This window comes from Adiantum capillus-veneris, chromosome 5 (assembly GCF_014529385.1).
Source record: "Adiantum capillus-veneris isolate H3 chromosome 5, ASM1452938v2, whole genome shotgun sequence".
In the NCBI taxonomy this organism is placed as follows: domain Eukaryota; kingdom Viridiplantae; phylum Streptophyta; class Polypodiopsida; order Polypodiales; family Pteridaceae; genus Adiantum; species Adiantum capillus-veneris.
This window is the reverse complement of record NC_140935.1, coordinates 131,895,244-131,967,332: the sequence shown is the minus strand read 5'-3', so window position 1 is coordinate 131,967,332 and position 72,089 is coordinate 131,895,244.

Below are 72,089 nucleotides of genomic sequence, written 5' to 3'. Positions count from 1 at the left end.
CGCTGTCGGGGACGAGGGCCCTAAGTAGGTGTTCGAGGCAAGCCCTTGAGGATAGAGGTCCCTCTGGCTTGCCAGAGTACTATTTTACATTTAGATAGGATCAGAGGGTGGTGGACTCTCTAGGTCTTAGGAGGAGTCTAGGGAGCGTGTGTCTGGCCTAGATCTTTCATCTTAGGTAGTATTGGGTAGTAGTAGGTAGATGTGGTAGATGTGGTGGTAGGTTGACTTGAGACTGCGTGTGAGGCCAGGAAGCAACCAAGACATCAAAATCACCATCTCACATTGATGAGTAGGAGTAGGGTAAGTAGGATATCTTGATTGCTGATCTAGAGTACTTTATGCATGTCTTATTTGTTGTTAGGCTCATCAGAGAAGTGGGTTCAGAGGGTAGGTTTTACCCTAGAGACATATTGACTTGAGTGTTTTTCCCTATTTTTGTTGACCAAAATCCAAAAGGCGGAGTCAGAAAACATAAAATTTCAAAAAAGGCTTAAATTGAGTGATTTTTGCATGTTTTTTCAATTGTGAAGTATACTTGCACTTGTTGAGAGCATAAGGAAACATAAAGGACACTTCAGTCTGGAAAAAAAAGTAGTAGACATCCTACGCGTAGGATGTCTACAGGGTGATCTAGGCACCTTTCTGAAAATCTGAGGTTACCAGTGTGTTTAGAAGGTAGTGAGGCTGTCCGGGGCGAACAACAAGAAGAGCAACCTCTAGACACCCTTCAAGGCTCCCGTGCTGCTCAATGGGGCTGGGGCACAACACAACACAAACCAAAACAACAAACCCATAGCCAAATCCCAACTACACCAGGGGCACCACCTAGTTTAAGAGAGAACTAGGATGCAAAAGAGGAGAATCGTTAGAGCAACCCACAAACAAGCAAGGAATTTACACTAACCCTAACACCAATGGAACACTCCCACACACTAAAACACGAGAGAGAGAGAGAGAGAGAGAGAGAGAGAGAGAGAGAGAGAGAGAGAGAGAGAGAGAGAGAGAGAGAGAGAGAGAGAGAGAGAGATAGTGCTCGGGCTGCTTTGAAACGTATCGGCAATGATCAAGCAAACACAACTATATATTTAAGAAAGAGAGAGAAAGGGGGAGGGGGTGCTTGTTGCATTAATACCTTCTTACAAATCTGTCATGACAAATCAAAGTGAGATTAGTATTTGTTCAACATAGCTTGCGTAAATTTCACCACAACACATCACAAAAAAAAGCCACCCCAATCACTGTCTTAAAGCCAGGGGAGTCCTCTCCACCCTGTCGCCCTCTTACAGTATGTGGGATTTATGGCTAGATTGATGACAACACCAGAGACAAGCTATCAAGAACTTAACAAAAAACACCAAGACACTTACGCATCATTGTTGTCCATTACTCCACGTTGGAAGGGAGACAAAGTATCCAAGCTTAGTACAAATCCACCCTCCTTGATTCAGCGAATGTTGGGCTTACACTAGTAGGAGAAATGATAGATTTCCTACTCTCAATTGAATGATCACTCTCTCTCTTACAATGGCATAGAGTTCCCTTGCTAATCCCCTATTACAAAACATGCACATGCATAAGACAATGAGCTTCCACTCAAGAGCTCCTTCTAGAGAGGTTGAGCTTGGCTTCTCAAGCTATAGCATAGTGCTCTTGCTTATGGCTCCCCCCTTTTGTGCTAGCCACACCCTCCTTTTATAGAAATTTTGAAGGCTGGGGTTACTCCTCTAACCATGGTTGGGTTAGATTTTCAGCCATTTATCTAATTTCTTTTTCTTGGAATTATCAAGAAGTTGGTGGGGAAAGAGAGAGGAGAGAAATGGAGGTGATAGGACTTTTCATAGTGGGTTAGTGTTAGTAGAGTTAGTATTAATTTACAAATGGAATTGGATATTTACAATGGGAGTATCCATGTAGGATACAAATAAGGAAGAAAAACTCTTAAGAGGTAAGAAAAGGTGGATTTCTTACAAGGTTGATGCTCCAAGTGTCTTGAGTAGGGCCAATTTTGACGCTTGTTGACGGTCCACTAGCTTTGACGGTACATTTTTTCTCCACTCTTGACCTTCCTTGAGAGACAAGGTAATTGAAGCTGAGTAATCAACCACCTTGATGCTGTCTTTTAAGAGAAGAGACTGAATTTTGTGGTTTTTTTATAGATAAGGGTAATTTGGAGGAGGAAAAATGAGACTAGGTGGTCAATTTTGGAATGGAATTGTGTGTGGGAGGTATGAGTTCACCATGGTTTCTCTTATTCTTCAAGGTTGAGGAGAAGGTGAGTAGGGTGCAGAGAGGAGTGGTGAGAGAGGTGGGGATGATGAGTGGAGAAGTATGTGTGAAAGAGGAAAATGATAAAGTGGAAGAGAGAGTGTGGCTGCATAGCATGGGAAAACTGGGGTCCACTAATAAAATCATAGCTCACAGCTCGTAGCTCAAAAAAATATGAAAAAATTTGAGGCAAAAGTTCAGCTCAGGAGCTACAACTTTTGTTTGTATCACCTTTTCAAATTCGGAGAGCAAGTGAACTTTAAAAATTCAGCAAAACCGACCGTTTTTTTCCACTGCACAAGGTCCTTGTGGGGTCCTTCTTTGGATGATTCTTTTGAATACCTCCAAGAGTGAGCCCTCCATAGTGCATGTATGCATGCCACCTACCCTTGACCTTATTTGGTAGGTCTATAATTGAAGATATTGTTGAGATCATGATATAAGTGAATAGTACAACTAAGAAAATCAAATATTGAGGGGTCTAAAAAATATGTACATGTCAAATATAAATAATATATGTGAAAAAAATATAAAGGGGTCAAAAGAAATCTCTCTCACTATGAGGCTACCATAAAAAGATAAATATTTTTGGTGTTCTAATTTTTTAGAAAAAAAAAATAGATGTAGGAAGGGAAAAATCACAATAGTGAAAAAATATACACATAAATAAAACTATTTTATTTGGATTTTTGTTGGGGTGGAGTTACACCAAATATAAGAGAAGCTTACATGAAAATATTTCTATATGGAATAAAGAGTATGAAAAAAGTAAGAAAAAATTGTGGTAATGTTGAGGCAATGTACAGAGCATAAATAACACACACCTAGGTAGAAATATTTAAATAAATACCAAAATAATTATGAAAAAATCTTTTATTTAGGCCCTATATACAAAGGAATATTTACATACGCATGGGCCATAATATACTTATATTTTTTAATTTTTTTAATTTTTTAACGTTGGAATGTTGCAGGAGCATTTGTCAGAACAAATGGCATGACTCTAAAAGCATAACAACCCCAAGGAGTGATAAAGGTTGTTTTCAATTGATCTTCCAATGCGATACCTATTTGAAAGTAGCCTGAGTAGCCATCACACACAGTGTACTTCTCATGACCAGCTACCTCATTTAGTATCTCATCCTGAAATGGGAGGGGAAAGTGATCTCTTTTTGTTGCCTCATTGAGTGGACGGTAATCCACACACACCCTCCACTTTCCGTTTTTCTTAGGAGTGACAACAACGGGAGAGACCCACTCTGAATTCTCCACTGGATAAATGAAACCTGCTGCTAGAAGCTTTCTTACCTCCTTGAGTAAAGCCTGCTCCTTGATGACTCCTAGCCTTCGTAGCTTCTGAGCTTTAGGTGTGGCCTTAGGCTTTAACTCAATCTTGTGTTGAACAACATCTACCCCACGCACGTCGGTGTAGTCTTTAGCAAAAAGCCTAGGAAACTTCCTTAGCACACATTTGAACTCCTCTCTTTCATCCTTTGTAAGTGTTGTAGACAACATACCTTCTAACATTCCTTCATCTTCCACCTTTTGGTTCTCTTGGGAACCTACCTCTTCCAAACCTCGACAAGAGGTCTCTTGGTTGCTTGGCTTAAACCTTACCCCCATGACTTCGATGGAAGACTCCTCTTCAGTAATGTTGCTGCTACTTTCTTCTTCTGAAGTGCTATCGGTCCAACCTTCTTCCGTCTCACTTTGAGATGATTCTTCATGGAGCTCCTCTTGGCGTTGCTCCTTCATGTCAAAGACAACCTTCTTATGATTGTCATTCCTGCAAATTAATTTCCCACTCTCCCAATCCTGCAAAGCTCGCATTTTCATTAGCCATGGTCTTCCTAGGATAAATGGATAACCACTTCCCTTGGTCGACATAACATAAAAATCCACTGCCTTCTTAATGCCAAAGGCCTCCACAAAAACATTTTTACAAATGCCTACGCACCTAGCCTTGCTATTGTTTGCCATTTTCACTTTGATTTCAGGTGTCTCATGGATGTGCATGCCTAGTCTTTGCATGAGCCCTTCTGTCATGATGCAAATTTGTGCACCCCCATCCACTAGACCTTTCCTAACCAATCTTCCTTTTATGTAACAATCTAGCACAGGTGTAATATCCTCGTTCATTTCAGCATGTGCAATTTTTACAACAGGAAAACTCTCTTTTACCTTTCTCCTAGAGCTAACTGCCTTTGTTAAATCCCTCCTAACTTGTGGGCATAATGCAAGAAACTAAGGCCATGAAATATCAGGACCCTTACCTCTCATGTCTTCCAACAAGTTGTACGGAGCCATACCATGTCCAAGAGGGAAGTCTTGGAGGTTGATACGACGTCGAGTCCTCTTGGTTTCCTTGGTCTCCTTTGCCTTTTTGCCTTGTCCATGGTCACTCTGTGATGTGACTCCTTCTTTCTCTTTACCTTTTCCTCGGCCACGCTTAATGCCATTGGCTTACATGTCAACCTCATTTGTCACCTCTACCACATGCACATTTGGATCTGGCAAAGGTGGAACTCCTTCTACCCCTTGTGGAGGTGGTCTTGGTCCATTTGGCCTTTGTAGAAGCCTTGGTTGTTGACCAGCTCCTTCTCCTGCATTCATCACTGGGTAATTCAAGTTATGTCTCCCTGGCTCTCCACGGGGCCAAGGACAATTATACATCCCATGTCCAGACTCTCCGCAATTCCAACATTGCAAGACTCTCCTAGGTCGTGGATCTCGCTCTTCAGACTTCTTTGCTTGTCCCTTTGGACCTACAGCTTGTGCAAGGTGAATTGACAGGCTGCTTAAAGATTCGTTTAACTTCTCAATTACTTCCGCCGTTACCTCAGGAATCTCCCTCGATGTTGATGCTTGTGACTTACCTTTGGGTCTAAGACCTTCTATTGGAACCTCTCCCCTTAAGCACTTGAGTTTCCTATATTTCTCAGCAGCCCTAGTTTCAGCTGCATCAAAAGTAGCAGGTGCACCCGCCTCAACTTTTACCTTAAGGTCAGGAAAGAGTCCGGCTATGAACCTCTCCTTCTTTAAAAATTCTACACCATCACCAGGGTTAGCAACATTTCGTATCCATAGAGCCCAAAGACGTAGAAACTCTTGCTTGTACAAGTAGTAGTCATCTAAGTCTTTTTGCTTATGAGAAACAATGTCTTGCCATAGTTTTTGAGTGTTTTGGGGATCAAAGAAGTATCTCTTAAAACGATTCAAAACTTCTGTGTAATTCCCCTTAACTTCCTCAGGCAAAGAGTCAAACCAAGTACTAGCATCTTTCCTAAGGACCACCTCAAACATTTCTACACGTTCTTGATCGGTTACTATCCTCTTGATACGGCAAGACATCTTGAAATTTGCTAAAAATAATTCTGCATCCTCTCCAGGCTCTCCAAAGAAAAGAGGATATCCAGACATTTGGCGTTGGCTCTCCATTATTATGAAAGATTACAACACGAGTTACAATAAGGGATACAATAGAGATTTAGAACCACTCGCCTGCAAATGAAGAAGTAAGAAAATACCACTCTAGGTTTTCTTCTTCAGCTATCCAAGCTTCAATGAGGTCTCGATTTGTTTGATCAAAACAAAAAGGTAGACTATTGATGAGCTCTAAGAAGGGTTGAAATTCTTCAAAGCTAAGGCGATAAACAGAAATCTCTAGAACTTCATTTTCTGGATCCAAAAGAGCAACCACGTCCCAAGTGATAAATTGCACTTGTTCTACAATTCCCAACACACAAGCGGTTTGTATAAAAACTAGATCTTCATGCTCGTCCAAGGCCATGAGAAAGTAGCAATTGACTAGGAGGTCCTTTCCTTCGAGTTCCACACAATCGGAGTGAGGCAACCTTCTCACAATTTCATAAAGAACATCCTCATCAAGTCCAATCAAGTTTGCAAGATTTAAAGACTCCACTTGTGCTACAAAATTCCTGGACAAAAACTCCTTAGGATTATGGTTAAATCATTCAAAAGCATAAAGAGATTTACAATGTCTGTGTGAACAAAGCGTCATAGAAAGTAGAGAAGGATGAGAATTTATACAAATTTGCAATCTTCTCTATGCTCTCTTTATTAAGACAAGCTCTAAATAGCTCCCTATCTCCTTTGTTGAAAGCGAAAGGAAGACTATTAATAAGACGCAAATGAGGGAAAAATTCACCAAATGTGAGTCTATGAAGCATGAACTCTGGCCGCAAGTTTCTTGAAGAGTCTTCCTCAATGGTGAAATGCACTCGCCAAACGCCAAATTTCACTCTATTTACCAATCTTAGGGCACACACTAGTTGGATGAATGCGCGGTCTTCCTTAGTGCCCAACAACAAGAGGAAAATGGAATCCACGCGTAGGACCTTCCGTTTTAACTTCACCACCCTCTTGTTATGAGGGAGACACCTTACTACTTGCTCCTGCAACTCAATTGGTAATAGAGCTAGATCTCTAAGGATTGAACTTTCACTGCACACACATTCCCAGTTAGAACAAATGATCGTTTTTTTGTTTCTTGTAACAACTTGGACAAAGAAAAAACAAACATACACACTATTTTGCCGGGCTGCACTTCATTTAAAATAAAATGAACACATGTACATCAAAAGAAGTGTGGTAGTTGATGAGAGGTAGAATGACAGGGTTTGGTGATGCAAGAATTTCTCCTGCTCTTTGGGCACCAAACATGAACACCATTCGTTGTTGAAAATGGATCTTTCTACTAATTGCAACGTTTATTCTAATGTGTGGAGAGAAATGAAAGGGAAAAATCTCTATTCCTGGGCCATTATCCATGGTCTATGCATGACCTAATGCTTAAAACAAAACAAAAATATAGACGTCCAAACTAAGGTCGTACCTAACGAGAGGCAAAATAAAAGGATTTACTGAAGCGTTTATCTCGGCCAACCTAAGAGGACCTAAAATTCTACGAATGACACGTTGAAATTGCAACTTAGTACTAACAATTATGTGTACCTTTTGCCTTGCAATGGGAATGAAGGGATCATACAAATTTTCGTGATTCATGCAAACTACTTGACTATGCTAAAGGTTGATTCTACACAAAAATACACAAGCCGTCCTCGATGGGGGCACCAATTTGAGGCGGTCCGGGGCGGGCAACAAGAAGAGCAACCTCTCGACACCCTTCAAGGCTCCCGTGCTGCTCAATGGGGCTGGGGCACAACACAACACAAACCAAAACAACAAACCCATAGCCAAATCCCAACTACACCAGGGGCACCACCTAGTTTAAGAGAGAACTAGGACGCAAAAGAGGAGAATCGTTAGAGCAACCCACAAACAAGCAAGGAATTTACACTAACCCTAACACCAATGGAACACTCCCACACACTAAAACACGAGAGAGAGAGAGAGAGAGAGAGAGAGAGAGAGAGAGAGAGAGAGAGAGAGAGAGAGAGATAGTGCTCGGGCTGCTTTGAAACGTATCGGCAATGATCAAGCAAACACAACTATATATTTAAGAAAGAGAGAGAAAGGGGGAGGGGGTGCTTGTTGCATTAATACCTTCTTACAAATCTGTCATGACAAATCAAAGTGAGATTAGTATTTGTTCAACATAGCTTGCGTAAATTTCACCACAACACATCACAAAAAAAAGCCACCCCAATCACTGTCTTAAATCCAGGGGAGTCCTCTCCACCCTGTCGCCCTCTTACAGTATGTGGGATTTATGGCTAGATTGATGACAACACCAGAGACAAGCTATCAAGAACTTAACAAAAAACACCAAGACACTTACGCATCATTGTTGTCCATTACTCCACGTTGGAAGGGAGACAAAGTATCCAAGCTTAGTCCAAATCCACCCTCCTTGATTCAGCGAATGTTGGGCTTACACTAGTAGGAGAAATGATAGATTTTCTACTCTCAATTGAATGATCACTCTCTCTCTTACAATGGCATAGAGTTCCCTTGCTAATCCCCTATTACAAAACATGCACATGCATAAGACAATGAGCTTCCACTCAAGAGCTCCTTCTAGAGAGGTTGAGCTTGGCTTCTCAAGCTATAGCATAGTGCTCTTGCTTATGGCTCCCCCCTTTTGTGCTAGCCACACCCTCCTTTTATAGCAATTTTGAAGGCTGGGGTTACTCCTCTAACCATGGTTGGGTTAGATTTTCAGCCATTTATCTAATTTCTTTTTCTTGGAATTATCAAGAAGTTGGTGGGGAAAGAGAGAGGAGAGAAATGGAGGTGATAGGACTTTTCATAGTGGGTTAGTGTTAGTAGAGTTAGTATTAATTTACAAATGGAATTGGATATTTACAATGGGAGTATCCATGTAGGATACAAATAAGGAAGAAAAACTCTTAAGAGGTAAGAAAAGGTGGATTTCTTACAAGGTTGATGCTCCAAGTGTCTTGAGTAGGGCCAATTTTGACGCTTGTTGACGGTCCACTAGCTTTGACGGTACATTTTTTCTCCACTCTTGACCTTCCTTGAGAGACAAGGTAATTGAAGCTGAGTAATCAACCACCATGATGCTGTCTTTTAAGAGAAGAGACTGAATTTTGTGGTTTTTTTATAGATAAGGGTAATTTGGAGGAGGAAAAATGAGACTAGGTGGTCAATTTTGGAATGGAATTGTGTGTGGGAGGTATGAGTTCACCATGGTTTCTCTTATTCTTCAAGGTTGAGGAGAAGGTGAGTAGGGTGCAGAGAGGAGTGGTGAGAGAGGTGGGGATGATGAGTGGAGAAGTATGTGTGAAAGAGGAAAATGATAAAGTGGAAGAGATAGTGTGGCTGCATAGCATGGGAAAACTGGGGTCCACTAATAAAATCATAGCTCACAGCTCGTAGCTCAAAAAAATATGAAAAAATTTGAGGCAAAAGTTCAGCTCACGAGCTACAACTTTTGTTTGTATCACCTTTTCGAATTTGGAGAGCAAGTGAACTTTAAAAATTCAGCAAAACCGACCGTTTTTTTCCACTGCACAAGGTCCTTGTGGGGTCCTTCTTTGGATGATTCTTTTGAATACCTCCAAGAGTGAGCCCTCCATAGTGCATGTATGCATGCCACCTACCCTTGACCTTATTTGGTAGGTCTATAATTGAAGATATTGTTGAGATCATGATATAAGTGAATAGTACAACTAAGAAAATCAAATATTGAGGGGTCTAAAAAATATGTACATGTCAAATATAAATAATATAAGTGAAAAAAATATAAAGGGGTCAAAAGAAATCTCTCTCATTATGAGGCTACCATAAAAAGATAAATAGATGTAGGAAGGAAAAAATCACAATAGTGAAAAAATATACACATAAATAAAACTAGTTTTTTTGGATTTTTGTTGGGGTGGAGTTACACCAAATATAAGAGAAGCTTACATGAAAATATTTCTATATGGAATAAAGAGTATGAAAAATGGTAAGAAAAAATTGTGGTAATGTTGAGGCAATGTACAGAGCATAAATAACACACACATAGGTAGAAATATTTAAATAAATACCAAAATAATTATGAAAAAATCTTTTATTTAGGCCCTATATACAAAGGAATATTTACATACGCATGGGCCATAATATACTTATATTTTTTAATTTTTTTAATTTTTTTGGCTCAACTAGCCCAATGACTAGCTAATTGAGGGTTTTTTAAGAAGATATGGGAAAAGTCCCCTGACTCACGCACGCCTATGTACAGTGAAATGTTAGGGATAACCACAGTGTTTGGGTGATTTTGGTAGGGTGAGGTAACTCACTGTGGCAATTACAAAGAGCCGAAAAACGGCTATCAGTAGGTTCTACCCTATTTTCACCTGGAAAGTGGAAATTTGACCAAATTTTGACACATTAAAGCCAAAAGACGAGAATTGCCAAACATCCTACCCAAATTGTGTCCAAGGACAAATTTTGAGACCAAACCATAGAATGACTCCATAGGCATGTTCTAAATGTTGTATTGAGTGCATGTGATAAATTTCATCTCATTTGGGTCAGTGAAAGTGAAGATTGAACAGACTTTAGCATTTTTGACTGAAAAAGGCAAGAATAGCTAGTTTTGGGGCCTTTTGACATCCAAACTGAAATCTAAGCATACCAGTGGGTTGCTAAAGACTAGGGGAATCTTTGGTCCAAGTTTGGGTTTATTCTGAGCAAAAAGACATCCTACGCGTAGGATGTCTACTATATGATTCTGAAACCAAAATTCTACTGTGACCATACCATGCTGTCATATAGCCTAAGATAAACCTCCTAGGCAAATTTGGTCCAATTTGGAGTTGATTTGACTTGGGAATTCATCAGAACAGACATCAGGCTTTTGGAACAGATTCTTGATCATTTGACCAACCTATAGGTGTCAGAATCAAAAAGTAAAAATAGCTGTGAGTTTAGCACATCAAGGGGAAGCTACAGTGCAAGTTTGAGTTGAAACAGAGCAAAAAGACATCATACGCATAGGATGTCTCCAGCATCATAAAGTGGTCAAAATTCTACTATAGCCATATAGGGAGGTTCTAAGTGTCTCAAGGATTTTTTTAAAAAGTGAATGTGGACCTTGTTTGGCCTATTTACCAAGCAAAGACAAGAATTGTCAGACATCCTACTCTTGGAGTGCACTAGAAGCTTATGTAGCCCAAATCTTGACCTATTGGCATCCAAATTCAATTCTAAGCATACCATTGGGTTGCTGAGCACTAGGAGAATCTTGTGATCAAGTTTGGACAAAATCTGAGTAGTTAGACATCCTACGCGTAGGATGTCTCCAGCTTGATTTAGGACTCCAAACCAACCTATGAGCACACCACTGTGATTAGCACATCAGAAGCTGGGGTGAAAATTTCAAGTCATTCTGAGCAAAAAGACATCCTACGCGTAGGATGTCTCAAGGCCATTTTTAGGTCCAAATAAAATTCTGAGCGTACCATTGTGTTGTTGGACTTAAGGGGAGTCTCTGGACCAAATTTTGTTAAATTCTGAGCATATAGACATCCTTCACGTAGGATGCTCTAGGCCAGATTTAGGGTACAACTGTAATTTTGATCATACAGGGGTGTTCCCAGTGTCTCAAGGATTCCATAACGTTTTTCAAAATTGAATTTGGACTCATTTTGACCATTCTAAATTGCATTTCACTGTTTTGGCCATAACTTTCACAAACTGTATCGGATCGGAAAAGTTTTTATATCAAAACGTAGCCTGAGAGCGACTCTACAGATCTTAGAGCAAAACTTGACCTAAATGTATGCCAACAGCAACCATTTCATCAACTTTGAAAAAAACATCGGTTAAGGCCTCAAAATGCATCCGGAAGTCAGGAGTGTCTAAAACCGATAGCCGAAATAATTTTGAGAAAACGGTCACGGTTTTTGAAGACGGCTAAGTTAGCAGATTGAAATTATCTTTTGGGAAAACCACTGGTCACCCACGCAAAGGTGTAAAAGTTAACTACGGCCTAGTGTAAAATTTGAGCGTCCATACACAAATTTGGTAGCAGTAAGACCATACACAAGGACTCTTGATTTTGCAACAACAGTCGCAAGTTTTGGAGAACTTTAACACAAGATTTTTGCTAGCAAATCACTGCGACTTGTGCATAATTCTCTTGTGCTAGCTTAAGTTTAGTTCAGCTAAAAGCGAACTTGAAAGTCACTTCCGAGCTCAAGGAACAAGTGTGGCCGTCAAAGGTACATCAAGAATTTTTGCATTCATTGTGAAAAAGTTTGCCAGCTAAATAGAATTTTGTAGATTGTGTGCTAAAGTGAACACAGGTTAGCTCGACTCAAGAATCGCTACAAAGAGAGCAGTCGTTGTAGTATAGTGGTAAGTTGCATAACTTATCACAGTGCTTCCACTAGATTGAGGCCTGCTAAAAAGCTTTAGGAAAAGCAAGCAGCCAGACAAGACAGTATCAACCCTGGCAAGCAAGGGAGCTAAGAAGTTCAAGAAGTTCAAGCAAAGCCTAGTTCAAAAAACTCAGAGATTAGCAAATCCACAAAAGCTGAAGAACCTCAAGCGAAAAAGACCGACACAAGGGTGCTAATAATTTTTATTAGCATTGAGGCAACCAATTAGAGCTATCACTGAACAGGTACAACAAGGGAGTCAAGATGAAATCAATGGCGTCTCAAAGGAATCAGACCAGCCGAGACGAAGATTCAAGTACATCCACAGAAATTACAAGAGAGCAAATTTGGATCTATCTGATTGGCCACTACAAAGGAATACCATGCTATGAGGATGTCAATCGGAATTTTTACATCAAGACAAAGAAAGATACAGAGGAAACTCGGACATCTCAATATGTGGAAGTTGAAACAGCGAAGAATGTACTACACCCACATCCAGATTTCATGGAAGACTGTCTGGGATCAATTTACATGAGGCACGGTAAATACATCGACAATGAGATAGAAATGTCGTACAAAGATCAACTTACAAATATCTACACATATCCTCCAAGTAGTTTTCTATACAAAGCACAAGATGGAAAACGGAAAATCGGTACCCTCTATGGAGACGAAGACGGTCGATACTACAGGGCTGTCACAAGTCATGAATTTCTTGTAGAAAACAATCATTATTTTGCAACAGAAGCGTTTGGCTCAAGAGGAGAAGACTACATGTCTAAAGGAGGTAAAGTATACCATCTCGTCATGGGTTTACCTCTAACTACGCACTTGGAAGAATCGACACCTACAGTTGTCACTACACAAATGAGTAACACACCACATGACACACAACAAGGCACAACACAAGGCACAACATGGAAAGACACGGTACAAGGCTCGTGCACCACACTAGCACAAGACAAAGCACAAGCACACCAAATTGCACAAATAGGGAATACGTCGGAAGTACCCGCTATGAAGATAGCACAACTTCAAAAAGAACTAGCTCGGTCTCAAGAGCTACTTAACAAAGCACAAGAAGTCATATCATCAGGCATTGAACAGATGCCAACATCAGATATGGAACCCTCTCGGATGGGGGGAGTTCAAAATCAACAAAAAGACCCTATATCTTCAAGAGTGGGATTAAGAAGTCCAATTTTACAAGAAGTAGTGTCCTTTTCAGGAGTCCAAGTGGAATTTCAAGAAGCATTGGAAGATTCCGAGCCGGAGGAGAGACCACTGGAAATTCACAATGCCCAATGTAGAAGGTCACGTCAAGATGTCATTGTGGTCGACAAATACGATAGGCAAGATGAAATAGCCGATGTGAAAAATATGGACGAGTTTAGCAATTGTGGGCAACCTGTAAGTCACATACTTGGACCCCGTCCAAAAGCACCATCAAGGGAAACGAAAAACAAAGATTTGGTTCGATCTTCACCCTCGGTGCAAACCTCGCCAAAATCAACTCGGAAACATAGCCCTAAGGCTATGCAGAAGCCCCATGACAAAGACCATATACTGATGGAAGAATTAGCATTACAACTGCTAGAAAGCATGGATAGTGATTTGATCTTGTATGCAAGCAATAATGGAAGCTATTTTCAGCTTCTCAAGGACAAGACGATGAAGGATAAAGAGACAAAGCCAGTGGATACACCTAAGTCAGTCGTAATCTACAGGTTCATGCATGCAAAGAAGATGTCATATATGTATCTAGATACCACAGGAAACCATTATCAGCAGTATTATGGAGAGCTGCCTCGTCCAAAGGGTGCACATGTTGAGATAGCGACATATTGCAACCAATGTGCCATTGGTCATTTAGTGAAGGACTTCCCAAGAAAGCTCTACATGGAAAAGAAGAAGCAACAAGCCAAAAGAAAAGTTCAGACAGTGACAACAAGGAACGAAAGCAAGAATCCCCAATGAGATCTCCTGAAAAGAAGCAGATCTTGTCGCTGAGCACAAAAGATAGGCTCAAGACATAGTTGCTTGAAGTCAAGGGTGTCAACGACATTATCATAGAGAATCAAGCTTTCAAAAAAAGATCAATTGAATCAGCTTATTCAAGATCGTTTAAGGAACCTCAGTGAGGACAAGTCAAAGCATCCACAAGGTGATGAAGATGAAGCTCGGAGTTCAAGGTTCGAGAGCAAAAGAAGCCAAGATTCTGACGATAGTGAGCCAACACAAGAAGAGGTGGCAGAGGTAACAAAAAATCTTAGTGCCACGTCACAAGTGGAAGACATGCAAATAGAATCAATGAATGAAGCTGAACGTCTACCAAACAAATTCTCTATTGTGGACTCTTCATTGGTGATTGAACAAATCAAAGAGTATGAGAAGCTAAAAGAAGATGTAACTGAATACATAGAATGCACAGAAGAACAGGAAATGAATGAGTCCAAGATTGACTACCAAGGACAAGCAATGCAAGATATGAATGAATATTTTCAAACAGAGACTCTACAAGAACCCATGGAGCAATGTGAACCAAAGGCCACGGCGATCGTTGCATCAGAAGAAGAGAGTCAACCTCAACATCCTGCTACACAAGCTCCTAAAGATTTCCAAGAAGAAAAGTCGCCATTGAATGACCTTCAAGTGCTAGAAGAAGTAAATAGTGACAGAGAGCTTCTGAAATCAAGAATCAAGGCGTCACAGTCAGAAACTAGCAATGAACACCAACAAGCAGCTACAGCAGAAGATAGTAAGCACTTGGGACATGCTACAACTAGTCAAATGACAAAGAAGTTCAACATACAAGAGGATGACAAAGCCTTCAAGGCACAAAAGTCCAAGAAAAGTACCGAAAGCAACGAGGACATTAGTTACTTGGCAGCCAACAAGAAGATTAAATTCTCGTTGGATGTATATGAGAAATTGAAATTCAACTTTACAGCAAAGATAGATTGCACTGCAACAACTAATGTCATGTCTTATGGGCTGTGGTTACTTCTAGATAAGCCAGAACTGTATGAAATTCAGGTACAGGTTCCTATATCACATGGAATAGCCGTCACAAGTTTAGGGATTGCAAAAGCTACCCTTATACTACGGTCAAAGGTAATCAAAGACAAATTCCTAGTGGTGGATTCCTCCAAAATGAGTACACATTTGATTTTGTCCAAGCACTGGGCAAAAACATTGGCACAAGAACCTGAATTTTCAACAATGGTCATCATGACTAGCTCTCAAGAAATCCAACCTACTACTGCTAACAGATTATCGGCTTCCGACAAAGGCAAAGCCAAAACGGGCCCAAAAATGTCCTACCAACAGAAGCAACCCCTTAAATCGGAGTCTTCAATCCAACCCAGAAAAGTTCAAGACAGAGCTTCTAAATCAACTGACCACATGCTTCCACATGAAAGGTAGACTCCAAAGAAAGTCTTTCAACCGAAATATCCTACACTGCGAGATCACCGTCGCCAAAGGTTTTCAAAGGTCTACATTAAAGCTGAAGAAATTAAATTCAAGGACCCAATATGGGTTAATGATCCTAGGCAATTGACGAAAGATAAACACATGGGATGGATAGCCTCCCACTACAGCTTAGCAGAGCAAGGCTATTATGAGGGTCAAAAAAAACTTTGGTTACCGAAACTACAGACCTTGGCTTATGTGGTGGATAAAGGTTTCAAAAAGTATCCCCAAAAGAAAGAAAGCTCATATTTATATCGCCAAAGGAGACCAACCAACAAGGCTCGCCAAAGGGATGCAGGAAATTTCAAATCCAACTGGCCTTCATACCAACATAGGACTTCATCGATAAATAATCCCAAAAATGGCACTCTTGTACATCTCAATACGACATCAAAAACATCATGGGAAGTGCCATCTACAATTCTTCAAGCACAAGGTTACTATCAAGGAAATCGAAGAATCTGGCTACTAAAGATGCCAGGTAAACATTCTTCAATCAAACGACTTCAGCTTGAAAATAATCGCAATTTCACGAAAGGCAAAATCAAGGACAATGTCACAGTCCAGGCAAAGGATATTTGCAAAGAAACTCTAATCACACGATGCAGATACAAATGGGTGCCAAAGGAACAAACCATAACGAAGAAGATTGAAGTCATCTCTAGCTCTCAAGAAATGTCAAGACATGATAGACAAAGTGTTATGGAGAATGGAGCAAGCCAATCTTCTCAACCAAGGGACCAACAACAACAAAAAGAAATTTTGACAACCAAGGTCACCCAGGTATGGCAAAAGAAACCAATATTGCCAGTATGGTCCTTTACAAATCCTCTCTTCGAGGATGGCAGTTTTGAATTTCAAAACCTATTCTTGGTCGAAAGCTCCCGAGAGTAAATCAAGTCGCCATAAAAATCATGGCATAAAAGTCAAGAGTCGGGCAGCTGAGCCACTAAATGAGCAAGCGCTAGACCCAAGCTTCATGTCTTAATATTTTTGGTGGTCTATGAGTCTAGATATTTAGATTATAGCTCAAGCTGGAAGAGTTGAGCATATTGTAAAATGGAGTCGCTCATGCTGGATAGGTGAGCATAAGAGTCGAAGTCTACTAGTTTAAATGGTGGAGTGGCAAAGTAGTCCAGAAAACACTCACGCACATGAACACAGTGAGGAGAGTGGAAAAAAACCTCATCGACAAAAACCCTTCTTGTGAGTAACGGCAGCTCTTGAAGTCAAATATATTTTTGCTTCTCTAGCTACGTTCACTCCTTGAAGCACCCATTCAAACTCTTCTCGCACCGCATATTGTTTCCCATGCATCTATCTGTGCAAACATATATAATGTCCCATCATTGGACGTTTGCATTTGACACAATCTGTGTTCCACCCATGCACTTACACAAAAAAATGACGATGACAAAGCGGTAACAGGTTTCATAAGCATTTGCTCAACAACAACGACTTTGACTTCAAGCTACTAACACTTATCCAATGTATATCAAGTCAATAATAGTAGCCATACGACCATAAGTACTTTAACTCAACAAAACTCAGCTACATCAAACATAAGTACATATAGCCTCCCATTTAATTGTGACTAAAGGTATTTTTTTCCCATTGGGTTTTTTCCTTTAGTCCTATCCAGGTATCCAAGACCTTCATTTTGTAATATACACCACATTTTATTTTTCTTATATAAACACAGAAAAGCAGACCAACGACATCCCCAAACAACTACATGCTCATCAACTAGAAGATCAAAGGGGAACGGCCCAGAAAAAAATTCAAAAAGGCTTCAAGATTACAAGTACACATGCAGGATGACACCCAAAGAACAAACAATATAGAGCTGCCAAGATAAAGACTTGCTTATTCAGGCTACAACAACCAATCGGAGGGGGAGAGCTATGGCTTCAAATACACTACATGTACAAGAAAAAGGTACCTCTACAACATACAAAGCATCTGGTAGAAGCAATTGCAACAACAAAAGCTTCAACCAACACCAAAACATGAAGCACTCGTCAAGGCCACTACAGACATAGAGCCTTTTCGGGGACGACAAGACTTCGGAGGGGGAGAGTGTTGATAGGTCAACCTTTCAACGACGCTTCCACAAAGATTCCATGAAGATTCCTCAAAGATTCTCTAAATATTCCAGATAAAGATACTGATGAAGTGATGAAGACGAAGATGGTTGCTGTAATGTGAAGATACAAGCTCATGGACACCATCGAATATCCCGTTATTATTATTTTGAGCCATTCCGGCCACTTTTGTAATGTTTACGAGACTTCATATTTTAAGTCAGAAATTGTATTTTTGCCAGAGATGCTTGTTGGATGAGTAAAGACAGCTCACAGCATTGTAATTAAGCTCTATAGAAGCCTAGGGAAAAATCAGGTCATTTTGGTCGGACATTAGGTTTTCTAAGGCTTAGTATATAAGCCAAAACCTAAAGCTTTGTAAAGAGACTTCTAATAATCTGATCTTCTGTGTCGTTGGGAGACTGAGAGAGAGCGAGAGAGTGTGCGTGTGTGCTACAAGAGCTAGGGTGGTCGGAATCGCAAACGGAGAGCAGCAGTGTGTTGCCCACGAGGAGAGCTACGCGTTGATGCTTACATCGCGCGCGTTCGTTTGTGTTTTGGCATATTCACCCGCGAGAAACTTTTGGAGTTTCGGTGAGTAACTGTTGTCCGTTTTTGCATTTCAGCATATCCACGCGATCAGAGCGAGTAGAGCTACACATTAGGCACTTTAGTTTTTGGAAACGTCGACCTGCAAAAACCGGCCAGACATCCTACGCGTTTTCTGCACGGAGGGTATTGGGTAGGTTTTTTTTGTCATGGACCTTAGGGAGAGTGGCCTATTGGTGTTGATAGGATATCCCTCAAGTTTCGTAACGTTTCGAGAACGTCTAATGGGCTTTTGGCTTGCGGTAGCATCATAGGAGACTCTCACATTCACAGAACCGATGGCATGTAGATTTGATATCTCTGTAGGAAGTAGTCATTAGTCGGTCGAGTAGAGGTTGACACCCTTTGCTTGCTTCCACGCACCTGCGGGTCGAGCTCCATCCTCAGTTGACATTATATGTTAGGTGAGTTCTCGCTATGCTGACGTCCGTCGCGGCGTATCCGACAATGATTTAGTGTAATTAGCACCCTTTTATCATAACATGTATCGACAAAAAAGGTTATCAAACATGTGTGCAAATGACTTTTGTCATTTTTGACTATCATAGAAGAGAGCATAGCACCTATAACATTTGTCAAGCAATGTACAGTTCTATTGCACTAAATCCATATATACATGAAAAGTGCTAGCTCCAAGATCACCCCACTTTTAAGCATGTGTCAAAACTTTTTCTCTTTGGTCCATTGAATTGATCCAAGTTCAGAAATACATGGGTTGTAAACAAAAGGCTTCAAGGTAAGGCTACAATACATTTGCTGACTCTACCAGTTCACTTTCTTCCATCCGCTTTGTATCCATAGGTGAATAGTTCATGAACTTCATCAAATAGCCTTTTACAACATTTCCCTTAACTTTTCTATCTGTATATGCCAAAATTTGCTCATGACCACATATGAGTGAATGTGCAGTCAAAACTTTCCAAAGATGGGAGTTACACACTCTGAATAGCCAAGACATGCCAAACTTGCCTCAATTGTGTACCCTATCCCTTCAGCTTTAATAACCTACTTGATACTATCTCTTCAACTTTAATAACCTACTTGATAGCCAACGCTCATAAGATACTATTGATTTTCAAGCACATAATCAGCCATGCTTTAAAACACAGATGCGACTCCAAAATACCCATGATATATCGTAGGTAGTGGAAATTGAAACCGGCCCGTAGGGCGGTAGGCTATGGCTTTCACCCGAAATTCTTTACTTTACGTTAGATTTTCACACACAGAGAGAACTTTGCAAAGGTAACCTGCGATGGGAATTAACACTTAAAGCACACACACGGCTCGGAAACTAGAATGCTCCCAGCAGACGCCGACAACCTGTAGGCCCCAAAATTGGCACCCATTTTGGTATTTCTTTATACTTTAAGAGGGTAAATTACAAGAAGAGTCTTGGGAATTATTTACCTCCATACAGCTAGATACCACCTGTTATGGAAAAATTTTGGCAGCATAACAATCCCAAAACTTGCCCAAAAACAATTCCCCTGCTGGAATTCACTTCCACTAACATAAACCCTCTAATTTCTACCCAAAAATAGTAAATTAAGCATGCTATATTTACTGCTTTTTGCCCTGTTTTCAGCCCTAAATATTCCCTGAACTGTCCTCTAACAGTGGGGCATTGTTTCCAATGGTTCTGGTATCCATATGGCTGAAAAACGGTCCAAATTTGGCACATAACCAACACTAAAAACGCACATGTACGATGAGGTTATCACCCTCATCGATGCCTGCTTTTGGAGCAACAATTAGCTACTCCTGTTCCTGCTCAGAGAGGCTACATAGTTAACAGTTGCAATGTCCCCATGACATACCCCCTTTTGAAATCACAAACGTCCTTGACTGCATACCATAAATACGCCACTAATGATCTTGTGTTGTTAGCACTCTTTTATCATCGCATGTATTCGCAAGAAAGGTTGCAACACATAGATACAAATGACTTACTGAGACCTTGATACTTTTGTCATTTCCATCTATTACACTGAATTCATATGTACATTTGATGTGCTAGGTCTCCTTTGTACACGTTGGGTTGGGGCATAAGTAGGCTGTAACCCAAAGGCTTCAAGGTAAAGCTGCAATACATTTGGTGACTGACAGTTCATGCTCTTCCATCCACTTTGCATCCATAGGTGGATAGTTCTTGAACTTCAACAAGTAGCATCTTGCAAACTGTCCTGTAACTTTTTTGTCCTTGTGTGCTAAGACTATCATGTCATCAAAGAATGTCTCAACAAACTGTTGATGCGAGCGGAAAATCCGGTCCATCATTCTGTTGAACGTGGTAGGAGCATTTGTTAAATCAAACAGCATCACTAGGAACTCATAAAGACCAAATGTCATTCTAAACGTAGTCTTGTGCACATCCTCTGGCCTTATAAAAACCTGATGGTACCCACTCTTAAGGTCTATCTTTTTGAAAATTGCAGCACCCTCTAAAGGATCAAGAATATCATCAATCCTTGGAATAGGAAACCTATTCTTGATGGTATTCTTATTCAACACACGGTAATCAATACACATGCACCATGAGCCATCCTTTTTTTGTACTAGGAGCACTGGGAGCAAAAGGGTGAAGAACTAGGCTGGATCGGCCCCTTCTCTAAGAACTCCTCAACCTCGCCAATAATATCTTTTTGTTGTGCCATACTAACCCTGTAGGGAGGTCTATTTGGTGGGCTACACCCTGGCACCAAATCTATCCAATGGTCCTCAAGTCTCTCTTGCGGCAATTGCGACAGTAATGGATCAGAAAGATAGTCACTAAACTCTTGCAAAAATGCTGACCTTTCTTTATCTAACACAGGTAAATTTGACTAAAAATTATCTGAGACATCACGTGAAAAAATCAAGTATGCAGAAAGATGATTCTTTATTATAGAAGTGATAGCCGAAGCAAATACAATAGGGACAGACACTATCCTCTAAGCTTTACATCCAAAACATAAGTTTTGCCCCTATGCTGAAGGGTGATCGTCTTGCCGAAGGTGTCTAGCACACCATGTACTCTAAACTTCCACGGAATTCCAAGTAGCGCATTGTACCCTTCCACTGGCATGATATAAAATTCTTCTATGTCTACATATGACTGAATATGCAGACGCAGCTTTCCAATAATGGGAGTAATGCACTCGGAGTGGCTAGGACATGCCAACCCTGCCTCTGCCGTGTACCCCATCTCTTCAGCTCTGATGCCCAACTTCATAGCTAACTCTGGTGAGATAAAGTTTGCTTTGGCACCTGGATCAAAGAAGATGAGTGTCGTCTGATCTCTAACTTTACCCCATGCTCTGCATAACTTGCTGGAATCTGTATTGGGCTTGTCACCCACCATATCTGGAACCAAACCTTCCGTGGGTTTAGGCCTTTTACCTTTCTGGTCCTCTTTATCATGTGATCCAGCTGGTGTTTTTCTTTGTGGACAATTGGTTAGCAAAGTGAACAGGCTGCTCGCATATAAAGCATTTGCTTTCAGCCATTAAGACCTTCTTTTCCTCGAGCGACTTTCACACAACAGGCTTCCTTTTCTGTTTCTTTGCCTACGCTTCAAAAGTCCCAGCTGAGTCCTTATCCTTGTTGGCATTTTTTGACCCTTGTGACGCTTCAAGAACCGTTTTCACAAAGGGCTTCTTCGCTAAATTTTTCTTTTGCTACCCTCCTTTTTCGTTGCTCGAAAACTCACTGTCCTCCCCTTTCAACAAGGCAAGACCAGTGTTAGCAACTTCCATGAGCTGGGTGAGGGTAACCACTCTGTTTTTAGTACGGTAATCTCGAAGCCCTTTAGGCAGCCCACAACCATAATTCTCTATCTGCTCTGTCAATGGCTCAAATCTATAGGAGTTCACTGAGAGTAACGCTTTACAAAACCTCCGATTATACTCCAACAAGTTCTTACAAGTAGCTGAAGTAAGCTGGTGCCAATCTGTCATGACGATGGCTTCAAATTCATTTGACAGCCAAGCAGATGCAAACATTTTCTTGAAGTAGACCCACTTTGCGGGTGCCTAATCTTGCATTAACAATGTCGTCCACCATGTAAGGGCATTGTCTTTCAAGAAAGTGGTAACTTTCCTGAACTTAGAGGCCTGTGTAAAATTCCCTCCTGCACAAGCTGTATCAAACTGCTGGAGGAAAGTAAGAGCCTTTGCCTTATCTTCAAAGCCGCTGAAAGTGCTAAAGTTTGTACAGCTGCACCACCTTCTTTGTAAGCTTTTGGCTTTTCCAGTGTCCCCAAATTGTCATAAGGAATTGTCTGCAACATGGCCATTGTAGTAGGGATCATTGGCAGGTCTTGGCCATTAACATTCTACGTCATAGGTGCCATATCTGGCTGCTGTTTAGAAAAACCAGACATGCCAAAATGACCCCGTGGCACCCCAAACTGGCCCTGGTTTCTTTGAAAACCTTGTAAGCACCCCTTCTTCTGCATGAGGAAAGTGCATGAAAAGGTGCCACTTGGCACATTTACAAGCATTTTTGTGCTTTTGGCTTCCCGCTTAAAAATCTCTCGATTGATTACCTAGTTGACTTTGCTGCAGAGTTCTAAAATGTTCCCCTTGTCCTTCTGGAGGTAATGACGTGAACACATTTTATGGTCCAAAATAGCATTTTCCTAAATTTTAGGGGATGCTTCCGTTGGACTCCCACTGGTCATCTGACCATCTATCCCCACTGGGACCGCATCCAAAAATGCAATGTAGCCCAACTGTCTAGTACTTTCCTTTGGTGACCCCACCTTGGCACTATGCCTTTATTGAGTTCACTTCCTAGTATCCACCAACTTGCTAATTGTGACGAGGGGACCTACATGATCTTGAACTGAGCCTAGACATCCATTTACTATACGAGTTCCAGTGCCGACCAACATCCCGTCTGCGGGTGAAACTACCGTTCACATTGGCCATACAATGTCCGACCATTTGCAACTTCAAGAAGAGGGTCTCAAAAATTAAACAGAAATCATTGGAAAGAAACCAACAACTAAGGTTAGCAATTGCCACGTACTCCTGACATAGTTAGCAGTCGCCACGTCCTTGTGACAGAAATACCTAATGCATAGCCTGCAAGGTAGTTCCCTGTCCATTTAGATACACATTTGGACGCCCATATGTGGCTGGCTAAACTAGTATAGCTTAAGGAATTGGAATCCTAGCCACCTATCATGGACAAAAAAAGGTTTGCCTTTGAGCCTCCTACGACCTCACAACATGAGAATACTCTGTGCTACAGGGACACATTTGGGACGTGCCTTGAGCCTCATCAGGCTCTACTGGATGAGAATGGGCGACGTGGTACTATTAGCCTCTATGGAAAGACAGGTGCCAAGAAGCTTTATAATATGGACACAAGGAAACGATTGGAGGAATTTTATGAAGATGAGGATGATTCTAGTGATGAAGACTATTCCACAGTGTCTAATGAGGACAGTGATAGTACTACCAGCAGTGATGAGGAGGTTGATGTTGCATTTCTTTTGATGGACAAAGGAATCCAGGAGTCTGGTTTAGACGCATTTGCAAATGAGGTTGAAGATGAAAGTGAAGGGCCTTATGAAGTGATTGAAGGGCTGATGCAAACCAAGGTTGAATTGTCAAAGAAGCAAGAACTGATGACACAAATGATAAGTGGGAGACCTCTCAGCTATGGAGAAGGAGATATATTTTCACATGCTGGCTAGTTTTCCTGATTTTTTCATTACTTCATATGAAGAGATCAGAGGGTTCAAGGGAGAAGAGATGCATATAGAGCTGAAAGAAGGTGCTAAGCCAGTGCAGCAAAGGCTAAGAAGGATGGGTCAAGAGCAAAAGGAAGCCTTGCGGGAAGAGGTGGACAAGTTATTGAAGGAAGGGTTCATAGTCCCTGTGGAGACCACAGAATGGGTGAGTCCAGTAGTAGTCAGCCCAAAGAAGGATGGAAAGTGGAGGATTTGTGTAGATTTTAAACCCTTAAACGCAGCCATTAAGAAGAACCCATATCCTCTTCCATTCATTGATCAGATCTTGGATTCAGTGGGGCAGGTTATAAGAGGTAGAGTGTGTGTGATGGTTTTTCAGGCTATTTTCAATTGAAGATTGCTCTTAAAGACCGAAGATAACTTTCATTACACCATGGAGCTACTATTGCTACACGGTATTGCCATTTGGGTTGTCAAATGGACCATCTTTCTATCAAGAGAGAGCAAATTCGGTATTGGCACCATTCATTGGTAGTTGTGTTAAAGCTTTTATGGACGACTTCTGTGTCTACAGTAGTAGGGTTGAACACCATGAGAAGTTGCAGATGGTATTGGCTCAATATGATGAATGTGGAGGACAACTAAATCCAAAGAAATTTCATCTAGCACAGCCAAGGGTGAAGTTATTGGTCCATATGGTGTCAAAAAATGGCATTGAGGCTGATCCAGACAAGGTTAAGTCTATTATTCTTCTCCCATCACCTACGAGTACAAAGCAATTGGCAACCTTTATACACAAAGTGAAGTACATGGCACGGTTTATTCCATTGTCTTCACAGCTTCTTTATCCATTACAGCAAGTGGCAAAGCATGATCCATTGCTATGGGATGACAAGTGTGAAGAAGTGTTTCAAGAGGTGAAAGAGGTGTTAGGGGGGTTGTCAGCCATTGAGGCTTCTGATTGGGAGAACGTTTTTTATGTAAATCCATCAGTAGGGGATGATGCCATTGGAGCCATGCTATTGCAAAAGGGGAAGGGCAGCCATTATAGGAGGCCAGTGTATTGTGCAAGCCAAGTGAAGTTGGTAGCAGAGAGAAAATTCTCGGAAGTAGAGCTAGTGATGGCCAGTGTAATATTTGCTTGTCGACGATTTCGTCATTACTTGCTACCACGACCTTTTGTTTTCTTGACGAGTTACGCCTTTTTGCCACAATTAATTAATGGCACTAACATGTCAAATGTGGTGAAGAAATGGGTAATTGAGCTGCAAGAGTTTGAGTTCTCTTTCCTAGTGGAAGACAGTACAAGGGCTACCCTAGCTGATTTGTTGACCTACAAGGAGAATCCCCTTCTTGTTAAGGAAGAGGTGGTGAGAGAGGTAGTTGAAGAAGTGCCACAGATCAGTAATGCACATGTTTTGTTCTTTGATGGCTCATACAAAAAGAGCCATGATGCAGCTTCAGGGGGTATAGCACTTTATGATCCAGAGGGGAAGCTAGTATGCAAGAGAGGGTTCAAGTTGGATGAGCATAGTAACAATGAGGCTGAATATGCTACGTTGGAAGCTGGATTACACATTTGTTTGAAGCATGGGATTAGAAGGTTGAGCATAAAAGGTGATTCCTTGTTAGTTGTGAATCAAGTGTTGGGTGTGTGGAAGATTAAGAACACCTCATTGAAGGAAATGTGCTTCAGAATTAAAGGCATGTTAAAAAAGTTTGAAGCATGGAGCATCAGACACATTGAACGTGCTCTAAATGGAGAGGCACATGAAGCAGCTTAAAGCATGATTGGGGAGCTATTTGTGTTGAGGACCAATTTACCTCTTTATCATGGCTGGGAAAGTTTGGCTCAAGAAGAGGAGTTTTTGCTAGCAGGAATCGATCCGAAGGACATTCAGAAGTCTAAGAAGTATGGCTTTGTGTGTAGAGCATACAGGTACAAATTGATTGGTGATGTCTTATCCATGAAAGGGCCTGATCTTGTGTTGAGGCATGTACCTTGGCGGGAGGAGCTTTATAGAGTGTTGGAAGAGAATCAGGAAGGCGCATGTGGCGGACATTTTTCTCTAAAGATCACCTTACATAAGATCTTGCAAGAGGGGTATGTATGGCCTAGTTTGCACAAGGATTTTCACCATTGGTGTAGGTCTTGCAATAGGTGTCAAGCATTTGGGAAGAGAGTGTTGAAGCCAGAGTTACGAAAAACCATCATGGCATTTGATGTGTTTGAAAAGTGGGGGATTGATACAATAGGCCCGTTACCTATCACAAGCAGAGGCAAAAGCTATATCTTGACGGCAGTGGACTATCTCTCTAGATGGGCAGAGGCTATAGCAGTAAAACAGATCACTGCAAAGGATGTGGCAAAATTTGTGTATGATGAAATATGTTGCAAGTTTGGGGTGCCATTAGAGCTACTTTCAGATAAGGGGCCAGGATTTAGAGCTAAACTGCTAGACTTCTTATGCACAAAGATGAAGATTAGGCACCAGCATACCACTCCTTATTACCCGCAGTGTAATGGCTTAAATGAAAGATTCAATGGTGAGTTGGTACAAATTCTTTCTAAAGTGACAGAGCACCACGGAAAGAATTGGGATTTGGAATTTCCTAGTGCATTATGGGCTTACCGTAATTCGGTGAAGACAGGTACAGGGTTTACTCCATTTCATTTGGTGTATGGAAAGGAAGCACTATTGCCTGTGGAGGTAGAGTTGCGTGCGGTCAAGATGTTAGAGAAGTTGCTTGGGCCGCCTAGTGATGCATTCAAAGAGAGGCTCTTACAGTTACAAGAGGTTCAGCTGGATAGGATGAGTGCATTGGAACATTATGGGCAGACGCAGGATAAGGCTTTGGCAAAGATAAATGAAAAGGTCAAAAGTAAGGGTATCAAGAAGCATGACTTGGTTTTGTGCTACAATAGTAAGCTGGACAACACCTTCCAAAAGAAGTTTCAGATTAAGTGGGAAGGCCCTTTCAAGGTAGTGGAGTGTTTTCCGAATGATACATATCAGTTGGCTAACTTGGATGGAATTTTACATAAGTCAAGGGTAAATGGATGGCGTCTTAAATTGTATCATGCCAGGTTAATGATGGTGGAGCGAGATGAGCTGTCTATGGAGGAAGTAATGTATGTGAGGCATGAGGAGACATGTGACGCGGCGAGTCTCATATCTCTTTTTGCTACTGCTGATCATGAATGATCTAGCAGGCTAGGGGATGGGCAAATTATGTCAGGAGTTTTTTGGAGCAAGGGATTGTGCATATGTACATACACATGCATGGTGCATCAAATAAAGTATTTCCCATTTTCCAGAGCCAGGTGGTTACGTGGGCCCCACATGTGTACAGGTAGGACACCATGTACATAGTGCATCGATTTTCACTATCACCAGTACCAGTGTATTTTTTCTATAATAATGAGGAGTTGGTAGCGCATAAAACTTCTCGAGGGAGCTATCAGTGGGCCGACGACATGAGGTAAGCAGGTGCGTCAGATGGCATCTTGTGGCGTCAGGAGGTCGAATGGGGTCAATACTTGCACGTGGATGAGTACGGACACAACGTGGGTGTTTTCTTGTGATAATTATGTAGAAATGTCATCATGAGGACCATATTTTGGGTCCACTTCACGTGGTGGCAGGATGAATTATTGAAAAATGTTGAGTGCCAAGTGTGCGGATGGATGCAGCAGGGTGACAACTATGCACTGCGAGGCCACTTTTTGGCCTGTTCGGGGTCCGTTTGAGGTCAACTAAAAGGCCAAGGGTGCCCAAGTAATAAAGCTAAGTGTGGGAACTAAAAGGCCAAGGGTTCCCAAGTAATAAAGCTAAGTGTGGGAACTGAAAAATTTGACAGAAGACCAGAAAAAACGTGGAGAAGAGAGGAGGAACAGCCGCAAGTGAGTTTTCGCTGTTTTTGGAGCCTATTTTGGCCGTAAACTGCTCATCCGAGGTCGGATTTGAGCACTTTGACATTGTAGACTGGGGTTTTGGGCCGTTCCACACGCGATGGCACTGTCCATTTTTCCAAATTTCTCACTGTGTTTCTGCTGTTTTGGCTGTGTAAGTTTCTCCTATGAGCGAAGCTTGTGCTCCAATTTGTGATTGTATCTGGCATATTTTACCCATATTGTGTGAGCTATTTGCCTCATTGGTGTTGGCCCAAGATTTATTGAACCTAAACATCAGAAATTCTCCTCTTTTGAGCTGAGTTTTTTGGGGGTGTGTGTGTGTGTCTCTCTGTGTGGAGTGGGTAAATGGGTAGTCTCTCTCCTCTCACTCCATAGGTGTGTTCCCTGTCTCGGCCAAGTGGGTTATGTAGCCGAGTGGTGCCCCATAGTGTGTGTGTGTATATCATTCCAAGAGTGTGTGTCGGGTCATTATAGAGGCGTTGTGTGTGTTTCCATCCCGCTCACAACGTATAAAGTCCAAGTTTATAGAATTTCTATTTCTGTACACAGAACCCTTGTACATGATCTCTTGTATGCTCAGTACCAATCAGCCATGCAAAAATGTCAGCAGAACTCTTTTCATTACATTTTTACCTCAAAAAGTAGACTTTTCAGAGATCATGAATGCAAACAGGCTGAAAGCAAGGGATTGTGGTACAAAATTGGTTGTCCTTGACACCACCTAGGCTTGGTGGGTGTGGTAAGGAGAATCAGACCCAAGTAAAAGATGCAAATTTGAACAAAAATGAGAAAAAATAAAATCAATTTCTTGGAGGCTTTATAATTTACTCTACTTTATTCTTTTTTCTCAAAACGGGTTATAGCAGATAAATGACGTGGGTGCCAGAAGTGGGGAAGGAGATTCGGCTGGCTCTCTCTCTCTCTCTCTCTCTCTCTCTCTCTCTCTCTCTCTCTCTCTCTCTCTCTCTCTCTCTCTCTCTCTCCCTCTCTCTCTCTCTCTCTCTCTCTCTCTCTCTCTCTCTCTCTCTCTCTCTCTCACACACACACACACACACACACACACACACACACATTCTCTGTTTTGTTCTCTGTGGAGCACCCACCCTTCCCGCCCACCCTCTCTCTCTCTCTCTCTCTCTCTCTCTCTCTCTCTCTCTCTCTCTCTCTCTCTCTCTCTCTCTCTCTCTCTCTCTCTCTCTCTCTCTCTCTCTCTCTCTCTCCCTCTCCCACAATACAGCCATGGCAGCTCAGGCCAGTACCATATCTTCAGAGATGACGATGGATACTGAGCGTGATTCCTTCACCTATCTCGAGTCAGGGGTACCTGCATCTACAGAGGGTGCTATGATGGAAACCACGAGTATTCATGAACCTGTCAGCAACCAAGTATTTTTGCGGGACTATTGGGCACAAAAGAAGCGTGAGCAACGACACAAGGAGCACAACCCTGCTAAGAGAGTTGAACTTGCTACAACTAGATCAAGGAACAATATATGCAAAGCCATGGCTAGATGTTGGCGTCGGCAGACCCAAGGACTAACAACACTAGAACAACAAGAAATTCTACAGCAGCTCATGCATCATCAGCCATTTTCCAAGTTGAGGAGTTCGGATGTGCAATCGAGTCTTCTTTCCGGTGTTCGCAACACATTGAGTCAGCTGAAAGTGCCCCACTCTTCAACTGAGCTTTTTGTGAAGAGAATCTCTTTGACAATGATACTGAACAATGGTGATCAGAGCATAACCACTGTGAACTAGTCCAAAATTGCTGCTGCCTTGGGTGTTCATCGACGTAATATAGCGGCAGCAAGCAGTGGAGTGGGAATGAAAGATGAGGATGAAGTGTTGCCACTTAGTGCTTGTCACAAACAGTTGCCTCTGCATACAAGTATCACAATCCAAACTAGAGATTTGGTGGCCGCTTTCTGGAAATCCGAGACAAGAGTTTCTCCTAACAAAAAGGATATCTGTAAGCACAGGATCAAGGCAAAATGTGTCATTAAACATCCCATACATCTTCTAGATGATTCTCAGGTAATATGTGTTGCCCACATTGTAATCCTTGCTCGCCTTTTTACTCTTGGATTAACACAGAATACCACAACTTGTTAGCCAACAATCATTGCACGAATACTCAGCTCCATAGTACCATTTCCAGCATGCCAAAATTTGACCAATTCCCAGCAGCCAAACCTGGTATCATTTTGGTACCAATTCCTACCTCAGTAGTACCCAATTTGAAGCTTCTCTAGATTCTGAATAGTACCAAATAGATGCATAGTACCATTGTTTGGTAGAAATGCTCCAAAGTAAAGATCCACAGTCCCAATTAGGTACTTTTTTGTATCTGGAAAGTTGTTATTTTGGAACTATGGATCCATTTTGTAGCTTTGTAGTATACCAAAAAGTACCCAAATTGGTACTAGGTTTCCAAATTGGTACTATGCAGGGTACAGACATGTACCCACTTTGGCACTAGGGATCCTGTTTGATACTGTGAATTTAGGCTGGTACTATGCAATGTAGAGGATTTGGTACTAGGGATCCTTTTTGGTACTATGAATTCAAGCTAGTACTATGCAATGTACAGGATTTGGTACTAGGGATCCTTTTTGGTACTATGAATTCAAGCTAGTACTATGCAATGTATAGGATTTGATACTAGGGATCCTTTTTGGTACTATGAATTCAAGCTAGTACTATGCAATGTACAGGATTTGGTACTAGGGATCCTTTTTGGTACTATGAATTCAAGCTAGTACTATGCAATGTACAGTATTTGGTACTAATGATCCTTTTGGGTACTATGAATTTAGGCTGGTACCATGCAATGTAGAGAATTTGGTACTAGGGATCATGTTTGGTACTATGAATTCAGGCTGGTACCATGCAATGTACAGAATTTGGTATTAGGGATCCTGTTTGGTACTAGGTTTGGTACTATGAATTCAGGCTAGTACCATGCAACGTACAGAATTTGGTACTAGAGATCCTGCTTGGTACTATGAACTCAGGCTAGTACCATGCAATGTACGAAACTTGGTACTAGGGATCCTGTTTGGTACTCTGAATTCAGGCTGGTACCATGCAATGTACAGAATTTGGTAGTAGGGACCCTGTTTTGTACTATGTATTCGGTTGGTACTATGCAATGTACATAATTTGGTACTATGGACCCTGCTTGGTCCTATGAATACAGGCTGGTCCTAGGCAATGTACAAAAATGTACCCACTTTGGTACTATGAATCCAGTTTGGTGCTTTTATGCACTTAATTTGGTACTATAGCCTGAAATCTGGCAATACAGTGCCAAATTTGGTATTTTAGAATGAGTTGGTGGTTTACATTGTTAATTTTGGTATTGTAAACTACTTTGGTGCTTTGCTGTTTTATAGTAATATTCTGAGCTCTAATGTGGATCAAATTTTGTATATAGGTGGAGCTCTACAGAAGATTCAAAAGCACATATCCTGCGGTGGAGTTGTCACTTAGGTCCTTTGAGACACTCAAGCCATTCTTTGTCCGAAAATTAAAGGAGCGCTATACTTGCTGCTGTATTTACCATATCCATATGGTATACTTCAGGGATGCTTTCAATCAAATGCGCCAGAAAATTTTGGGCATCACGCAAAGGAACATCCATGTACATGCTCCATTTGTGCTACACAGTGTGAAGTAGGTGAGTGTTCTGCAAACCAGGCAGTTTTTCAGCACATAAGTACTTGCTAGATTTCATATTGTGCCCTCGCCCTAAGGATCATGAATATCATGCAAAGAGATGCTTGATGGGAGAGTGCCGTAGATGTGGTGTAAGGAAGTTGTCATTCTGCCCAGACGAGATTGCAGCAGATAGCAGGGAGGTGATTGTTAAGATATTAAAGGATGTGGGTATTGGACAGGTTAATGCTAAAGGAAACAAGAAGAAGAGAAAGGAGTTAGTCGTGGAAAGGATGAAAAGTGCAACTTTCATTCATCTTTTTTCAGATCATCTGAAAAGCTTTGTCAAGCACAACTTTGTTTTTAAGTGGCAGGCCTAGCAATTTAAAGACTACTTGCTAAAGTTTCCAAGCGACGTTGTGGTTTCTGTTGTTGATTTTGCAGAGAATTACAGCTTTAAAGTGCCAAATGAGATTCAGTCCATGCATTGGTGGTCAACACAGGTCGCAATACTGGTGCACATCTCTTATATTAGAAATTCAGTAGGAGCCATTGAGAAGACTCTGCACCCGGGGGATTCACTCTATATACAAAATGGGATGCCACATGTGAGCAGACAACTTTTATAAAACCCCTATATATGACTCATATTAGGGAATATGACCCCCCTTTCTACTCTTATACGATAATCAATGCAAAAAGCTAACATACCCCTATCTTACATATAAAATTTAGGTCTCACATTATCTAACTAAGTAAAACTAGTCAAAGAGCATGTAGCATAGTGATTTGCAATGTGCAAAGGAACCACTTCTGTTGATACCTAGATGTACCCTCAATGTGTCTTAGTTTGACTTTTAAACTATGTCCATGTTCAGCCTGCACTCTAGCTACTTGTCCAATTTGGACCCATCTAAATTACTCAAAAAACATGGCTATAAAGTTGTGTTAGGTTCTCTGTGTAAATTTGCATCTATACAAGCTCTTTATGGCTTTCATCCCTCAACAAATGAACTATAATCACAAAACAAGCAATTGATACAAAGCAGTGTAGCTCTTGCATGTTTTTTGTAGCTATTGACTCACCAGTTTGAGGGAAGGCTCTTTTGGGAAGCCATGATTTTGAAACACAAAAACTTCCTCTCATTTTTCCCTTCCTTACCCCATAAATATGATACCCCCTCCCTTATTTTTAAGCTTGGGAGAAAAATTATTGGGGGCATGACCCTAACTTATACGCTTATGTAACTTGTAAAGAAAAAAACCCCTCCCTTGCACTTACGTGGTGCGATAAGTTGTCCATGGTGAATCCCCCGGGACTCTGCATTTTTACATATCAGACGATAAGCTCCATGACACGCTCTTTGTTCAGCATTGTTTTCTCTTGCATGACAGTTGGATGAAACAACAAGGACAGTGTTTTCATTATCATTGGGTTTGGTCAGATGGTGCCACTTCACAGTTCAAGGCACCACGACCATACTATTTTTTAGCCAGGCATTATCAGTTGATAGGATTGCATATGATGCACAACTTCTCCGCTTCAAGACATGGAAAAGGAGAGCATCATGGTGCAGGTGATGTTATCAAGAGAACCTTGACTCATGAGGAGCTAAAGCCCGATGGCTGGCCCATGAAGTGTGCGGCTGATGTGGTCAATTTTCTAAACGCAAGGTTTAACACAGCGAGGGAAGGTCGGGGTGCCAGCACAAGAAGGGTCTTTTGGTTGGTTTCATCAAATGATGTGTTGCGTTCTCCACTATGGGACTGCAAACCAATTGCAGGGTCTCGCTCATTCCATTGTGTTGACGGCTACTCAACACACAATCCATGTGATGTGCGTTTTTGGACACTGTCTTGCTTTTGTGATCCTTGTGTGCATGGGCAATGGAGGAGATGCAATAATAAACAGCGCACTGAAAAATGGAAATATCTCTCCATCGAGTCATTGACAGAGTCTGTACAAGTAGGTAGTGATGAGGACGAGGATGATGAGGAGAACTACAATGATCTGCTTTCCTCCCAAGTGAGTGTAGATTTAATCATGCCTATGTATGAAGGAGACCCTAAGGTGCTGAGCCAATTACTATCCATTGGGGATAACTTTGCAGCGAAAGTAGTCGAGGAGAAATAGGACTTCTACCTTCTAAAGTGCACCAAAACCATGTACCAGGAACCAAGAGTACTAAAGGACCTTTGGCATAACAAGATCATAAAGGGTGGAATTCTAGTTGAGGGTTTGTACTATGCCCTGGTTGAGGGAAAAGTTGATACTTATACCCTATTGGTGAATGAGAAACCACCGGTCATGATCTACTCCCATCTTGTTAGAGCCATACGGTTCCCCATGGAGGTCAAACCGTGCCTGCATAACCATTTTAAACTATCCTCAGAGATATATGAAAATATCTACAGCAGTATTCCATATGACAAAGGGAGTGACCACGAGGGGAGCCATACAGCGTAAACCCCAACTACAAGTCTAGCCACTGGCAGCAACAGTTGTAATTCTCTTGAATAGAATCTTACTTGTGATCAGTAGTGTGTACTTGCTAATTTGTTTTTAGCTGACTCTTGTAGTACCAAATTTGATAGCCAGACTGCCTAATCCTTGTTTGATAGCAGGATACTTTAATATGGTTGAAAATATCTTAGGTAGTGCAAAAATCTGGGTTTAGTTATCAATGGGACAGAAATTAAAGTGGGAAGGAGTAATCAATGCTCGTGGGTTATTTGACATTTTTGCTGATTCAGGCTTCACATGCAAATAGCAACAGAAAAATTACCAAAGAAGTGGCAAGAAAAAGATCATGTGCAGAAAAATTAAGTGCATGTGTAAAACTTTCGCAGACGAAGGTTCATGCCCAGCAATAATTTCTTATTACACGAAAATGCCAGTCTTTTACAAAATCTTTTACACATCAGGGGGGTCAAACCGGTACGAGCACCCTTCCAAAGATACAAAGTAGTCAGCAACATACAGGGAGATGTCGTCCTCTACATCAAACAGGGGTGTGCACCGGCTATAAGCGGTGGGTAACTTCTCATCTAGCCATTATGTGATCCACGGCAGAATGACATCCATGAGATACTTCAGCTTGTTCGGATCATAATAGTTTGGCTCATATGTCCGAATGCAGCAGCACGACTCATAATCGTTCTTCAATGATTTGTATCTTGTGTCATCCACAAGGAGCGTGCTGGCTTCATTAAATTGAGGATGCTTGCGCCAAACTGTTCGCAGGAGCTTCAGGAAAATGGGCTTGTCGCCGAACTGCCCCAAAAGGCCTGCCACATCCTTCATAGAGGAAGCCCATTTTTCACAATGGGACTGGTCAAAAATATATGTGTCGAGTAAACTAAGTTGTTAGAGCAGGTATACAGTTTAGAGTACCAAAGTCTGAAAAACAGCAACAAGTTCTGTACATAATAGTACCAAAGTACCAAAAGTACCAAAGGACTTAATCACCAAAGTCTGAAAAACAGCAAGTCCTGTACATAACAGTACCAAAGTACCAAAGGACTTAAATCACCAAAAAAAAGAAAAACAGCAAGTTCTGTACATGTACATATCAATACCAAAGTACCAAAGTACCAAAATACCAAAGGACTTAAATCACCACAGTCTAAATAACAGCAAGTTCTGTACATAACAGTACCAAAGTACCAAAGGACTTAAATCACCAAAAAAAAAGGCAAGTTCTGTACATAACAGTACCAAAGTAAGCTGTGCAAATAGTACCAGGTTGTATGGACAGTATCAAGTTTTGCAAACAGTACCAAAAGTACCAAATGTGCAAAATGTGCCAAAGAACCAAAATGAATAAAAATAACCAAAAAGAACCAAAAGAAACAAATAGTACCCAATTGTGCAAACAGTACCAAATTGTGCTAACATTACCAAAATTGTGTGGACAATATCAATTTGTACAAACAGTACCAAATCCTATACACGATAGTACCAAATAGTACAAAAAGAACCAATAGTACCAAAATATGTACAAATCAGTAGCAAAGGTAGATACAGTACCAAAATCAGCCAAACCAGTTTGGAAGTTAAGGGATTCATACCTAAAAAGAGACTTTGCATCGCCATCAACTTAGGGAAGCAAGCATGCAGTATGGTCATCAAATTGTGTCTTTGGCTGCAAGACCAAAGAATCACGTAGTATCGCCTCCTCAGGCTAAGGATGAAATCCTCTGCATCGGGTCTTACCACGCAGTATATGTGCCGGGAGACCTGCACACATCGGGGCCTACATCCCTCTGGAAATGGAATTTTCCACAAATCTTTGGGTTCTTCATGACAATCCTTCAACAGAACTCCATTCACATCCAGAATGACAAGGCGCTTAGTGCTCGCCTTTACGTCCAGCGGCATTGATGTATTCGGTCGTTTTTCATTCAGCCACCACCTGTCCCTCACTGAAGTACCACAAAGCAAAATGAGTAAAGGAACACCCAGCCTTTTGGCAATAGAAAGTGTGGACATTTAGCACCATTAAAGGTTACCAATTGTTGACAGCATGACATAACAAGGAACGGACATATTAACATCTGACTGACATAACACCAAACATTGACAAACGCAAAATGGGATCGTATTTCATGATAAGCCAGAAGCAAGTACAAAATGCTATTAAATAGCTAATTCTTGGAGGTTCGCGGCTTGAGACCACGACCTTTAGGGCACTTTTTACATTTCATAAGGAAGAGTTTGGAGAGTGTGGCACTGTCAATGCTATAACCTGTTTCTAAGGTTGTCGCCTACCCCGCACCTTTGGCCTCCTCCATGGCTTTTGTCTCCTCCGCAAAATAAGCTGCCTCCTCTGTGCCATACTCTTTCGCAGCCTCCTTCGCACCCTTGGCAGGTTCCGCCTCCTTCGCACTATCAGCAAGTTCCGCCTCACTCTTTGCCTGCTGCCTCGTCTTTCTGCCTGTTTTCTCCTCTACATACTTTGGAGTTGCATCCAAACACTCGGCCGCCGAGGGAACTTCCACTGCCACCTCCTCATCAGTCTGAATTTTTGCGTTGTTCTTCTTGCCTAGCTCTATCTCTATGTCATCAACTTCCTCAATCGGTTTGCTTTCCTGTTTATCCTTCTCTTGCACTTCAGTTTTCAGTTTAGCTTCTGTCATACCAGAGCCCACACCAACCTCAAACCCTTTCCCTTCCACTATGCTGGCATTAGGGCCATCCTGACTTTCCTACGCTGCAGCTTTAGTGTTATCTTCCTCCAAACTGGAGTCTAGAGCAGGCTCACCCTTTTTGCCTTCCATCGTGTTGGCACCAATGTCATGCAGTACTTCATGCACTAGCTTATAAGGATCTTCTTGGAACATGTGACTGGCATCTGACTTGCCGTATCCAGGAAGATCCTTCCGATCCACAGGGGTGTTGGTGTTGTCATGGGTGTCCGCACCGAAAGATCCTCTCCCTACATATACACAAAGATGAAAGAGAATATTAGATCATAAATTCAACTGATATTATAAGCATGTAGTGTCCAACACAAACACCCCACTTACTCTTCAATAATGACCGCCCTGAAATCCAACTCTTTACCTCCGAAGGGATTGCAGTGTTGCAAAGTGCCTTCACGCACGTATCTTCCATTGTCAATACACCTACAAAACACAGTGGATGGTACTGATGCCTGCAGGGAAGCATGAAGGTACCAACCACGTAAGAAGCCGCCAAAGCCTCCCCACAGGCAACACAAGAACCAAACACATGTATTGTGTTTTCAGGGTCCACAACATGAGGCCTTGGAGTCAACGTGTGAGTCATCCCTCTCTTCACATCAGCAGAGAGCTTGCTTACAAATTCGTACTAGTCTTGGGTTTCCAGGGACTTGTTGTAGAGCCTGGCATACTCTCTCTACAAAACAGAATGCTCTCGTAATTTACTTACCAAAACAACCAAGATGCATGGAAGAACACATGCAATAGCAAAAAATTATTGAAAGAGTACCAAAATAGAACAAAACAGTACCCAACAGGCACCAAAACACTACCAAATTGACTGCTAGCAAGGAATAACACATGCAGTACCAAAATATTATTGCAATAGTTACAAAATAGAACCAAGACAGTACCAAATCAAACAATTAGCAAAGAAAACATTATTAGAAGAAAATACCAATGTAGTATCAAGGTACTAGAAATACCAGAAGTACCAAAAGTACCTAAAGTACCAAAAGTTTTGACAGTGCCAGCGTAGTTTCAAGCACCAAAAGTACCCAAGTCATACTCAACATTACAGTATAAGACAGTAACTAGAAAGTACCAAAATAAGTAATCAGACTACCCAAAGAGTAGATAAATACCAGAGTACCAAGGATTGTGCCACATAGCACCCAAGGCAAATCTGTAAACTATATGAGTACCAAAATTCTCAAGGCAGTGCCAAAATGGTCAAAGAGAGAACCAAATAAAATAAATAAGCACAAAAGGCTACAAGGAAAGTACCAAAAGTACCAAAGTAGGTTGAAGTACCAAATGTTTCAACAGTACCAAATCAGTATCAAGCACCAAAAGTACCCAAGTCATACTCACCATTACAGTATAAGATTGTAACTAGAAAGTACCAAAATAAGTAATCAGACTACCCAATGAACAGATAAGCACCGAGAGTACCAAAGATTGTGCCACATAGCACCCAAGGAAAATTTGTAGACTATATGAGTACCAAAAATTCTCAAGGCAGTACCAAAATGGTCAAAGAGAGAACCAAATATAATAAAGAAGCACAAAAGGTTACAAGGGAAGTATCAAAAGTACCAAAATTGGTTGAAGTACCAAATGTTTCAAGTGTACCAAAGCAGTATCAAGCACCAAAAGCACCCAAGTCAAACTCAACATTACTGTATAAGACTGTAACTAGAAAGTTCCAAAATAAGTAATAAGAGTATCCAATGAACAGAAAAGCACCCAGAGTACCAAAGATTGTGCCACATAGCACCCAAGACAATATATGTAAACTATAGGAGTACCAAAAATTCTCAAGCCAATACCAGAATGATTAAAGAGAGAACCAATTAAAATAACTAAGCACCAAAAGGTTACAAGGGAAGTACGAACATAGCAGTTAGTGTTCGATTAAATACCCAAATCAATTTAAAAAGTACCAAAACAATCCAAAAATAAGCAAACCACTTTCAAAAAAAAACTAGAAAGTATCAAGACATCTAAAGAAGATACCAAAGCACTAGGCATCATGTACCATAGCAATCCCAAAATAGAATTGAAAAAGACCAAATGATCAGAAAAGCACCAAAAGTACTATGGATTGTGCCATTATAGAATCCAAAACAAAACAAATAGTACAGTGTAAGACTCAAAAATTAAAAATAAGGAAGTACCAATATAGTACCAAGTAGTTCAAATGAGTACCAAATGAAATGAAGTAGCACCATAAAGTACTAAGGAAAGTTCCAACACTGCCCTTAGTGTTAAATAAAAGTACCAAAACAGTTAGAGAGAGTACCAAACCAGTCCAAGATAGTACTAAAACCCATAAAAAATGTCAACAAATAAACCAGTCAAGAAGTGAAACATGCCAAATCACCAAACCTTGTGCAGAATAAAAACTTTCAACAGTCGTACACAATGCAATAAGCCAGAAATACAATACCTTCTGCAGCTTCTTGATATTTTTGAAAACCCCGTGCCGTCGTAACAAGCGCCAACTTGCTCCCAGCTCAGCCTCCACCTCTCTGATCTCTTCACAGGGATAGGTATTTGCTACCGCAACACACCGATGCGCGCCTCCAAGGTATCAATATCCTCCATCAAACTTTTTGCCATGCCCTCTTTACCCTCATATACCAGTAGTTGGTCCTTGTTTGCTTGAATAGAGGCCTTCATGTCTGTTAGTTTTGATGACCCTGGATGTGACACCTGCTTTAGGAGTCTTTGGAGCAATGCCTCTAAGTCAGGTAGGTAGTCATCCATTGTCCCTCTGACACCTTGCTCTGGTTCTGTGCAGATGTTGCTGCCACTTTGAGTCATGCGGGCCTTCTTAACTGACTGCGGGATAATTCCAGGGGAGGAAGCATTTTGCTTCCTCCATGTCTCAACTTTACGGTCAAGACCGCCAGTCCTAAATGATATCATCTGCAGCACTCCTTCCCCAAACCGGGCCCATGCTATTCTATGCCCTGTTGGGTCTTTTCTCGCTGCATCACATTTCTCGAACGCATAACCCTTAGCAAATTTGGTGGTTAGTTCACCGCATGAAGGGGGTCCCTGATAAACTTTGGAGAATAGAAATCTACAGTCATCCACCAGATATGGCTGCAAATGATTTAAATAAATTTTTCTGTTCTTTTGGAACTTGTACTTGAAAACAGATAACCACTGCTCGGATGGCAAGTCCTCATCAGTCAGGTCCTTAGGGAGTTTGCCTTCTAGACTAAGGCCATACTCCTCATGCAAGTCCTCTGCTGTATAACAAAACCTGGTTTGTTGAGGGTACTCCTCCATTTTATTCTTACCTAAAATGTCAAACAAATAAGAAATTATTGTGAAACAAATGCAAAGTACCACATTTGTTACTATACATTTAATAACTAATAACTAATGTGTTTACAATATGATTTATCCATAGTCTATTTCCACAAAACTTCAACAATAGTCTGCAATAACTTCAATTTTAATCCTTAGCATATGATAGACAAAGCTCTAACATAAAGCAGGGAAACTATAGAATCATGTACATTGTCTCAGCTAAACCTTTCTATCCACAAACATTGAAGCTCCACAACCACTTTTCTAGAATATCCTAGAAAAATACACTTAATACTATAGAGCAAGCTGGATAATTAGCATGGTCCAAGTCAATTTTCTAATTTTTCTCTCATATGCATATGGATTACAAATGCGATGCTCCAAGGTATCAAATTTTACACTGAACATTTAAATTCAGAATTTTACACCATCTAATTAACACAAGCCTGATTCCAATGAATAGCTTACCACGTCTTGACTTGTTGGCAGATTTTGATTCATCCTCATCAACACGGTGTGAGGTCTATTCGGAGTCGATTTCAGAAGCCTTGAACTGTTTTGCACTAGCCCTTGTGTTGGGATTGCTTTTGTTCTCCAGCTCTGTTTGTTGAGAGGCGGGGGTGGAAGAACCTTTGTTGTTGCTTCTCCCATGGGTGGGCATTCCCTCCTTGGCCTTCCCTTTCTATTTTCATGTTGAAAGTGACGCTCTGCTGGTAGCAGCTCCCTTGGCCTTTGGGGTCCTCATGGTTGGAGAACTCACACGATAGCAGCTCTGCTACAATGCTGAGAGAGAGAGAGAGAGAGAGAGAGAGAGAGCAAATCTGCTACAAGACTGAGGGGGGAGAGAGAGAGCCCAAGCGCTGGCAGAAAGCGCTCAATTCAAACGGACGCAGTTCGGACCACTAAATTTACTAATTACACCACTACTCTCACATGGGCTAGCCCATTGTGAAACTGCACGACTTGTATTTTTGAGATACAATTATAGCTAAAAAATACAAATTCCAAAACTTTTGGGCCTCAAAACTTTCCCTCCAAAGGACCAAACAGGTGGAAAAAAAATTGGCCCTTTTTTTGTACCACCATCCTTTGCTTTCAGCCAACAAGCACTTTAGCAAATAGATCAATGATGAATAGCTCTAGATCAAAATCAAATCACTTACCTAAAGCTACTCCTACAAATCATATGGGGTTTTGCATCTATGAGTAGAAAAATGCTTCAATGCCACACACGGACTAGAAACCGCTTTTATCACCTTACAAACCACTCGACCACCAACAACTACTCTAATCTACAAATCCTAACTAAATTTACCTAGTCGCAAACCCTCGGCAAGACATAGGCTTCCTAGCTATCCACTTGATCTCCGAATAACCTCTTCCGAATCCATTTAAGAAAAATGCTTTTTTTAACCGAAACTAAAGCAAGCAACCATCACACGAGTGTTAGCTACCTAAGTCCTTGTATCCCCGGCAACGGTGCCAATGTTGCGGGAGCGAATCACACCACCCATAAAGTGCATGTAGCACAACCTAGATCAACATAATGTCAATTGAGGACACAGATGACACGATAGGCACACAGAGAAAATCTCGTAAGCTTGTCAGGCTGAGACCATCCTACACATACAACACTCTGGAAGGCCAATTAAACCACAACCTAGAATCTCACTGCTCTCAACTACACCACCTAGCCACATACGCACAAACGGAAGGAAACTCACTAAATCACACCAGAATCGTATGAAACTTAAGGAACACCATCCCCTCACTAGGATACACCTATCTCTAAGCCTCTACACTCAAAATCCTAGCTCTAGACCCATCTGCAAAAAACGCGTATAAAGACGGAGCCAAATTCTAGAAGTGTCTAAAATTGAAATCTATGAGTACCTATGCGTAGCTTATGTCGCCACGATTCTAATGACTACTTGTAGGCAGAAAACAGATAGGGTTTGATATACTTACAGCCGCAAATAGCTCGTAGATGTGTTAGAAGCTGGACACACCCTACGAAAACTGACTTCTCGGCAGATTCTCATTTTTTGTAATTATTCATTTATTGAGAAAACTCGACATTTCACCTTGTAAATATTGGGGCTTATAGAAGTTTCCAGATTGTATCCCAGTTTTGATAGTTAGATTGAGTAGATGGTTGATTTGGAACTTTAGGGTTTGAGAATTGTAAGGTATTTATACCACTTTTTTACCTTAATGAAGAACCTTTTGTCATTTTTTAAAAAGTTTGAAGTCTGTGAGTGAGCGTACTGTGTACGAGAGAGAGTGTGAGCTTCATCTTGACCCTACGTGTGCACCGGTCGTCGGAATCGAGTGCGGAGAAGTACAGCGTGTTGCCCCCAACGAGAGCTACGCGCCAATACCTATATTGTGCGCGTACGGTCCGGTTTTGCAAGCTCCTTCTACGAGCTTCATCTGGTGATTTGGTGAGCATACGTTGTCCGATTTTGCATTGCAGCACATCCACGCGTTCACATTGAGTAGAGCTACACATTAGGCACTTTAGATTTCAAAAACGAAGACCTGCAAATTTCGGCCAGACATCCTACGTGATTTTACACCAGGTCTTTTGGGTTGGGATTTTGGTTCATAGACCTTAGGGAGAGCAACCTATTGGTGGTAGTAGGGTCTCCTTCAAGTTCTGTGGTGTTTCGAGATTGTTTGATGGGTGTTCGACTCTAGAAAGTGTTGTAGGAAGTTTCCTCTTATGCACTCTTGAAGGCTGTGACTTAGACATTGGGTAGAGACCTCTGTAGGAATAAGTTAGGAGTCGGTCGAGTGTAGGTTGACACCTTATGCTTGCTTCCATGCGCCTGCGGGTCGAGCTTCGTCCTTAGCTGACAAATCTTGTTAGGTGAGTTCTCGTTATGCTGACGTCCGTTGCGGCGTCACCGTCCAACATTGGTGCCGCTACCGGGGACGAAAACCTTAGGTAGGTGACCGAAACTAGTCCTTGAGGATAGGGAGTTTTGGCTTGCCAAGAGTCTCGTTTTACATATAGAAAGGACCAGAGGGTGGAGGACTCTCTAGATCTTTGAGGGAGTCTAGGAAGCATGTGTCTGGCCTCGATCCTTCGACTTAGGTAGACTGAGATAGTTTTAGGTATTAGTTGAGTTCTTGAGTAGGAGTTGGAGTGGTAGAAGCGGTGAGAGGAGAGCTTGAGAGTCCGGAGAGGCCAGAGAGTAACCAAAACATCATTTCACATGATGAGTAGGAGTAGAGTAAGTAGGACATCATGATTCAGGATCTAGAGCACTTCATGCATGTATACTGGCTTGGTAAATTCATCACAAGTTTGTAAAAGACGCAAAAGTGTGTTTGAAAGATGAAGTGAAGTCCAAAAGTTACTTTGAGTGTTTCTGATAGAGCTGCAGAGCATCAGGAGCATTTCTGTCAAGAAAAAATTTAATTTCAAGCCAGGAGACATCCTACGTGTAGGATGTCTACAGGCTAATCTGGTGGAAATTTTGGGATTTTGAGTTGACCAGTGTGTTCAGAAGGTGGGGTTCACCCTATTTTCAACTGGAAAGTGGAAATTTGACCATATCTTGACAGGATAAGGCCAGATAGACTGAAATTGCCAGACATCCTACCCAAATTGTGCCAAAGCATTATTTTAAGACCAAAACCATATGATGGCTGCATGAGCATGATATGCATGATATATTGAGTGACTGAGAGGGGTTTCATCTCATTTGGGTGAGAAAATTGGGTTCAAAGCTGACTTTAGCACTTTTGACTGAAAAAAGGCAAGAACAGCTAAAATTGGGGACTTTTGAAATCCAAACCAAAATCTAAGCATACCACTGGGTTGCTGACATCAAGGGGAAGCTGTGGGTCAAGTCTAGGCTCAAACATACCAAATTGACATCCTACGCGTAGGATGTCTTCTGTGTGATTTTGCACTCCAAACCTAATTTTGAGCATACCAAAGTGATCAGCAACTTAAGGGGAGCCTGTGATTTGAATTTGAAGCCATTCTGATGAAAAAGACATCCTACGCGTAGGATGTCTAAAGCAAGAAATTGAAGCCAGATACTGACAGTGGGCATAGCAAGGTGTTGTATAGCCTGAGGCAAGCCTCTATTCAATTTTGATCCAAATTGGAGTTGATTAGACTGATCAAGATCAGCAACAGGCTATCGGAACAGATTTTTGATCCATTGACCAGCTTATAGGTGTCCAAATCAAAAAGTAAAAATAGCTGTGGACTCAGCACATCAAGGGGAATCCATGGTGCAAAAATCCAGGCAAAACAAAGCAGGAGACATCCTACGTGTAAGATGTCTATTGGGGCCTACTGAAGAGAAAATTTGACTGGGCTTAGACAGTGAGATTCCATTTCGCTTAAGGGTTCTAGAACTTCTTTCAGAAGTGAATTTGGACCTTGTTTGTCCATTTGACGGAGCAAAGATTGAATTCATACTTTTTCACATAAATTGACCAACATCCGAGGGAAGTACAGTTCCAGATTAGCAGACCTAATCCAGAACATCAGCAGTGTATAAAATACAATAGTGGTTGAGATTAACTCTCCAGATATACCAATCATTACTAAGATAACCTCTAGCAGATAAATGCTTTGATTCGATTGCCAAAATTAAACGCTTGTGTACAGGTAGATTCAGCAGCAAAGCAAGAAGTTGTGCAGAGACTGATCCTTTGCCAGGTGAGTGGTTTGATTTGTGGTAAATTGCACTGATAAGTTTAAAGAATTTAAGATCAAGAAGATACATTTTTAGAGACCAGAAGGTCGCAGGTGACCAAGGTAGCTTAGTGTCCACCGAGGAGAGTGTAACTCAGGCAAAGCTAGATCCACTAGCACCGATTATTGAGGAAGGTAGTGATATTGACACTTCATCAGACAAATCTTTCTTCATGATGGGTAGTCAACAGCCAAGAGGTTTCACCTATGACGGACCAATGCCAGGAGGAAGCACCTCCCTAAATCCTTTGAATGATTCCAAGCTCACTGTGATCTTCTTAGAGGGAACAAACTCAAGGGGAGCCCTGGTCTATTCTGACTATCGAGGACGCAAGTGCATTTGTATTGAAGAAAGGCCGGCTCAGAGATTGGAGATAATTCGAGTCTATGATGATGGAGATAGATTCCGAGACGAAAAGGGGAACCACTACCTGATAGTTAGTAACCCTGAAGATTACAACAGATATGGAGATAACGTGGCGAAAGGGAAAATGGTTTCAGAAGCTCAAGAACCACCACCAAACATTGATCGACCTGGAGCAATTTTTATGTATGATAAGAAAACAACCAGGGTTTCAACTAATAATGAGAATATGGGAATCTATAAGCATGAGAGTGAGGGAATAGTCGCTTACTTTCGCTATAAAGAACCATACTTAAACGAGTTAAGCAAGGACAAGGTTCTTTACTTATTCTCTTATGAAACTGCTATGGGGAAGGGTATAGTTTTTGTTGATAAATACGGGTGAGAATACCAACGTAGTCTCCCAGAGGAGGTAGAAAAGGCAACGATTCCAAGAGCATCAACATATGCTCCAGATGAAGTTCCAAGAGCCACCTACACCCCTAGCAAGTCGACGAATCCCTTTTTAGAATATTATGACGCTACCTCACATTCTACCCAACCGCAGACGTTCAACAATCAAAACCAACCAACAACTCAGCCATCATTGCAGGCATAGCTTTGACAGAGTGCAACATTGGAACAAGACCGAAATTGAGATGGTTATCAAGCCGCACGAGGGCTAAGGGATTTGCAAGAACCACCACTCTATTCAAGGTATCAAGGAGAGAGTAAGCCAAAGACTCAAGGTTCAACAGAGCCTGGAGGACCACCCATAGAACGAGTTCGAAGAGATGAACCATCTCTAGCAAGAACTGTTAGAAATTATGTCTTAGGAGCGCCAATGGGAGAGGAACCAGCCTACTACAGAATACCTGAGGAGGTATATCGATTAGGACGTGGAGATCCAATGATGAGGTTTGTAGACCATCGTAGAATTAGACCTTCTCAAGTGCAAAAATGGGCAAACAAGAAATACACAGGAAACAGAGATCCAAGAGATCATGTAGCAGCCTTTGTGCGTGTAATTAGAGCTTAAGAGGTGTTAGACTTCCCTACCCAATTTGCAGGGTTTGGACTAACCCTAGAGGATGACGCTGCTACTTGGTTTGACTATGTAGAGCGTAGAGACTTTGATTCTATGGAGGAAGTGTTTGACGAGTTTATGGAGGAATTATCACAAAGGGGGATAGCTCATAATACCGTCTCACAAATCCATAAATTCAAACAGAAAGATGGGGAATCTGTACGAAAGGTAGCCCTAAGACTAAAAAGATATGTTAAGTTCTGCCGTGTGGAAGAACTGCCAACTCAGTCCAGACTTATGCTTATATTCATCCAAGGACTAAGGAATGCGGATCTCCAGAAAGACTTACATATGAAGAGGAGCACGACATTGAATGAGTTGATCAAGGAGGCTCTTTACCTTGTGGACAATTGTGCGGTCTACAAAGAGGGGGAGTTCAAGGACCTTGATGACGATTCATCTTCACAACAAAGTGGAATCAAGTCTTCTAAGACAGCACCGAAAGGAGAAGTGGCTGTAAACCAAGAGTTGCTTGTAGACGAAGTGCTAAAAAAGATTAACTTGTACGCCAAACCCCAGGCTAAACAGCCGAAGTGGTGTGCTATTGAACAAAAATGGACAAACCATGGGACAGAGGAATGTTATTATAACAAAGGGTATGTGAGAGAGAGACCTTATGCTCCCTAAGCTCAGGTAGCTTCTCCTCAAGTTCCATCGATGCCTACGTATCAAGCAGGCAACCTACCAAGACCTGTAGGTGTAGAAAGACCACAACCGGTGTTGGGGCAACAACCACCCCTACCATGATTACGACCAGTCAGTATAAGATACACACCAACCGTAACTGAATCAAGAGGAAAAGACTTTGGTGCCTATGCATGCATATTATGAATATCCCAATGGATATGCGGCAAACTCTGTCTATTATCCACCTGAAGAACCCTCGATACCAGAACCATGGAGCATGATAGGAAGTACAAGACCACCAACAGCTGCACAGGCAGCAAGAGAAGGAAGATATAGCTTAGATGAACGAACATTGTTGTTCATAGCCAATGGAGGCATGGGAGGACAGAGACATGCATACCAAAAAAGGGGAGTTCAAGGAGCACCTCAACAACCCAAGGGACCCTGGTACAAGTGTGGTGAAGACCATTGGCTAAGAGACTGTCCTCATGATGAAATCATTAGAGTCAACGCATATTGCACCGAGTGTGGAGTTACTCATGTGATTCCCAATTGCCCTAAAAACCCGAGCAAAGGAGCAAAAACTACCTTGAACATGCTAGAAACAATACCTTCCAGTGGAGGGTCGGAAAATGAAACAATCAGACCTATTCAAGCGGTGACACGAGCCCAAGCTCAAAGAATGATGAACGAACCCATAATTGAAGAGCCAAAAACCGATGCCCCAAGTTCAGAAACGAAAAATCAGAGAAGCACTTGGAAAGCTAGAAAGGCGCGTATGAAAGTCAGGAAAGAACGAGAACAAACAGCTCTATCCGAGGAGTTAAAACATACAAAGGATAGATTAGAGCAGTTAGAGGATCTAGCTAGCTTAAGCTCACACACCACGGCAACCATAGCACCCAAGGAAATAGCAGAGCCCAAAAGTGCAAGATCAGGAGGATCTGTACTGGCAGACAAGGTAAATGAGCAGTTGGATGCACTTCTAAAAGCTTATGAAGCCAGACTCAAAAAGAACCAAACCCAGGAGCAAAGGTGGATGACTTATCCATATGCTGAAATAGAAAAACAAAGGTTGGAAATGTGTAGAAAGATGATTGAAACAGCTCAATCATTGATGGAAGACCCGCTGGGTAAACCTGCAAATTGGTATGAAGTACCAGCTCCAGGATAGGGGTCCAACCAACTTTAGAGGAACAAGTAGAAACGAAGGAAAGACTCACGAATACTTATGAGTCTAGAGGAGAGCCTATCATCGTGCCAAATACAACAGATGAGGCAAGTGACGGGTTCCAGCCTAAAACATTGACAGAAATGGGTAAGGACTGTAACGGTCTAGACGATCTGTGGAAGAAAATCCGTGAGGCCAACGAGGCTAACAGGATGAGTAACCACATGAATAGCACGAGAAAACAGAAGAATGTGATCTTACCTCCTATTGAAGAATTTGAGGCAAGGTCACAAATGAACTTTGAGATACATTCACAAGGGGGAGACCAGGGACCAATTAGTTCGGGGCATAGCCAACCAAACTCGCTAAAAACTTTACCCTCTTACCTAGGAGAGTATGAAGCCAAGTCTGAAGTGAGAGCAATCCCATCTCAAATACTTTCTTCTAACAGAGTGATGGATTCACAAGGGTTGATTGAGTTATTGTCCACCCCGGTGGCATGCACAATCACATTAGCCGAACTCCTAAGGTTACGACCAAACATGTGGACCACAATAGGTAAATGCCTAGAAAAATTTGGAGTGAAAGACCCCACCTCGAAGAATCAGGAAGGGATCAGAGAATTGGACAGGCCTCAACTAAACACTAGGCCAGTACCATTAAACAAAGTTGGAGAGTATTGCGAGGGAGAGGATGGAAACACCACGCTACCAGTAGAATTCCAAGGAGTAGTTTCCAAAGCTATTCTTAACAGTGGAGCGGGAGTTGCTATTGCCACCAAGTAAATCTAGAAAAAATGGGGAAAACCAGCTTTAAGAGATACCATAATGAAATTGAAATTGGCAGATGGGTTCATGGAGAAGCCTCTAGGACTCTTAGAAAAAGTGATTTTCACTTCGTGTGGAATCGAGTATGAGCATACATTTGCAATAGTCGATTTCGACAAAAAGAACAATTATGAGATCATCTTGGGAAGACCATTCATGCGACAATTGAAGATGGTCCAAGATTGGGGTTACGACCACATATAGCTCAGACATGGTGAGACAACAACTAAAATACACCTAAAAGACCATAGTTATAAGGATGTGAACCAAACACCTGTGGAAGAGTTTGATTCAGCTACAGTAGCAGGATCAGAACTCCCAGCATGGTTAGGTCAACAAAAAGAGATATGGATGTGCGGAGCTTCACATTGTGGAAGCTTAAGAAGGGAGGAATGCGTCTTAGAAAGAGCGATTGAGGACAAGGAGTATATTCCGGAACCTTTCCCTGAAGATGCCTTGGAACCTCTAAAATGGGAACACATACTAGCAACATTGGATGTCTGTACCATTACAGATAGTCCAACAACAAAATTTTGCGATAAGGATGGCTATGATGTGCTACCCTACTACATGGTAAGCATTATACTAGGAGGAGATGAGATGATAGAACCATCGGAAAGAGAAGAGTTTTACAACTCCTCTGAACATCTAGAAGTAAATAATGATGCAGATAATGAGTGTTCAGACAACTCAAGTGAGCGTGGGGGAAAAACAGAGAATAGCAAGTTTTATGATTTTGCTAATCAGCACCCTAGACGCCAGGAACTCTATAGGAGGAAACGAGCAAGAAACAAAGCAAGAGAGAACCTAATGCCCAGGATAAACGGTAAAACTCACTATTTGATGCTTGTAAAAGCACAGGATTGTGTAAAAGATCAAATATCAGGAAGATTCTCAAAAGATCGAAGGGAAAGAACACGAGAGGAAATAAAAAAATTACGAAAAGCTAAACCAGAAACAAAATCACAAAAATCTCAAAAATCAAACAAAGAAACGACAAAAGACCAAGAGTGGACCAAACTGGAGAGTAAACAGAAATACCAAGAACTAAAACGGTCTTTACGTGAGATATGGACTACTGAAGAAGATAGTGATGGTAAAGGGGAGTCAGAGAAGGGAAACATGAATGTACCATCACACTATCGGAAATTTACCATCCAGGACAGAAAAATCATCATGACACCACCAGTCAGGGAAAGAACCAACCAAGAATCTTACGATGGGCCAAAAAATGCAAAAAAGATAGACCTCGCAGAGCCAGGTGAAAAGCCTCAGCCGGTATATATAGCAAACAATTTAGAGCCTGAAGAAGAAGAACGGCTAACACAACTTCTCAAGAAATATAAAGATGTGTTTGCATATATGGTCCTATAAAGACCTCAAAGGAGTTGATCCATCGATATGCCAACATACAATTCCTTCAAATCGGATGCAAAACCTAGCAAACAACGTCCTTATACATATAATGACACATTTGCTAAACGAATCAAAGAGGAGATTGATAAGCTGATGGAAGCTGACTGATGGAAGCTGAATTCATCTATGAAATTGAACATACATATTGGGTGTCACCCATTGTGGTAGTTCCCAAAAAGAACGGAAAACTGCGAGTGTGTGTAAACCTCAAAAAGGTAAATGCAACCACCATAAGGGATAATTATCCCTTGCCAATCACAGAACATGTACTTGAGCGGGTGGGCGGGAAACGGGCTTATTCCTTTCTGGACGGGTTTTCAGGATACAACCAACTGGCAATTGCAAGGGAGAATCAACACAAAGCAGCGTTTGCCATAGAATGGGAAATTTATGCGTATCGAGTTATGCCGTTTGGCTTAACTAACGTCCTAGCTACCTTCCAAAGGTTAATGACGCGTGTGTTCAAAGAATACCTGAGAATATTCTTAGAAATATACATGGATGATCTTTGTGTATACTCTCTTCTACGAAAGGAACATATTGACCATTTGTAAAAGGTATTTGAAAAATGCAAGACATATCGAATCTGTCTTAACCCGGAAAAGTGTATTTTTATGGTTCAGCAAGCCCACATCTTAGGACACATTGTCTCAAGAAATGGCATAACCACTGACCTTCAGAAACGGCATCCGATACACAAAGCGTCAAATAGCTCTCGCAGCCAAACCGCATGTCCGTTTTCCACCAAACTTCACAAGCGGCTTTCCTAGACCATCAACAACCAAGTCCTATGGTGTTAGACCACCACAAATCATTAAAGACATGTAAACGCAACCACGGGTGCTTCTAGAGCGACAAATTGCCAAAGGAAGCTCCGGTGAAGCCAAAGTCGACAAAAACCATATGGCAAGGATCCCCAAGGGATCGGGGAGCTATGGAGACCAACATCAAGAAATTTCATCACCAAAAAGCACTCCAAAAGTCAGAAAACAGCTCAGAGGCTCTGAAATCCACTCAGGGACTTACTTTCTATCCATTTGACTTTTTTGTTGAAATTAGGCTTAAAAGGGACTCAGGGGGACTAAGGACAGGCACTAGTGACAAATTCCATGAAAAAATCATCAAAAGACATCCTACGCGTAGGATGTCTCAAGGGCATTTCTGGACACAGATCCCAACATTTTTCATCACACACATTTTTTGAATGACCTTTACATGCTAGCCACCAAGTTTCATCACATTTGGACCAAAATTGACCTCATATGCATGAAAAACGCAATGTTAGGGCATAGAGGCAATAATGGGCCATATACCTACCAAAACTTGTCCAAATCACATGAAACTTGCACAACACATTCACAAGCACATAACCAACCAATCTGTGTGGTCAGAAGCAAAAATTGATGAAGTAGACATCCTACGCGTAGGATGTCTATTTGAAATTTTTGGCTTACAGAGGATGTTTGTCCATTCCAGATCCAATCACATCATCTTCAAGAGCTCATATACCAAGTTTGAAGCCATTCTAATCATTTTTGTCCCCCAACACCTTCAAGATACACTTTTTGAGCCCAAAAACACTACACAAGCTCTTACCAGCATCAATTCTTGTCCAAATCAAAATCCAAAAGCATGGACATGTTCCATATGCCAAGGACTACCCACAGAACAAATCCCATGCTATTTTGATGTTAAAGACATCCTACGCGTAGGATGTCTCCAGTATATTTTTGACCTTCTGTGCAAAGAGTGACATCATGGAAGCCAATACCATGGTGCAATGAGCCCATATATCAATTTTCAACTCATTTGGACATCACTTGCTACCTGTTATGGACTTTCTACCCAATTTGTGACCTACAACCTGAATCAGACCAAAATCCACTTTTGTTTTATGCCCAAATCAAAATCCAAAAGCATGGACATGTTCCATATGCCAAGGACCACCCATAGAACAAATCCCATGCCATTTTGATGAAAAAGACATCCTACGCGTAGAATGTCTCCAGCATATTTTTGACCTTTTGTGCAAAGAGTGACATCGTGGGAGCCAATACCATGGTGCAATGAGCCCATATATCAATTTTCAACTCATTTGGACATCACTTGCTACCTGTTATGTGCTTTCTACCCAATTTGTGACCTACAGCCTGAATCAGCCCAAAATCCACTTTTTTTTTATGCCCAAATCCAAATCCAAGCACATAGCCATGTTCCACAGGCCAAGGACTACCAGCATGTCAAGTATCACCCAATTCTGATGAAAAAGACATCCTACGCGTAGGATGTCTAAATGAAAATTTTTTGGCCAGAATTGCATTGTGAGCACATACACTCACAAGTTCCTTTTAAGCTTTATTTTCAATTTTCAAGTCATTTGGATAGATAAAACTCAGTTTCTCAGCTAATATGGAAAAAACGCTAACTTCGGACTACTGAGTGGATCTATGGCAGGTGCAAAGTCACTGGCAAAGAAGAAAAGAATTACCATAAAAGATTACCTAGAAGAGGTAGAGCCCTTCGTCATACCAGAAGGAACGCTAAAGCCAACAAGCACATGGATCCAAGAAGATCTTCTGGAGTCCAATGATCTAAAGATTTACCAAGGCGTGTTCAAAGACACCGACGGAAACGTGATAGAGCTACCAATGTTACCGCGAGAACTCAATGAGTTCGTCAGAAGCAAGATGGCAGAGTATCTGGAGAAGATTGATCTCTACAATTACTTTGAAGCGGTGCCAGCAGGTATTGACATAACAAGAGTCTAGGAATTTGTGACAACAATAAAAAAAGATGGAGTGGCCAGAGTAACAGATCTGCAGGGCAAGCCAGGCACCGAGATTCTAATCACAGAAAGATTAGTGGCAGCTACACTAGACCTCTCCAACAAGGGGGATAGTGTAACCAAAAGAAGAGACGAAGTAAAGGTATGAAAAGAAAGCCAACTATACCTTTGAAGATATTGCCAACCCCAAAGTGGCAATCATGAGCCAACTGTACAATCAATATTTCCATATGTGTACAAAGCGGCCACAAAAGTACAGGATGCCGCCTGCAACAATTGCCACAACATTCACCTGGGCATTGCAGAAAAGCAATCCGAAGGTCATCAATTATGCAACTTATGTACATGATAATTTGGTAAAGATGGGCAACAAGAACCCACATACATCGTGCTGGGTGAGCTAATCACAAAGGTGATTTATGGGGCATTACACGCCAAGGGAAGATGGCCCGACCCTCCATCACAAAACAATTGGCTGAGGCTCAAAGAAGATAAGGAAGACGAGCAGCCAAAAGCACCAAAGGTGGCAACCCGTTTGAAACGCCGGTTAGAAACCGTGCAAGAAGAGCAGCCAGAGTAGAAGAAAGGAAAGAAAGAATCTGCACAAGTGCCAGCAAAAGAGACGAAATCACAGAAAGCGGCACGTCTAGAGAGGCTGATGGAAAGCTTCAGGGCAGAAAGAGCCTTGAAAGGAGATTTAGACGAGCTATGGAAGCTGTCTCTAGAAGCAATGTCGGGATCATACCGAAGGGTGCACAGAGATAGATTTGATTATTACATTAAGAATTTTGAGATTCTTGATGCCACAGTAGAGAATATCCCACATGTGCCCTTTACAGAAGAGGAAGTGGAGCAAGTCCGACAGAAACTGCTAGAAGAGCAGGAGGGCCAAGAGAGAGAAAGGAAGACCAAGGCGGACAGAGACTTCCAAGAAAAAGTCGACAACTCCACCGGCCAGCCCTAAGTCCAGCCCACCACCTTCACCACCTCCTCGTAGCCCTCCACAAGAAGACAAAGAGGAGCAAGACAAACCAGAGGAACAAGAAAAGTCCAAGCAAGAGCAAAACCAAGAGCAGGAACCAAAGGAAAAGGCTAAGCCTAAAAGTGGGCAACCAGAGACAAATGAGTCTTACAACACATTTTTAGACCTGCTAGCTGTCGGATATACAAAAGAAGAGGCTGCCACAGTCGCATTCGACTTGGCAAGCACGGGGAACAAAGAGCAAATGCAAAGCATACGAATAGTAGAGCTAAAGGAGATGGCCACTGATATAGTGGACTTGCACCCGCCCACCGATGATTGGGATGTGGTGATGACAAAAAGTGGTGATGACAAAGCTAACCGAGATAAGAGCCCAGCCAATGGCCCAGAAAGTGAAAAGGCAACTCTCAAAGCCACTGAAGTGCAGATAAAGCTGTAAGTTGACACTTTACAAAAGCAAAGCCAAAGGCAGATAGAGAGAGAAGCAGAGCTGCAAGCCAGTCTGGCAAGGGCATTGCAAAGATGCCAAGAAATGGAAAGAGAAAATCAGGCAGCAGCCCAAAGACTGCAAGGAGCCGAAGAGGAGTATAAACAACTCAGCAAGTCATTGACATATGTAGAGAGGGAAAGGGATAACCTAACCCTACAACTTGCTGAGGAGTCCAAGGAAGTAGAGGCCATGAGAAATACCAAGGAAAAGGCAGAAATAGACCAGGAGGCTAGCCAGGATGAGGTCCTTGAGCTCAAGGACCAGCTTAAAGTTAAAGATCAAACCATCTAGCGGCTACGGGCATCTCCTGCCAGAGTCAAAGCTACTAGCTCGACTCACACCACTACAGAAAGCCAGATCTATGAAGAACAGATGAAAGAGCTTCAGAAAGAGTTAACTTTAGAGAAAAAGCAAAGGTTAATGATGGCGGAAGGGTCCGTGGTTATGCAAACACGCATGGAAGAAGAGCAAAAAGCAATGCAAGATGAGCTAGAAATTATCAAGAGAAAGCTTGAGGAGGCGGAAAAGGTAAACGCCGAATTGAATGACCTCCTCGTGAACATGGGAGAAGAAGCCGAAGCGGAGAAACAGACGCTCCTAAAGCAGATAGAAGAGCTGAGAGGACAGCAAGCAGAAGAGCAAGCAGGCACAGGGCCGACAGCCATGGAAGGCATAGACCTAGAGAATGTGGCAGATACTGTGGACACACCCATGCAAGAGGAAATCCTAGTAGGACCCTCTCAAGAGCCACAAGATCTGACGCAAGAAGAGGAAGAGAAGCTGCGCAAGGCCATAGAGGCAGAAATAAGAGAAACGGCCAAGGAAGCCTTGGAATGGGAGCAAAGGGTTTTTAAATCCATGACCATTCAGAAGATCGATGCCAGCAACCTCTGGCGTGAATGGCTACAGCCCTCTCTCCCATATCCTTTGCTAAAATATGAAGCCGCCACCATCAACAAGAGGATTAGAGAAGAGCCAACAGTGCCACTCTACACAACATATATCTCCCAGCCTGAAGGGGCCAAGTTAGTAGTAGACTCCCAGCCCAGGTGGAGAAAAGCATGGCTGACTAAGTACCCACAGTACCTAATCCATCTGGTAGGGGCACCCAAACTCATCAGAGATAATCTAAGCTTCTGCCCTCTACCAAGGATACGGACATTGAAGGCCCAGGAGATACTACAAAGAAGCCAACCCACTTGGCTGAACTATCCGAAGTTGCTAGGCTTGAAGACAAGCGAGAGAATAAGTGTTCAATACATGGTGAAAACCCTAACGGGCGCCATCAAATTGTTCACTGGCTCGCCTGACCTTTCTTGCATAATGATGAGGAAGATCTACAAAACCATTTTGGCAGTTTTCGAGACGTTCAAAGCGGGCCAAGTGACAGACAGTATCTTCTTCTTTCAAGATACTTACAGATGTGCATATGATCTGTCTGGTCAGCCTTCCAAGGAGGTGATACATGCATTGTATCAAAGGATAATGTTTATGCCATCCTATTACCTCCAGGCCTTTGAAGAAGTGTTCTACACCGGCTTCTTCACCATAAACACTGATATATTCAGACCAACACTGCTAGATTTACATGCAAGATATGAGTCTGTGCTCAAGATGCGTGAAACCATCAGATGAAGAAGCAGCTCAACATCCATGTCGGGGATGACATGAGCAAGGAGGGGGGGAGTGTTAGAAGCTGGAAACACCCTACGAAAACTGACTTCTCAGCAGATTATAATTTTTTGTAATTATTCATTTATTGAGAAAACTCGACATTTCACCTTGTAAATATTGGGGCTTACAGAAGTTTCCAAATTGTATCCCAGTTTTGATAGTTAGATTAAGTAGATGGTTGATTTGGAACTTTAGGGTTTGAGAATTGTAAGGTATTTATACCACTTTTTGACCTTAATGAAGAACCTTTTGTCATTTTTTAAAAAGTTTGAAGTATGTGAGTGAGCGTACTATGTACGAGAGAGAGTGTGAGCTTCATCTTGACGCTATGTGTGCACCGGTGGTCGGAATCGAGTGCAGAGAAGTGCAGCGTATTGCCACCGAGGAGAGCTATGCACCGATACCTATATTGCGCGCGTACGGTCCGGTTTTGCGAGCTCCTTCTACGAGCTTCATCTGGTGATTTGGTGAGCATACGTTGTCCGATTTTGCATTGCAGCATATCCACGCGTTCACATTGAGTAGAGCTACACATTAGGCACTTTAGATTTCAAAAACGAAGACCTGCAAATTTCGGTCAGACATCCTACCTGATTTTTCACCAGGTGTTTTGGGTTGGAGTTTTGGTTCATAGACCTTAGGGAGAGCGACCTATTGGTGGTAGTAGGGTCTCCTTCAAGTTCTGTGGTGTTTCGAGATTGTTTGATGGGTGTTCGGCTCTAGAAAGTGTTGTAGGAAGTTTCCTCTTATGCACTCTTGAAGGCTGTGACTTAGACATTGGGTAGAGACCTCTGTAGGAATTAGTTAGGAGTCGGTCGAGTGTAGGTTGACACCTTATGCTTGCTTCCATGCGCCTGCGGGTGGAGCTTTGTCCTTAGCTGACAAATCTTGTTAGTTGAGTTCTCGTTGTGCTGACGTCCGTCGTGGCGTAACCATCCAACAAGATGCGTGAGCGCGCTCGCTCCATTTGGCGAGGAATGCTTGGCATTGTCACATAGCTCTTGTTGAGGCTAGATCAATGGTGCAGTCGGATCTACAATGTGATGAACGAGCGGGGAGTAGCATCAGGATGAATCTCACGCTCTCTCTTCTCCTCTCTCACACACAGTCAACGACAGCTTATAAACTTGATTATGATAAAAGTTCTTTTTACAAAAATGACCTAGGTACCTTATACTAAGGTCACCTTAGGTTAACCAAAAATAGAGTTTGAGGGGTCAAATGGCTTTGTATTTACAATCTGGAAGTGCCATTGCACCCCGGCTTCTGCAACTAGACTACTTACTTATTACAAATGATCTTTATGAGCATAATCTGCAGCATTCCATAACTCTCAAAAGATAAGGCTTTGTTGAGTTATGCCCTGTTGTTGACCTAGCCGTCAACAACAATCCTGGATGTCCCTTTACTTCTTCTCTCATTGTTGATTGGAAGGTTATCACTTTGCATTTGGCTTGGAATGGTCAACAATCCTCTGTGGGTAACTCTTTGTTTGGAGAGTCTGCATTGGAGGAGGGCCTTTGCTTCAACTTTGGTTCAATGGTCTCCTCGCCAAGCGTATTTTCTTTCTCAAAAAGGAATCTGTCAGGCGCATTGGGTGCTTGATGACACGGGTTATGTTCTTTCGTTTGCTGATGCAGTGTCCAAATTTCGGTTGGGTCCTCACTATTCTCCTATTTGGTGGGAAATTCAAAGGATGCTTGTTGATCACTCACCCATTCCTCCTTTGGATGTGGACTCTCGCTTCTTTGATTGGAACCAAGTTGCTACTAGATTGGACTACATCTCAGCTGGCAGTGTATATGCCATCCTTCAATCTGATGTATGGATTGTGCATCGTGGTAATCAGCTATGGTTGCTTTTTGAGTCATCCTTGTGGTGGCAACACAGATTGTCGCGCATTTGGTAGAGTCATCTACCTTTGAAGGAATGTGTTTTCTTGTGGTGTTGCTTGGTGGGAGCTCTACCTGTTGGCAGTTTGTTACATGCTCGGCATATTGCGCCTTTATGCTGCCCCAGATGCCTTGAAGCTGAGGAGACCATGCACACTTACTATGGTGTTGTCGCCACCGCAGAGCCTTCATTCGGCAAGCATCGACTACTCTTTGGCTGTGTTTCCTTCATGCTCTTTTCACAGATGCTTTTGTCTTTTTGGGGTGCTCCAGTCACCACAATTTCAGTTTGTTGTGTTCTTCACCTGGGTCAGATTTTGGACTCAGTGGGCCATCTGGCACCATAGGAACTCCTTAATGTTCCTGTTAGGACCGGAGGCCTCAGTCGTAGTTTAATTTTTACTTTTGCTTGTAGTCAAGGTTAAAACCTTGGAATTCTAAAGGTGTTGTTTACACATATGATGGTTGGGGACGTTTTGATTATGTTCTTGGTGCTACATGGAAGTTAAAAAGGAGTTAGTTGTTAGTTGTTTTCGGGAGTATGTGCGTATGTAGAGATGTAGAATTGTATTCAGCAGGGGCTATAGCGTGTTTTCCTGTGATGAATATTATGTAGTAATACAATTTTAGTATCTTTTGTGTCGATGGCAATATGCAGTTTTCAATTGTGAAGTAAATCTATGTGATAATGCAATTTACTATGTATTTTATCTTAAATTACTGTTAGGGCAGTAAGCCCCTAACACTTTGGCGATCCTGCTAACGGTTCGGATTCCGCCTGCACCGTATGGCAATCAGGAATACCACACGGGACTGATATGCAAGCTGGCCTTGACCACCTAAGGGAATTCTCCAATTGGGTAACCCCGCAGGAAGAGTCTGAGGAATATGCAGCCATGTTCTTGAAGGATTTCTTCCCAAATTTGCCGTGGGAAATCAAAATTGCAGTGGCTGACAAGGTAGTTTCTTCATTTCTACCTTTTGGGGCATGCAACTTACCTTCTTGCTACAGCCTGTATGAAAAGAAAGTGTGGGTACAGTATTTACGACAAAAAAGAAGAAATCATGTATGAGTGGGTCAAGACAAGGGTCCAATTTACCACAACACTCATATCGCACCCGGTTTCGGCTTAGGAGAGAATTTGCAGCAAGGGGAAGACAAGACGAAGTGTCGGGCAATGATGGCTAAGTTGAACTTGTAAGGGGGGATACTGCAGGAGCAGGTACTGTTGGGGCGGGGACTGAACTGCAAGAACCTAAATACAGGCTGCAGGGGACCCCACTTGCAAACCAACAAGGCCAACAAGGAACTCCTCCTACAGCAATCCCAATTGTGGGAACATTGGTGAATGCATTGTTAGCTCAGACAATCTTTCAGGCAAGAAGACAATTACAGTTTACAGGAACAAGGACATCTTCTTTACGCTTCAATCCACTTCCGGTAAGAGTACTCAGAACACTTTCGAGACCTCCAATGGCCGCACCAAATCCCAAAGTGGGCGCGGCAAAGTTCAGCGGGAAAAAGTCCCAAGATGCTGACAGCCACGTGGGTCAGTTTCAAACAAGGTGGTCTGCAAGTGGATATGAGGCAATACACTCGGATGGAGTAAAGGAGGAGCATTTTACAGCAACATTGCAAGGAAAAGCTATGGATTGCTTTTTGTAGTATGGTATGGCTGCATTTGCTAATTACAATGATTTGAAACAAAGGTTTTTGTTAAGGTTCAGGGAAGACAAAACACCTGAGGACATTTTGAAGAAATTGAGAAAGTTGAAGCAAAAAGACTTATTGGTTGAAGATTATGCCCAAAAGTTTAGGAATTTGAGCAATAGATTGGAAGCACCCCAACAGCCTTCTATGGAGCAGTTGGGAGATTATTTTTGTAAGGGACTCAAGGAGGAGTACAGGAGTGCAGTAGCAAGGAGACCCCCGTTAGCAAATACACAGAATTTTACTGATTTGGTTGAAGAAGCTGCCAGAGCTGAAAGAAGGTATGGAGGTAAATCTGTCTTACGAAAAAAGAAGAAAAAGAAGAAAAATGATGACTCAGACTTAGAATCTGAGGATTCGGGGTCAAAAACTGATGATTCACATCAGGATACTGAAGTGGATACTTACAATGATGAGGATGAAGATTGGTCAGAAAACAAGAAGGCAAAGAAAAAGGATAAGGACAAGAAGAAACAGAAAAAAGATAAGGATTCTCCTAAGAAGGATAAAAAGCAGGGAAAGGATGTAGTGACTGCAGATACAGTCAACAAAATTATTCAAAATAAGTTACAAACTCTGGGCATGAACCAGTTTAGCATGTCAGAGAAACCATATTGTCAGGTATGTCACAGGTTTGGACATGACTATGATGGTTGTTTTTACAACTCGGATTTCAGGGGAAGACAACCTGAGTACATTAATCAGAAGATGAGGGAGGCCGCTGCCAGCATGATTGCTCCTCAGGGTCCTAATCGGAGATATCAGGGACCTGCACCTCAAAGACGATTTCAGAATCCAAATAATTGGGGATATCAAAATAGGAATCAAAATAATATGCCACAGTCACCATGCAATTATTGCCGAGTCATGGGTCATCGACAAGGACCTGATTGTGAACTTTGTTGTCGACATCGAAATGATAGGGAAATTCCTATTATCAGGTACAATAATAACAATAATAATCGACCTCCATAATAGAATCAACCACTTCCACCACAGCAGCAGTAGCAACGACCTCCGGGTCAAGCTAATTTAGTGATATTGGAGGAATGGACTGAAGAAATATGGACTGAGGAAGAATAGATTGAAGAAAAGGTAGAGGGTACCAAAGAAAAACAGCAAACTGATCAGCAAGTGCAGGAGATCAAAATTGCTTAAGAAACACCCTAAGCATTATGATTGTGACTGTACACCTTGCATTCTGATTGAGGATATTCCAGAGACTAGTGGGTGTACTAATGCCATGGTGGTCACTAGGGCAAAGGCCAAGGTTGGAAAATCCACTTTGGAGGAACTTGACAACCCAGACACCTTGAATTGAAAAGATCAGAAAACAATAAGGATAGGTGTACTCAAAGAAGTGCAAAACTCTCAAAGAGGGGGTGTACCACCTGAGGAATGGAATTTTATTACAAGATCCTTGGATGATCAGGGGAGAAGAAATTCAGATAACAGTCAAACTAAACTACAGGAACAGGTTGGCGGTGATGAATTTTATGAAGCCTTGTTAACAACTCCAATAACCATAACAGTCAAACAAATGTTGAGCCTAGTACCTGCATTTTCAAAGCAATTAGACTTACTCAAGAAGTGGCAGGAAAGAAATAGGATACTGGAATGAACCCTGAAAAAACCATTTGTGGAGAAGCTTGTGAAGTTCAACCTTTGGATGTTGATTACAAGGTACCCGTGGTTGGGGCTTCTATTGGAAAAGTGTTCTTTCCAGGTGTACTCTTGGATGGAGGGTAAGGAGTTAATATTCTCCCATAGTCAACCTGCAAACATTTGAATCTCTTGAAGTGGGATCCAGCTCCTTTTCAGGTCAAAATGGAAGACCAAAGGCGGGTTTAACCTTTGGGCATTTTGAGGAATTTGCAGATCTCAGTTAGGGTACTGCAGTTTGTGGCCAACTTTGTAGTACTCAGATTGGAGGAATCTATTCGTTCTTATCCAATCATGTTGGGAAGACCATGGTTAAGAGCAACGAGAGTGAAGCAGTTATGGGGAGCAGACTCCATTGTGATCAAAAGAGGTAAGAAGAAAGTTAGAATGCAAATGGATGCCAGAAAGGTAATCCCACCAGGTTTCAGGGCATTACATGCAGAAGGATTGAACATGGTAGAAGAAATTGGAGAAGATGTTGAAGAAGAATTTCTTAGAACTAATTCATCAGTGGTACCTATCTTGAAGTAGATGTGCAAAAGATAGTCACTAAGTATATTTTGCAGCATCAAGATGATGGGCTAAACTCAATGACTCAGGAAGCACTGATTACTCAGGGTAAGCAGTCTCAACAACAAAAATGGGTAATGAGTTATTGAAAAATTTGCAAATTCAAAATAAAGAAGAATTGGAAGTCATTGAAGCAGTAAATGAGGTAGAAAGAGCATTTGAACACCAAATGGAAAGGACTGCAAGAGTTACTCAGGATGAATTGTAGGAACTGAACCTGAATACTCAGGAGGAACCTCAAACAGTAAAGGTTTCAGCAGGAATGGATGAGGAGTTTAAGCAGAAACTGAAGCAGTTATTGCTAGAATTCAAAGATGTTTTGGCATGAAAATATACCGATATGAAGGGAGTAGATGCTAGTTTTTGCCAACACAGAATTAACTTGAAGGCAGATGCAGTTATGCAGTTCTAGTTGTACAAGAAAGGTACAGGATAAATTCTAACTACGCCCAACAGGTGAAAGAGGAAATTGACAAATTGTTAGCTGTGGGTTTCATTTATCCATTGGATGAGGTTACTTGGTTGTCACCAATAGTTGTTGTTCCAAAGAAGAATGGAAAGATCAAGGTCTGTGTAGACTACAGGAAACTGAATGCTGCTACAGTAACTGATCCATTTCCTTTACCTTTTTGTGATATATTATTGGATGCAGTAACAGGACATGAGATTTATAGTTTCTTAGATGGTTTTAGTGGATATAACCAAATTTTAATGGCACTTGAAGATAGAGAAAAAACAGCCTTTGTGACTCAATGGGGAGTTTCTGCCAGTAATGTTATGACATTTGGTTTGAAGAATGCTCCACCAACATTTCAGAAAGTGGTTCAGCGTGTATTTGAAAAATACCTTACAACATTTATGAGGGTTTTCTTGGATGATTTTAGTGTCTTTGGAAAGAAACAGGATCATTTGGAGCACTTAAAGTTATGTTTTTAGAAATGCAGGGAGTTTAGATTGTCACTAAACCCATCCAAGTGTGCTTTTGCAGCTAAGAGAGGAATTCTCTTGGGACATGTGATTTCTAAAGAGGGAGTGTCAATTGACCCAAATAAGGTGGAAGCAATTAATGAAGCACCAGAACCAAAAACTATCAAGCAATTGGGTAGATTTTTGGGTCAAGTGAAGTGGCATAACAGATTTTTGAGATATTTAGCACATGTTTGTACACCACTAACCAAACTTACAAGGAAAGATGTTGTCTTTGAATGGGGAGAAGAGCAGGGTAAAGCATTCAGGATACTAAAGAAAATGCTGACTGTAGCACATATTCTGATTGTTCTTGATTGGAATTTACCATTTCATATCTTTGTAGATACATCTCATGTGGCAGTGGGTGCAACATTGATGCAAGAAACAAGAAGAGGTTGGTTTATACCAATTTACTATGCCAGCACGGTATTGACACCTGCAGAGAAGAATTATTCAGTGACTAAGAGAGAATGTTTGGGGATGATCTATGCATTGTAGAAATTTAGACATTACCTTTTTGCCAATAAGGTAATTTTCCATGTGGATCATCCGGCTCTTATTTATTTGGTGAACAAACCACATTTGTCAAGAAGGTTGGCAAGATGGATACTGCTATTACAGGAATTTGATTATGTGGTTATCCATACTCGTGGAAGACTTCATGTTTTGGTTGATTATCTCAGTAGATTGGAAACAGGTGAAGATGATTCTTTAGGAGTACCTGATCAATTACCTGATGGAGGTTTATTTTTAGTACAGGTGATTGAACAATCAGGGGATTGGTATTGAGGCGGTCCGGGGCGGGCAACAAGAGAGGCGACCTCTAAACACCCCTCAAGGCTCCCGTGCTGCTCAATTGGGGCTGGGGCAACCACAAGCACAACACAACAACAAACCCACAGCCAAACCCAAACAAGATAGGGGCACCACCTAGTTATGGTATGCGAACTAGGACGCAAGAGAGATTTTGGCACAACCAAGAAGATGCACCACACAACACACACAAGCAACCTCACACCATGACACACATGAAATGGACCAGAGAGAGCTAGAGCAAAGGGAAGAGAGAGAGGGAAGGATCTTGCGTAATACTTTATTTGTGACTTGCAAATGGAGATGGTTCGTTATGATGCTATCGTAGAACTTGTACAAAACTCACTCAATGCTTAGTGATTGCTAATCATTGCCAAAACACACACACACTGTCTTAGGGTGTGGGAGACCTCTCACCACAATACCCTCTTACAATGGACACAAAACTGGCAATGAAAAACACACTAAAACACTTTCTAAAATCAAGATCAACCGATAAAACTCAAAATACACAAGTCACCTTGAATTCACCAAACCGTATTGCACAAATGGAAGGACGAAGATTTAAACGTCGAATCACGCCTTTGATGCACCAAACCTCAATTTATTGATGATGAAGGAGCATGTACAATAGTGGTTTTGAGATTTGTGGAACTCACGCTCTCTCACTTGCAATGTGTAGCTTGAAGGCTTCTCTCACACCAAGAGTGAAGCTCACAAGTGGTTGCTACACCTAAGTCTCTCCTCACGCATAGAGTGTTGGGGTGCTATGTGAGATGTTGGAGGTTGTTTTACAAGAAGGAGAGGGGCCTATTTATAGGTTGGAGACCCCTCATTAGGATTATTGGAAATCCTAATTTACAAGCTAACAAATCAGGATTATGATTTTTTTGAATATCAAAACATTGTGGGCCTTCTTTGTCTGCTTGAGTCATGGGTGTGGGCTCAAAAGAGAGCATTATTGATGGTAGATAAGGTGAAAGTAAGTAAGGAGAGAGAGAGAGAGAGAGAGAGAGAGAGAGAGAGTTACTATACACATGTCTTGAGGTGAGGTGTCTTTTATGGTTAGGTCAATGGCTATTTTGTGTTAGTATGTTAGTGGTTAGTGTTAGTAATCACTAGAAAGTTAATGATATATTTACAATGGGTAGAATGGGTGGGATGGTTGGAGTAAGATGGTTGAATGAAGTGAGCAAATCCTTGTGATGGTGAAGCTTGAAGAAGTTTTGGACTTACTTGTGTAGGTTCTCAAAATGACCATCGATCTTCTTCTTCGTCTTCTCTTCTTTACGCCACCGCTGCCAAGGTTGATCATCGTGATGAAAATGGTAATTCCGTTGATGAGATCTTTTGATTTGCAGAGGTTAAGCATGGTACACATGCTGAATTTATGTATATATATAAGGAGTAAGATGGAATCGTACTTTGGAGATAATAGAGAGAGGCATAGAGATGGTGTATGTACATGGAGAGCTCATATGAGAGCTATGGGAGTAAGTGGGGAGGTTAATGGTGAAGAAGGTGAGAGAAACCATTGAAGGTGCAGGTTTGAGTGAGGGATTGAGAGAAATGTGTGTGTGTGTGTGTGTGTGTGTAGAAGTGTGGAAAGAGGTGAGAGAAGACTATGGGCTACTTGTGAAAAAAGTGGGCAGACTGGGGTCCACTCAAAAAATCATAGCTCACCGCTGGTAGCTCCAAAAATCATGAAAAAATTTGAGGTGATTATTCAGAGCTTGGGCTACATTTTCTCTTTTGACCACTGCTCCAAATTCGGAGTGGAGATAGGTGCCAAAATTCTCACCAAAAAGCCTGTTTTTATGCTTGCAAAAGTCTTTTAGTGGACCCCTCCTTTGTTGAATTTGTACAATGCATCCAAGAGTGAGCCCCTCCTTTGTCATATCATAATACAAAGCATCCAAGTTGCCCTTGACACATGCATGGAGGAGGATTATTGGTGAATAAAGAAATATATACATGGTGGGACTAGTGTATGGACTATTCATGGACTTTAGCTCAATGAGCACATGGTGTTAGAATAATGAGTAAAAATAATAATAAAAATATGGAGGAGTTATGGATATGGAAAGATATTGGAATCATATGATATGGTCCCTCCTTGAATTATTTTGGGTGAAAGAGGAAAAGGTATGCAAGTAAATAATATAATAAAAGTAACCAATGAGTAGAAATCAATTTTTTGTTTTCACGAGGGTGAGGGTGAAAATGTAGGAGTGATTTGTATAAAGGAAAAATATGAGGTTAGAGTATGTACATATTGGCAAAAAAATATATATATATAATTATGGTGTAAGAGGATGAAAGAAGGTGTACATAGGTTTAATAAAACACACACCTAAGTAGAAATATTTAAATAAGATACCAAAATAATTATAAAAAATCCCTATATTTAGGCCATATATACAATGAAATATTTACACACAAAGAGGCCATAATATACTTTTATTTTTTTATTTTTTTTATTTTTTTTGGCTCACCTAGCCCAGTGACTAGCTAGCTGAGGGTTTTTAAGAAGATATGGGAAAAGCCCCCTAACTCACACACGCCTATGTACAATGAAATGGTAGGGATAGCCATAGCGTTTGGGTGAATTTGGTAGGGTGAGGTAGCTTACTATGGAAATTATGGAGAGCCGAAAAACGGCTATCATTAGCCCCCCCCTTAGATAATGGTACATTCATGTACCATTTATCTGATCATACAACATATATATTATGTAACGTCTGTCTTTGTCTGCTCTTATCTTTGAAGAACCTTTGTTGTATGATTAAAAAACCTTGTGTGATATGGAAGGTTCTCCGAGCCAATAGCAAGATGAAATGAAGTGACAGAGTAAACCTCCTCCATTGAGAAAGTTTCCATAAGCACCCCCCAGGATCAAAGATCTTGAAATATCTTTCCCAAAGCGAGATGTATGGTATGGAATCACTTACTGATTTCGGTTGAAGAAACTTGTAGATTTTACTGTTGTCCATCATTGCATCTATCACTATGAATGTGATATAAAAGATTGGTTGCTCTTCCTTCTGTGTAAAGTTGATGTATCTGCTACGATCTTCAAGATCTTGTATGAGCGAATTCCTGAACTGTAGCTCATAAAATTCATTGAACCTGGGTAGGCTTACCAAGTCAAAAATTATATGGCCTTCATGATTTAGTAAAGCTCGATCCATGCTTCCAGCTGCTATTGGAAGGTATTGCAAATAGTTTACCACATAAGTAGATAATAGACGAAGGTTTCTATTGCTTCCAACACATTGGAAGAGAATAGATTTTGGTACTGATTGATGAGATATCCACATGTAGCAGTCAACAAGTTTTTCATCTATGATGAAGACCAGAAGCATCACAATGTGCGACCTCCATACACCAAAGAACCAAATGAAGAAGGTTTGGAAACCTCCGTTCATCACCAAGTATTCATGTCCTCCTCCACTTAAAAAGGTATGGTGCCCTCGATGAAAGGTATATGTGAAGAGAGGAGAAGTTGACTTTGAAGAGGTGAAACCCAATATGAAGATGATTGGGGCTTCAAAAGCTTGGATTTCCTTGCTAAGAGATTGTCCCATGAATGAAGAGCCACCCACTAAATCACCATTGGAGAGAATGATACCCTTTTGATAGTTTCCTTTGATGATTTTATCTTTTACTACTCTCCCATGTTCTTCATCCCCTTCTAAGCCCCCCCTTTTGCAAGGTTGTAACTCCTCACATCGTACCACCTCAACGGTTGATGGATTACTGTTTGATTTTGCAAAAAATTTGGCTTCTTGCATTATAGGTTCCTCCATGCTTAACATACATGGGTCATACCAATGATTTTCAACATCCTCAAACACTTCTTCAAGATTATCCTCACATGGATTCAACTCACACTCTTCTAATTTGTTTTGGAGTTGGCATTCCATGTACACAATCATCTCTTTATGATCAATGTGGTCTATGATCTCTCCACCTATGATTTCATCTTCTTCTTCACTCTCTTCTTTTAGACAAGATACACTCTCAGAACATTCCATAAGATCAAGGTTACCTTCAAGGTCTTCATTCTCCATAGAGTCATGTTGCACAAAAGCTTCGTCTGCTCGGACTAGAAATTGATCCTCCGCCAAAAGGTTGGATGTATCCATTATTGAATCATCAATGCCATTTGAGATATCTTGTGTTGATTTTTTCATGCTTGTGATAAAGGTAGAAGAAAGAGATTCCACATTTGAATCTTGGCCACACACTTTAGCACTTGAATAATCATCTAGCATGTAAGTAACTTCTTCAACATTTGTCGGAGTAGAAGGAGACAAGTATGGCAAAGGAGATGACTCCTTGATAGAAACACTTTCATGATGGTTGGTTCTTCCAGCATGATGGAAACCATTTTTGATGTAGAAGTACTTGTGAAACTTCCTTTGGGCAATAGTGACCGCTTCTTCAAAGGTAGAGGGTCCACTACAAGTAACCTTAGTCTTTAGGAAAGGAGACAAACCCGAAATAAATTGATCCATTTTTACATAATCTGGAAATGTAGAACTAAATCCACATCCTTCCCATTGACGAGAAAAAATATTCTCATAAGCATAGTAGTCTTCACCATGTTGTTGAAGTCTCCGTAGTGAAGCCCATGCTTTCTCCGTTGTTGGAACTTTAGAGAATCTGGCCTTCAAAGCTTTGGAAATTTGGGTATATCCATCTTCAATCTGAGAAGACATACTCCAAAACCATTGCTCAGCGTTGCCTCTAAGGCATAGCAATAGAAAATCCCCTTTTTCAATGTCATCCCTTTTACCAAGGATATGACAAACCATTCTAAAATCAACAAGAAAATCATCAACATCTTCTTCTGGATTTCCAAAGAAGATTGGGATATCATCAAAGGTATAGTGTGTCATAGTCTCTCAATGCTAGAACCACACAAAGATTAGTTCCAAACAATCATCAACTAACTACAAAAGGTCTTTCAACATGAATTCTAGACTTTTATGTGAAAATGTTTTTTTCCTTTCTTATGTTATCCATAATCCGAACCATATTCTAGATCAATTTTTGTTTCCTTGAAATTAAACTCGGTCATACATGTTTTCATGATTCATGAAATCTACTTGATTATGCTGAAATTCAAGCATTCATGGAATACAACAACACTAAGTATACAATCGCTCCTCAGTGGGGGCACCAAAATTGAGGCGGTCCGGGGCGGGCAACAAGAGAGGCGACCTCTAAACACCCCTCAAGGCTCCCGTGCTGCTCAATTGGGGCTGGGGCAACCACAAGCACAACACAACAACAAACCCACAGCCAAACCCAAACAAGATAGGGGCACCACCTAGTTATGGTATGCGAACTAGGACGCAAGAGAGATTTTGGCACAACCAAGAAGATGCACCACACAACACACACAAGCAACCTCACACCAAGACACACATGAAATGGACCAGAGAGAGCTAGAGCAAAGGGAAGAGAGAGAGGGAAGGATCTTGCGTAATACTTTATTTGTGACTTGCAAATGGAGATGGTTCGTTATGATGCTATCGTAGAACTTGTACAAAACTCACTCAATGCTTAGTGATTGCTAATCATTGCCAAAACACACACACACTGTCTTAGGGTGTGGGAGACCTCTCACCACAATACCCTCTTACAATGGACACAAAACTGGCAATGAAAAACACACTAAAACACTTTCTAAAATCAAGATCAACCGATAAAACTCAAAATACACAAGTCACCTTGAATTCACCAAACCGTATTGCACAAATGGAAGGACGAAGATTTAAACGTCGAATCACGCCTTTGATGCACCAAACCTCAATTTATTGATGATGAAGGAGCATGTACAATAGTGGTTTTGAGATTTGTGGAACTCACGCTCTCTCACTTGCAATGTGTAGCTTGAAGGCTTCTCTCACACCAAGAGTGAAGCTCACAAGTGGTTGCTACACCTAAGTCTCTCCTCACGCATAGAGTGTTGGGGTGCTATGTGAGATGTTGGAGGTTGTTTTACAAGAAGGAGAGGGGCCTATTTATAGGTTGGAGACCCCTCATTAGGATTATTGGAAATCCTAATTTACAAGCTAACAAATCAGGATTATGATTTTTTTGAATATCAAAACATTGTGGGCCTTCTTTGTCTGCTTGAGTCATGGGTGTGGGCTCAAAAGAGAGCATTATTGATGGTAGATAAGGTGAAAGTAAGTAAGGAGAGAGAGAGAGAGAGAGAGAGAGAGAGAGAGAGTTACTATACACATGTCTTGAGGTGAGGTGTCTTTTATGGTTAGGTCAATGGCTATTTTGTGTTAGTATGTTAGTGGTTAGTGTTAGTAATCACTAGAAAGTTAATGATATATTTACAATGGGTAGAATGGGTGGGATGGTTGGAGTAAGATGGTTGAATGAAGTGAGCAAATCCTTGTGATGGTGAAGCTTGAAGAAGTTTTGGACTTACTTGTGTAGGTTCTCAAAATGACCATCGATCTTCTTCTTCGTCTTCTCTTCTTTACGCCACCGCTGCCAAGGTTGATCATCGTGATGAAAATGGTAATTCCGTTGATGAGATCTTTTGATTTGCAGAGGTTAAGCATGGTACACATGCTGAATTTATGTATATATATAAGGAGTAAGATGGAATCGTACTTTGGAGATAATAGAGAGAGGCATAGAGATGGTGTATGTACATGGAGAGCTCATATGAGAGCTATGGGAGTAAGTGGGGAGGTTAATGGTGAAGAAGGTGAGAGAAACCATTGAAGGTGCAGGTTTGAGTGAGGGATTGAGAGAAATGTGTGTGTGTGTGTGTGTGTGTGTAGAAGTGTGGAAAGAGGTGAGAGAAGACTATGGGCTACTTGTGAAAAAAGTGGGCAGACTGGGGTCCACTCAAAAAATCATAGCTCACCGCTGGTAGCTCCAAAAATCATGAAAAAATTTGAGGTGATTATTCAGAGCTTGGGCTACATTTTCTCTTTTGACCACTGCTCCAAATTCGGAGTGGAGATAGGTGCCAAAATTCTCACCAAAAAGCCTGTTTTTATGCTTGCAAAAGTCTTTTAGTGGACCCCTCCTTTGTTGAATTTGTACAATGCATCCAAGAGTGAGCCCCTCCTTTGTCATATCATAATACAAAGCATCCAAGTTGCCCTTGACACATGCATGGAGGAGGATTATTGGTGAATAAAGAAATATATACATGGTGGGACTAGTGTATGGACTATTCATGGACTTTAGCTCAATGAGCACATGGTGTTAGAATAATGAGTAAAAATAATAATAAAAATATGGAGGAGTTATGGATATGGAAAGATATTGGAATCATATGATATGGTCCCTCCTTGAATTATTTTGGGTGAAAGAGGAAAAGGTATGCAAGTAAATAATATAATAAAAGTAACCAATGAGTAGAAATCAATTTTTTGTTTTCACGAGGGTGAGGGTGAAAATGTAGGAGTGATTTGTATAAAGGAAAAATATGAGGTTAGAGTATGTACATATTGGCAAAAAAATATATATATATAATTATGGTGTAAGAGGATGAAAGAAGGTGTACATAGGTTTAATAAAACACACACCTAAGTAGAAATATTTAAATAAGATACCAAAATAATTATAAAAAATCCCTATATTTAGGCCATATATACAATGAAATATTTACACACAAAGAGGCCATAATATACTTTTATTTTTTTATTTTTTTTATTTTTTTTGGCTCACCTAGCCCAGTGACTAGCTAGCTGAGGGTTTTTAAGAAGATATGGGAAAAGCCCCCTAACTCACACACGCCTATGTACAATGAAATGGTAGGGATAGCCATAGCGTTTGGGTGAATTTGGTAGGGTGAGGTAGCTTACTATGGAAATTATGGAGAGCCGAAAAACGGCTATCATTAGCCCCCCCCTTAGATAATGGTACATTCATGTACCATTTATCTGATCATACAACATATATATTATGTAACGTCTGTCTTTGTCTGCTCTTATCTTTGAAGAACCTTTGTTGTATGATTAAAAAACCTTGTGTGATATGGAAGGTTCTCCGAGCCAATAGCAAGATGAAATGAAGTGACAGAGTAAACCTCCTCCATTGAGAAAGTTTCCATAAGCACCCCCCAGGATCAAAGATCTTGAAATATCTTTCCCAAAGCGAGATGTATGGTATGGAATCACTTACTGATTTCGGTTGAAGAAACTTGTAGATTTTACTGTTGTCCATCATTGCATCTATCACTATGAATGTGATATAAAAGATTGGTTGCTCTTCCTTCTGTGTAAAGTTGATGTATCTGCTACGATCTTCAAGATCTTGTATGAGCGAATTCCTGAACTGTAGCT